The sequence below is a fragment of the Heterocephalus glaber genome, unplaced genomic scaffold, assembly GCF_053883595.1.
Source record: "Heterocephalus glaber isolate CG9 unplaced genomic scaffold, H.glaber_assembly_v1.0 deba00001608, whole genome shotgun sequence".
Lineage (NCBI taxonomy): Eukaryota > Metazoa > Chordata > Mammalia > Rodentia > Bathyergidae > Heterocephalus > Heterocephalus glaber.
This window is the reverse complement of record NW_028258379.1, coordinates 32,945,663-33,016,183: the sequence shown is the minus strand read 5'-3', so window position 1 is coordinate 33,016,183 and position 70,521 is coordinate 32,945,663. Positions and strand designations below refer to the sequence as shown.

The window sequence follows — 70,521 nt, the reverse complement described above, 5'->3', positions numbered from 1 at the left end:
AAATTCATTCCTGGAAGCAAGCATCACCTTGATCCCCAAAGCAGAGAAAGACCCAACTGAAAAAGAGAACTATGGGCCAATCTCACTAGTGCAAAAATGCAAAAATCTTTAATAAGATCCTGGCAAAGAGAATGCAGAAGATCATCAAGAAGAACATACACCCTGACCAAGTGGGATTCATCCCAGGGATGCAGGGATGGTTCAACATATGGAAATCAATAAATGTAATACACTATATCAATAGAGTCAAGGACAAAAACTATATGATTATCTTCATAGATGCAGAAAAAGCATTTGACAAGGTCCAACAAGCATTTATGATCAAAACCCTACAAAAAATTGGAATAGACGGTCTCTACCTCAATCTGATAAAAGCCATCTATGAAAAACCAACAGCCAATATCATACTAAATGGTCAAAAACTGAAATCCTTCACAAACTAAAGTCAGGAACAAGACAAGGATGTCCACTATCACCACTCCTGTTCAATACAGTTTTGGAAACATTAGCCACAGCAATTAGACAAGAGAAAGAAATAAAAGCAGAAAAGATAGGAAATGAAGAAGTCAAATTGTCATTATTTGCAGATGACATGATACTCTATATAGAAGACCCCAAGAACTCCACCAAATTCTTCTAGATTTAATAACCAAATTCAGTAGAGTAGCTGGATACAAGGTCAACACACAAAAATCAATAGCTTTCCTCTACACCAATGACAGACTCACTGAGAGAGAAATAGGGCAACTAATTTCTTTCACAATAGCATCCAAAAATCTGAAATACCTAGGAATCAACCTAACAAAAGAAATCAAAGACCTCTCCTCTGAAAACTATAGCACTCTGAAAAGAGAGATTGAAGATGATATCAGAAAATGGAAAGACATCCCCTGCTCCTGGGTAGGAAGGATCAACATAGTGAAAATGGCCATACTTCCAAAACTACTATGTAGATTTAATGAAATCCCAACTGAAATACCAGCAGCATACTTCACGGGCCTTGAGAAAACAATCCAAAAATTCATTTAGAACAAGAAGAGACCCAGAATAGCAAAAGCAATTCTAGGTAACAGAGACATGGCAGGGGCTATCACAACTCCCAACTTGAAACTATGCTACAAAGCTACTGTGATAAAAACAGCATGGTACTGGCAAAGAAACAGACCTGTGGATCAGTGGAACAGATTAGAAGCTGCCGAAACAACGCCAGACACACTCAGTCATCTCATCTTTGATAAAGGAGCCAAACACCTTCACTGGAGGAAAGATAGCCTCTTTAATAAATGGTGCAGGAAAAATTGGGTTTCAATTTGTCAAAGATTAAAACTGGGCTTATATCTCTCACCATTCACTAAACTAAAATCTAAATGGATTAAAGATCTAAATATTAAAAGAGAAATGCTGAACCATCTGGAACAGAGGTTAGGTAGAACTCTTGAAGACACTGGCACAGGAAAAGATTTTATGAACAAAACCTCAGTTGCCTGTGAACCAGCACAAGCAATCAACAAGTGGGATCTCTTCTTACTAAAAAGCTTCTGCACAGCAAGAGAAACCACCAACAGAGTGAAGAGACAATCCATAATGTGGGAAAAAATTTTCACCTGCTGTTCCTCAGACACAGGTCTACTATCTCGAATCTATAAAGAACTTTAAAAAATCAGACCTCCCAAATTTAAAGACCCAAACTAAAAATGGGCATCTGAAATGAACAGACATTTCTGAGCCAAAGAAGTAGAAATGGCAAATAAACATGAAAAAATGTTCAACCATCATTGGTCATTCAAGAGATGCAAATGAAAACAATACTGAGATTCCATCTCACCCCAGAAAGAATGGCTGCTATCATGAAATCAACCAGTGACAAATGCTGGCGGGGCTGTGGGGAAAGAGGAACACTCTCCACTGCTGGTGGGAGTGTAGACTGGTGCAACCACTGTGGAAATTGGTATGGAGATACCTCAAGAAACTAGGACTAGAAGTCCCACTTGACCCCGCTATTCCACTGCTGGGGATCTTCCCCAAAGAATTAAAAGAATCATACCACAGTGATATATGTGCACCCATATTCATAGCAGCACAGTTTATAATAGCTAAAACTTGGAAACAACCCAAATGCCCATCAACTGGAGACTGGATAAAGAAAATGTGGTTTTTTAGAAATAAAATGGAGTACTACTCAGCCATAAAAAGTGAAAAATTAGAGAAATGTATAGTTAAATGGATGCACATTGAGGTGATACTCTTAAGAGAAATAAATAGGATGCACACTTGTAAATACTGAATAGTTTCTCTAGTGTGAGAAACTGAAAGTGTAAGTAAGGACTAAAAGGTATAATAGATAATGTGAAATAGGAAGAAACTGGTCAAAGGGGAAGGAGAAGTGGGAGGGGTAGGGGAAAGGAAAGAAGGGAGTGGAATTAATGTAAAAAATGAAAAAAATGGAAACAAAGTCTTTGTAAATAGGGAGGGATGGAAGGGTTGAAGGGAGGGAAGGGGAAGGGGAAAAAATAAGAACCAAGAGAGATTATGAAAAGGTGCAAATTTCCAATGATGAATGTCATTATATTGTATACCTAAAATGTACCAATAAAATATGAAAATGTTAAAAAAAGAAAATTAGTCAACTAGCTTTAGAAAGCAATAAAATGGACTTCTCATTATAGAAAATATTGAAAATACAACAAGAAGATCAACCATATGTCATCCATGAAATCAACTAATAGTACTTGGATGTATTTTCTTCCAGCCTCTGTCTCTCTGTCTGTCTCTGTCTGTCTGTTTCTCTCTCTCTTTCTCTTTCTCTCTCTCTGAATAGGTAATGTAAGTGGGAACAAATCACATGCTGTTTGATATCTTGTTGTTTTGAATTAACATTTTATTATGAACACTTCCTTGTGTTTTAACAACTGCTCTCTGACTCCAGTGTCCACTTTCCTAGCCCTGTGACCTTGAATCATTCATTTCGTCTTGCTAAACCCCCTAGTTCTCTTTTTTAAAATAACCACAATCTTACTGGGTAGAGGCTGCTGGTGTACACCAATATCATTTTCTCCCTCTTGGCAGACATATCGTTTAACTCTATTTCTCTGCCTCCTTTGCAGCTCAATGAGGCCACGTGACTATTCTGGCCAATGGGACATGGGAAGAAGTGGTGTATGCTGCTTGTGTGCCTGATTCATCAAATCTCCCACAACGGGTCCTCCCTTCTCTCCTGCTAACCTCCAGGACCCCCAGGCTGACTGGATGAACAAAGGCCATCATGAAACAACAGGTGGAAGAGCCTCAGAATGGAACAGACCTGGGTCTCCAAGTCAAAGTTTAAAGAAGAACTCACATGACCTATGATGCCAACAAGAGATAAACCTTTGCCCCTTAGAGTTATTAAGATTGGTTTGTTTCTTTAACCTACCTTAGCTCAACAGCTACTGAAACCTTGTGCCATTTCAATAAAATATGTGAAATCAATTGTCCATAAAAGGCACCTCAATGTGAGGCTTTAGAAATTAAAGAACAATAGAAGAATGAAGAAGCCATTTGTTAAATTGGAAGACACGCGTTTGTGGGATTTCCGGGAAGGAGGTCGCTGGGGACAGTGGGAAGTAAAAGAGATGTTGAGTGGGAGCTGAAGGATGGGTATGGGAGAAGATGACTCATCCAACCCATGCATCAACCACCCAGGAGGCAGGAAAAGCAATGAGGAACTGCCTGGGCCTGGAAGTGGGGCATGTGCCCAAGTGAGGGACAGGGGGATGCTCAGTTGCCAGCAGCCACTTGACTCAGTCAGGACCTGTGCTTCTCAGTCCAATCACACCTCTACTCATCCAGCTGCTTAACACAAAGCTAAGGATCCCCGACATTGCAGCTCCTCAGCCTGTGCCCAATTTCTTCCCAAATCCTGCAATTCTACACAGTAAATGCATCTCTAAGGAGAATCACTTTCTCCATTTCCATCCTACCATCTTCAAGTAGTCACCTCTGCCTCTCACATGGGCCTTTCCAGCCCTACACACAATCTCACTATTTCACTCTCCCTACCACGGCCAAAGTGTCCCAGGAAATGCAGTGTGATTGTGTAACACACACTCCATAGACACTGGATGTGGTGGTTAATTTTAATGCATCAACTTGGCTGGGTCTTGGTGCCCAGATATGTGGCCAAATACATTCCAGGTGTGTCTGTGAGGGTGTTAGGGATGTGATGAATGTTGAAAGCCAACAGAGCCTGCCTTGTTCGTACAGCTGCCCAGTGCCTGCGAAGGGAACACACAGTGGGTCTGTGTGCAAACTTCAAGACTGTAGAGAAGGGGGGTCCAAATTATGGCCCAATTGGAAATCTCTGGTCTATTGGTCCACAAAGACCACTCTTTGACTGCATGAAAAATGCTCACCTTCCAACAATTCCCATTGCACAATCCCTGATCATAAAGTGATTAGATAAAGCTCACTGCCTTTGGCAGCAACCCCACCCATGACATTCACCCATATACCCGAAGATCCTGCTGCTCCTCCCAGCTTTTCCATTTCCCACCCTCCTGCATTCCTGTTCTCAGTGGCAAAACCTTCTGGTTTCATCCCAGCCTCCCTTTCCTTTCTAAAGAGGCAAATTCAGCTTGTACTCAGCTGCTAATTTCATGTAGCCTGGGGCAAGTGGCTTAACCTTTCTGGGTTAGGTTCCTCCTCTGTAAAGGGAGAGGCTGGATGGAAAGATCCTCAGCTGCCCAGTGGCCCTGCCCGTGTGCTGTGCAGGCATTGACTTCCTCCTGCTTCTTGGCCTGACTGGCCCTTCTTGCCGCCAGGACTTCCTTTGCCTGGGAGCCAAAGTCCACTACTCGCCATTCTACCCCATGTAACTCCTAAGTCAGCCAGCACCAGCCACACCCACCTAGAGGGGAAAGCGGGACCGCCAATGTAAGACAGGATTCTTCACCTTCATTCCTTCCGTACAGTGGACCCTTGACTTATGAACTCAATTCTTTCTCGAGGGCTGGTTGTGACTCATTTGGTCAATTGAGGGCTCAGGCTCCTCTACACAGCCTTCAAAGTCTCTCTCCTGTACACAGGCGGATCTCAGTGTCCTTAGAGAGACAATGCCCAGAGTTTTTCAAGCCCACACAAGAAAGGATGTTGTCGTCTTCCTTCCAGAACTCTTTAAGGGTTAAATCTGTATCTAAGACCATCTGGGAGCACAAGCGGCTGGCATTCAGGTCATAACTCAAGATTTTGTTCATAAGTTAAAACTAGATTCCGGTCATAACCCAAGTTGTTCATATGTCAGGCAGGTTGTAACTTGAGGGTCCACTGTACCTGCAATTGCAGGAGCAGGCTTGACCCCTCTGTGGGTCTTACACACACACACACACACACACACACACACACACACACACACACACACACTCCACATTTCCTTTGTTTCCAGCAGGGTTTTTTTGGTTGCCTGCAACAGAAGCTAATTCTGTCAGGTCTAAGGAGGAGGAGAAGAGTATAGTTTCAAGAACATTCTAATAGATCCCCCTCCTTGTTTGCTAGTGTCTGTCTTTTGCAAATGGGAAGGGTACCAGGAGACAGAGGGAGGGGAAGAAGGGGGTGTAAAAAGAATTATTAGGATGTTACTACTGCATGTACACGTACCAACTCCCCGCAGTGAATGCAATCATGATCTACTGCAAATGTCTACTAATAAAAATTAAAATTAACAAAACAAAACAAGCAAACTGACCTCCCATGTTGTCACCAACCAAGTTAAGAAACAACATCAGGAACACGTTCAAAGCCCCCAAGTGCCCTTCTGAGAGCCCTGACCACATTCTATCCTCACTTCATACTCTGCAAGTCCAAACGATTCTTCCAATCCCTGCGTCATACCCTCACTACTTGATTTAAAGTCTCAGTGAAGTCACTTGGGGTGGACGGGAGGCCACCCGAAGGCCATTGAGGGGACTGCTTGTTATAGAAGACAGGCACTGCAAGAGTCCCTGGTGGGCTGCCCCTTGGAAGGCTGGCTCCAAAGGATGCACCCTTCCTCTGGTCTGACTCCCTTTCCCTTATACTTTGCTTTCACTTGGATGCGTAGCCTGAGCTGGAACAATGTTTGAGCACCAGACGGCAGGCTGGGCTTGGAATCGCTCCTCGCCCTATCTTGGCCATTTTTGCCTTGAAGCCGGCAGAATGGTTTTTTCCCTCCAAGTGGGTTATTTTCCAAGAAATTCCTGGGTCTTCCACACAAAAGATGAAGTCCTTTGGGTCAACCCTACAGCGCACATCCTGAGACATGCCCAGCACCCCATCTTGGGAGAGAAGCCATGGATGAGGCTGAAGCCAAAGCAATAGCTTCCCCTGGTGCCGAGTGACCAAGGTCACTCACAGCCCACCAAAACCAATTCCCCTGGTGGCTTAGAGACAGACGTGCCAGGTGGAGCACACTCCCCAGGCTGTCAGGATGAGTGCTGCTTCATGGTCTAGAACTTGACCTTAGTGTGGGCTTCCTCCATCCTCTCTTCTCTTGCCCCATAATTCAGACCCTGGATGTGTAGTGACCCAAATCCAACCATGTAAATGACACCAGTGAGCAATGGAGTAATGAATAGCAGGAACTTGGGTCCCTGGGGGAATACAGCTGCCCTGACTACCCAGACAGCCCGCTAAAGATGGGCGCCCAGTGAGGACACCTATGCCTCCCAAAGCCAGTTATTGTAGGACCCAGAGGAGAAGCGTCCCTTGATAGGGGGTCAGAAAATCCTCCTGGCCAACAGCTCTCAGCCCCACTTCTCCCTGTGTGTGGTGGGACCTCGGCCTTTGGGTAAAGACATTGTCACCCCACAAGGCGGGCCAGTAGTGAGCACAAGAATCCTGAATGAGTCAGACGTTTCTATTGTTCTGTCAGTAAAGATTGGAGGTTTGATGCCACGAGAGGCAGCGTGGTGGGGCTGAGGGAGGGACTCAGACCAGATCCCTTAGGCTGAATTTGTTCTGTTTTGGTGAGGATCAAGAAGGGTGGGGCTTGGTGCTGCTTCAGAAGATGCCAGAGATTAACCTATTAGAACCAGGGAGGGGGAAACAGGAAGAGAGAGAGAGAGAGAGAGATTCAGAGAGACAAAACAACAGTGGGAGAGAACAAGGAGGCTTGTGGTGAGATCACATTTCACTGTACCAAAGCCCGAGCTTTCTGTCTGCTCCCCAGAGTCTGAGCCCCATCATTACCAAGACGAAAACCATCTGGTCTTCCGATGAGATTGCGTTCTTCCAGCTCCCCAGCCGCGTGGGGAAGGAATGTCATGCCTGAGTCAGAGGAGGCTCGATCACCTCAGCCCTGGCTTCTGATGACCAGAAAGTGGGGCCCGGAAACTGGGGGCTGCTGAGAACCGCCGGGCTTGTCCTCCTCCCCGAGGCATACCTGAGCCACCTGGGAAGTCCTTGAATTTGGCAAAATGGTTCCCAGTCTACTTGATATTCAAGCCTGATGAGACGACCTGAGTGAAGAGGGGAAACAGGCTCGGCACAGGGATGCAGTATGCCGAAGGTGGTAGGACCAAGAGAAGACAGACTCCAAGCTCCCCTCCAAGGCCCTTTTCCAGGGACACGCAATCTGCAGTATGACATCTCTGTCACCGGGCTGCAGAGAAGATGGTGGGATCAGACTGTAGCATGGATGGCTGGGGCTCTTGTGCTGGTGCCTTGGGTGGGGGCCGTGCCAGGCCAGCTTAGAGGGCAGGGTAGTGCACAACAGGCACAGCCTTCCAGGTGGCTGTAGCTCCCGACCTCCCAGGACCATCCTTCCTGAGCCACGGGATAACTTGGGTGCCTGTTCCCCTTCTCCAGACTCCCCATTTCCTGGCTAATCTTGTTTCTGGGCTTGTGGTCCCTTCCTCTGTCACTGAAGCTAACAGCAGGTCACATCCTTCTTACTCTGCACGATGCAGACACTGACTCTCCTGCTTCCCCCTACACACGGAAGCTCCCTTGGGATTAAGCAGCCCAGATAACCTAGCTTCAGACTGATTAGCTGCCTTGACTCCATGCACAACCTCAGATGCCCCTGGCTGTGTCACAGAGCACAGGATGTGGGCATCTGGGCAGGGAGGGGATTATTCTGCCAGCCACAGTGGCCCTTTGGGAGCATGGGTCCTGGTGGAGGACCCATAGGTGTGGGTCACCTAGAACCACAGAGCCAGCAGCCGACAGGAGTAGGAGAAGTAGGCCTCAGATGGCCTCCTAACACCGCATTTCTTGGGAACTAAAAATGGGTTTCCTGATTCTCTGGATGGAGGATGTCTGACCCACGGGTTCTTGGCCAGATCGACGGGCACAGAAAGGCAATGAGGACCACCTGGCCCCACTGGGCTGCGGGCTTGGAAATCTGAGTGGGAGTTCCAGAAAAGCCAGCCATCAGCTGTCCACAGAAACATAGGCTGAAAAGCTTTGGGAGAGAAGGGATGAACAGAGGCCATAAGAAGAGGGGAGGTGGGGAGACAGAAGCTGCAAGAGACACAGACCAGGGTGCAGGGTCTCTGTCTCTCTGGGAGGAGAGGAGGGAGCAGCTGAGCCTTAGGAATGGGGCTCTGTGATCTGCTGCTTTGTGCCTGCCTCTGGCAGCCCCAGAGCAAGAAAGAGCTAGGTGCTTTACTGCGGAGCCCGATGTAGCCTGGGACACGTCCTCCCTACGGCCCTTGGCAGACATTTCTGGGACACACAAGCACCCTGCACAGGGAGCCTTGCCTCAGGCCCTGCTGCTCTGCTGACCCTGCCAGGGTCCCTTCTGCAAAGTCACTTCCTGTCATGGGTCTGAAGCCCTAAGTAACCATGCTGATACTGTCACTCCTCTCCAGGTCACAGAGGAGACTGGCAGAGGGAGCCACTGGCTGCAGAGCCCGGGTCCAGACAACTGCTCTATGAAGGGTGAGGAGGTCATGGCCTGCGACCCTGGGTCGGCGAGATCTCCGGCAAGACTGGCAGGCCCATTCCTCCTTCCACCATCTACGCAAATGCCGACAATGTCCTTCCTCCCAAGACTTGGGGAAACCCACAGGGCCTGGAGTCCCCCAAGGAGCTGGGCCCCCCAAGCTACAGGTCAGCACCCCCTGGTTTAGCAATCTCCCCCTGGCCCTTGGCACTGTCTGGGCATTGCTGCCTGTCTGCACTGCCCCTACACACTCCTGAGCCAGTCCCTCGAGACTGTCCTCTGGCAGGTGTCTTACAGCCTCCTCCACCCAGAGTGCAGGGACCAGGGTCTGGTTCTCAGTGAGCAGAAAGAGGGGCATCGAGAGCTGGATCGGGCACTGAGACACAAGACCAGCCTCCAAAATCCAACTCTCCAATTCTTGGTGTGACCTCAGGTGACTCACTGTGCTTCTCTGAACCTCAGTTTCCCCACATGTAAAATGGGCCTGATCATAACTATTTCACAGATGTGTTCTGAGTATTAAATAAAACTACAGCACAAAAAGCATTAAGGAAATTGAACATGTAATTAAAAAATTACCAACGAAGAAAAGCCCTGGCCCTGATGGATTCACTGTTGAATTCTACAAGAAATTTAGAGAAGGTCTAATGCCGCTACTCCTCCAACTCTTTAATGAAATTGAAAGGGAAGAAATACTCCCAGATTCATCCCTGGAATCAAGTATTACTCTGATTCCAAAACCAGAGAAGGATCTAACTAAAAAGGAGAATTACAGGCCAATCTCCCTAATGAACATACATGCAAAAATCCTCAATAAGTTACTGGCAAACAGAATGGAGCAAATCATCAAGAAGGTTATACACCATGACTGAGTTGGATTCATCCCAGGGATATAGGAATGGTTCAACATATGCAATTCATCAATGTAATACACCATATCAACAGAGCCAAGGACAAAAACCATACGATCATCTCAATGGATGCAGAAAAAGCATTTGACAAGGTCCAACATCCATTCATGATAAAAACCTTACGGAAAATTGGTATAGATCATCTTTATCTCAATCTGATAAAAGCCATCTATGACAGACCAACAGCCAACATCATACTAAATGGTCAAAAACTGAAAACTTCACTCTAAAATCAGGAACAAGGCAAGGATGTCCATTGTCACCACTCCTATTCAATATAGTTCTGGAAACACTAGCCAGAGCAATTAGACAAGAGAAAGAAGTAAAACAATAAGGATAGGAAAGGAAGAGGTTAAATTACCATTACTTGTGGATGACATGATACTCTACATAGAAGACCTCAAAACTCCACCAAAAGACTTCTAGATTTGATAACCAAATTCAGTGGCGTAGCTGGATACAAAGTCAACACTCAAAAAACAATAGCCTTTCTGTACATGAATAACAGACTCACAGAGAGAGAAATTAGAGAAACAATCCCTCTCACAATAGCATCCAAAAAAGTAAAATACCTAGGAATCAATCTAATGAAGCAAGTAAAAGACCTCTACATTGAAAACTATAGTACTCTGAAAAAGGCGATTGAAGAGGATATCAGAAAATGGAAAGATATACCTCGTTCTTGGATAGGAAGAACCAATATAGTGAAAATGGCCATACTTCCAAAATTGTTATACAGATTCAGTGCTGTCCCAATCAAAATCCCAACAGAATATTTCACAGAATTAGAAAAATAATCCTAAAATTCATTTGGAACCAGAGGAAACCTAGAATAGCAAAGGCAATTCTGGGCGACAAAGGCAAAGCAGGGGCTATCATAATCCCTGACTTTAAATTATACTACAAAGCTACTGTGATTAAAAAAACTCAGCATGGTACTGGCAAAAGAAGAGGGCTGAGGGTCAATGGAACACACTGGAGGATGCAGAAACAACTCCAGACATATGCAACCACCTCATATTTGACAAAGGACCCAAACACCCTCACAGGAAGAAAAATAGCCTCTTTAATAAATAGTGCTGGAAAAACTGGCTTTCCACATGCCGAAGATTGGAACTAGACCCATATCTTTCACCATGCACTAACCTAAAATCCAAATGGGTCAAAGATTTAAATATTAAAACAGAAGCACTAAATCTGCTGGAAGAGAGAATAGGTAGAACACTTGAGGACATAGGAGTAGGCAAAGACTCCATGAACAAAACCCAGACCACGTGGGAAATATTACAAAGAATTGACAACTGGGACTTCATCTTATTAAAAAACTTTTGCACAGCAAGAGAAACCACTAACAGAGTGAAGAGACAACCCACAGAGTGGGGAAAACTTTTTACCAGCTATTCTGATAAAGGACGATTATCTAGAATCTATAAAGAACTCAAAAACATCAGACCCCTCAAATTTAAAGACCCAGTGCAAAAATGGGCATCTGAAAACAAGACACTTCTCAGATGAAGAATTAGAAATGGCAAATAAATATATGAAAAAGTTTTCAACATCAGACAAAGAAGTAGAAACAGCAAATAAACATATGAAAAAAAATTCAACATCACTGGACATTTGAGAGATGCAAATGAAAACAACACTGAGATTCCACCTCCCTCCACAAAGAATGGCTGGTATCAAGAAATCAACCCATAACAAATGCTGGAGAAGCTGTGAGGAAAAAATAACCTTTCTCCACTGCTGGTGGGAGCATAGACTGGTGCAACCACTGTGGAAATCGAAAAACTAAAAGTAGAGGTTCCATTTGACCTGTCTATACCTCTCCTTGGTATCTTCCTAAAGGAATTAAAAGCATCATACCACAGTGATATATGCACACCCATGTTTATAGCAGCACAGTTTGTAATAGCTAAATCTTGGAAACAGTCCAAATGCCCATCAACTGCCAAGTGGATAAAAAATATTTTTATACAATGGAGTACTACTCTGTCATAAAGAAGGATGAACTTCAGACATTTATAGCTAAATGGATGGACCTTGACACCATACTCTTAAGTGAAATAAATAGGACACACTTGTTTAAATACCATATTGTTTTCCTGGTGTGAGAAACTGAAAGTGGAAATAAGGACTGAGCTGTATAATGGATGTTGGGAAATGGGAAGAAAGTGTTCAGATGGGAAGCGGAACAAGGGAAGAGGGAGGGAGAAAGGAAGGAAGGGACAAGAAAAAAAGTGAAAATAGAAGGAAAAAATGGAAACAAAGCTTCTGTACCCAGGGAGGGGAGGGGGCTTGAGGGGGGGATGGGATAAAATTTTAAAAAGAAAAGAAAAGAAAGAAAGCATTATGCTGAGTTCTGCCTGAAAGAAGGTGGTGAATCGTAGCTAATAATCCCGTAAGATTACTGGTGGGAGAGGGGAGGGCCAATTTCCAACTGACTCAGTGGTTTTTCAGAGTGACACTGTCAGGGGGTCCCAGGCCAGACAGAAGCCTCCCAGAGCAGGAAACAAGGCCTGGGCCTATGCATGAGCCCACATGACCTCGAACTGCAGACAGAGAGAGGCCTTGAGTGGCCCTGACACTGCCCTGGAGAGTAAATGGGAATGTAATTAAATGACCATGATACTGAGCAAGTGGTGGGAGTGCAGAGTGACCCCAGGTAGGCATGGAAGGGACAGCATCCGTGTGCCACTGTGGCCGGATCCGGCCTTGGCCTGCAGCCCTGATGCATGAATTCAAGTCCCACTGTCCCCATGGACACAGGAAGGCCAACTGGAAGTCTCCTGCTGCCTGAGTCATGGGACACTCACCCAGGGCCCCGGGGAGCAGGGCTGCTAGAAGTGTGTGAGTGCCACACCTGCACTTTGTCTGTCTGGCACAGCCCATCGGAGAGGCCGCTTTGGAGCTGCATTTCCAAAGGCAGAGCCCAGAGCCTTAGTGGAGACTCAGAGCACAGGCCATGCAGCTCCTGGGGCACCCTCTGCATGGTACTGCAAGGGGTGGGGTGCCAGCACCCTGAGTTCTGCCACTGTGGTGACATGAGCCTCAGAAAGCCACTAGGGAAGAGAGAAGCCACCCCAAGTGCAACTGACCACCTGTGAGGTCCCAGGGACAGCAGCCTGGGTCCACAGCCTCGGGGTGGGAAGTGGACGCACACACTCGTGGGGTCCCCAGCACACAGTGCGTCACAGCACCTCTGTGCCCAGAGTGGATTGAGCACCCCGGAAGCACCTGAGCGACTGTCCCCTGGCCTCCCCAAGGTTCCATTTGCACCTTCCAGACCTTTTTTTCTGAGTTTCTCGAGCACTTTGTTGCTGTAAGAGGACATGGGGAGCAGCCTAGCAGTGCTGTGGGGCAGAAGGGGAGCCACAGCTCATGTGCATCCTGGGGACAGCACTGCAGAGCCCACAGTGCCTTCTGGGTACCAGGCACATTCTGAGCCCAGGAGCCATCAGGGAGAAGGCAGGCCAGGCCCCTGAGGTCTTGGGGCTTTGCTTCTGGAATGGGAGCCCTACCTGCAGAGGACAAGGGAAAAGCAGAGGGTGGACACTGGGGAGGGGCGGGTCCCTGAATGTGTCTGTGTGTGATGTGTTTATGTGCTGTGTGTGGTGTGTTAGCGTGGCGTACATGTGTGCTTGGAGCATGTGTTGTCGGGGGGGGGGTATGTGTGCTGCATATTTGTACAGCATGTGTGTTGGCACATGTTGGGGTGTGTGTGGTGTATGTTGAGGAATGTGGTTATGTGGTATGCGTGTGTGTGTGTGTGTGCACTATGAGCTACTTTAGATGAGTGGTCAGCAGGCTTCTCTGGAGAGCTGGCACTTGAGCCTGCATGGCAGGAGAGGCTGCAGGACAGGGGCGACGGGTGACTGAGCTGGCCAGCCCGGGCTTGACAGTCTTACAGCTCTGCACAGCTCTGCCGGCTCCTTGTGAAAGGACCTCCCTCCCCAAAGGCACAGAGGGGCCCCAGGCAAATCCCACAGGAGTGAGGGCCCCAGACACCCCAGGGAGACACAGCCCAGGGCCTTTCTTTATGAGGTGGCTGCCAGTTAGCAGCTCTGCTGAAGCTGGCTCCCTTTCTTAGAGAGCCCGAGGCCCTAGGGACGTCCTGCCCGAGGCCACAGCCCTGTGGAGCTCAGTGGTGAAGCCCAGGAGGCCAGGCTCATTTTACACAAAAACAGCAGCAGCAGTAGCCTGTGCCTGTGGATCTGAGCCCTCGGGCTATCTGCGGAAGCATGAAGCACAGCCAGGCCTGACCATGGCCTCATGCCGGCTGGCTGGCGGCTGTCCCCCCACCCCCATCAACATATGTCCCCTCCACCACATCTCCAGGAAGCTGTAGGAGAAGAATAAACAAGCCCACAATAATCCACGCACAGCAGGGCAGCAGATAGCACAGCAGGGCCTGAGGCCCACTGCTGGCTCCTAGTGCAGGGTCTCCAGGGCATGGACAGCTAACTGGGACCTGAGAGATGAGGGCTGGGGGCAGATGAAGGGAAGACCAGGCAGTAGGGGGTCCAGGACTGACAAGGTGAACATCGCACTGGGGTGGGTACACCGGATGTTAAGATACTGACACTGTCCTGCTCCATCACTTTGCCTCCTGCCCCTGGACCCCCCACCATGAGCTAAATAGTGCCCGACAAAAGTTTTGAAATCCTAGCCCCAATATCTGTGAACATGACCTAACTTGGCCATAGCATCTTTGCAGACTATTCCCTTAAAATGAGGTCACTGGGGTGGCCCTAATCCAATATAACAGTGCCCTAATACAAGGGGAACATTTGGACAGACGCACACCCAGGCAGAGCGTCATGGGCAGACTAGCACTCTCTGCTCCAAGCCCAGGAGCTGCCAGCGTGGAGAAGGTCTGGGGCAGACCCTTCCCCAGTGTCCTCAGAGGGCACATGGCCCTGGGCACATCTTGACCTGGTACCTCTGGCCTCAGGCACTGTGAGGCCACGTGTTTCTGTAGCTTAAATCTCTCACTTATGGCACTTTGTTCTGCCAGCTCCAGTAAACTCACGCGTTCCCCACAATCCAACCAGGAAAGGGGAAACTCCGGGAGGACTAGGAGGCCCCTAAGATGCTGCTCTGCTCTACTCAGTGGTGGGATTACCAGCATGTGCCACCACACTCGGCTCCCAGCTCCTCTTCAGTATAAATGGACAGCCAGGGCTGCTGAACATTTGAGAAAAGCCACTAACCTGAAAATAAGCTAAGAGGAAAAGAGGCCAAAGATGAGAAGCACAGAAAATGGAAGAACTTATTAAAATTATAATTAAAATCCTATGAGGAAAAAAATACGCCACCCATTAAATAAGAACAGTGTGCTTATAAAAATGAAGGAAAATAAGCAGAGCTCCTTTAACACTAAAAATGTCACAACAAAGATTGGGAAGAAAAACTTTGCAGATCATATATCTGTCTGATATAAAGAACTCTCAAACATTATTATTATTATTATTATTAATATTATTTTTGGTACGGGGATCAAACTCGGGACCTTGTATTTGTGAGGCAGGCAGAGGAACCACTGAGCTAAATCCCTGGCCCTTCAAACTTACTGATATGGAAACAAATAAATCAGTTAAAAGGCTTGTGACTGAACAGCCACCTAATCAAGTGAGACAAGTAGTAAAAGAAAGAGATGGAAAGAAATGCAAATTAATGCCACAGCAGGATTCCACTCACACGCATCAGCGCAGCTGAAATGGAAAAGATTGACCTCATCAAATGCTGACACAAGAGTGAACCCTGGAATTGCGGAAATTGCTGTCAAAATGTAAAATGGGACAGGCAGTTTGAAAAATTGTTTGGCAGTTTCTTAAAAAGTTAAACATTTACCTACAATATGATACAACCATTCCACTCCAGGGATTTACCAAGACGCAAGGAATGTGCGTCCACACTCACACCAGAGCATGAACATTCGTAGCAGCTTTCTTGAGAATAATCCCTAAACCAGAAATGACCAGACTCCCATTAACATGAAAGGACAGGCGGAGGACGTTTACAACCATTGCTAGGGTTTCCATGTCTTCCCAAATTTCGTGTGTTGGAAACCTAATTCTCATAATCATGTGTTAATGGTACTCGAGAGATGGGCATGATCGGGCCTGAGGGCTCCACCCTTCTGCTTGGATTAATCCACTCATGGGTTAATAGATTAATGGATTATTATGGGAGTGGCTGGGTTGTAAAACAAATTTTCTCTGGCTCTCATGCTCTGTTTCACCAGGTGACACCCTCTCCTGCGTTAAGGTGACAAAGGGACCCTCACCAGATATTGAGAAGAACCATTTCAATGCATTTCTTTTCCTTATAAATTACCCAGCCTCAGGCATTTTGCTATAGCCATAGAGAATAGACTGAGACATCCATTGACTCAACAATAAAAAATAATTAATTGATACACAGATAAATTTTGAAATAATTACATTGAAAGAAAAACCTAGACCAGAACAAGAGTAAATACTGTCTGATTCCATGTTCACGCAACTCTAAATAATGAAGATGAGCCTATAGTGGCAGAAGGTGCCGGGAAGTAGAGGGAGAGAGAGTTACTGAGGGGCCCTAGGATGACAGGTGTTGGCCATTTTGATTGTGCTAATGGTTTCAAGAATGTATGTGTATATAAAACTCTGCCAAACTTTGCATATTAATGATGTGCAGTTTTGTATATGTCAGTTATACCTCAATAAAGCTATTTAAAAATATAACTGAAGGGCGGGGCATTTAGCTCAGTGGTTTCACTGCCTGCTGTGCAAGCACAAGGTCCTGAGTTGGATCCCCGGTACCAAAAATAAAAAAATTAAAAAATATATATAACTGAAGGTTGAATTTTCAAAAGAAGAAAGGGGAGATATTAAAAAATGTTCCCAGAAGAAGTAAATGGAGGAGGAAAAGGCATAGGAGGAGAGGAGGGGAACAATGACGAATAGGAGTTGAAAAAAAAAATCCTGAGGGTTAAGAGTCTCAGTCTAGCTGATTCAAAGTTTGAAGATAGGAGTTCCAGAAAAAGGAAACAAAAGCAAATGAAAGGGAAGAGCTTGTCCAGGAAATAATAAATGTGACCTCATTTGGGCAAAAGGTCTTTGTAGGTGTGATGGAAGTTTTGAGATGAGAAGATTGTTCTGGATTATGGGTGTGGGCCCCACTCCCATACACTCCTCCTAAACAGAGGGAGGGAGAGATTCCGCCCACATGGAGGCAGAGCCACCAAAAGGATGCAAAGATGGGTGTGACATGGCCAGAACCTGGGGGACTCCAGGAGCCCCGGGGGCCACCAGAGCGGAAAGGCCGGAAAACATGTTTCTGTTGTTTCCAGCAGCCAAGTCGGGGTCCTTTGCTCCAGCAGCCCCAGGTCAGCAACACAGAGCCCCAGTTGTGTTCCGTGCCTGGCTGTGCTATTGCCTGGGTCACGTGGGCGCACTGACATGACATGACAGCTGATAGCTAATGCAGACTAATGTTATATAACCGTATTGGGAGAACAGGAGAGGAAGCAAGCGCAGCACACACACACACACACACACACACACACACACACACACATGCGCGCGTGCACTTGCCCCTGGCAGTGAGTGGCAGCAGAAGCTTGGAGGCCTGTGGCTTGGAGGGTAGCGCCAGCAGGACAGATGAAAAGGTCCCAGCATGGCCGCGGTGGCAGCGTGGGACTGAGGCCTGGCACATGGGATCCTATGCAGGGAGGAGCAGGGACATTTCTGCTTTCATTTGACACATGTGACATTTGAATTGCTTGGATGAGTATGGGCTTTTGATAAAAATAAAAGTTTATTTAAAGAAAAGGAGCCAGACTTCCTGAACCCTTCATCTCCTGGTATAACTAGCCCGGTGGTGGCAAGCGTGGGGTGTGTTGTGGGAACAGCTCCAGGAGGCGCTGGGGCAGGCACTGCAGCAGGCAGCAGCAGGGGGTGAGGGGATTTGCTACCCTCAGGCAGGCTGGGCGGAGAACCTCAGAGAGCCTTCCCCATAGAGAGGCCCACACCCAGCTGGGAGAGGCTGGAGAACAGAAAGATTCCTTCCAACTGAGGGACCTCTGGAGAAGTGGCGCCGAGACTTGCTAGAAGCCGGGGCTTGTTGTGTGCAAAGACATGCAGAGCCGAGCTGAGTGTTGTGGCACATGCCTGTAACCTCAGCACTTGGGAGGCTGAGGCAGGAGGATCGCCAGTTTGAGGCCAACCTGGGATACACAGTAAGACCTTGTCTCAAAAAAGGAGAGTTTCATGCCAAGCACAGAGAGCTGCACATTCAGAGGCTGGGGTGTGGCATGGGACGTCTGCAGGGAGTGGGTGGCACGGGCATGTCTCTCTGTGTCGGCCACCGTTTCCTGTCGGAGTCTGAGAGGCAGGAAGGCTTCCCCAGGCTCTTACACTGGGGCGCATGCAGGTGGCCGGGACTCCCCAGGGCCAGAGATGGGGGGAGGAGCACCCCAGAGCCCGTCCCTGAGGAAGGCAGCAGCCGGACTGGGGCAGCACAGTGTCAGGTGCCCTTCTGGGCACATCACCAGGTGTCCACTGAGGCAGCAGCCGTGCCCACAGAGCAGCTCCAAGACAGTCTGGGGCACCATTGCTGGTTGTGTGCCATCCAAGCCCCTCTAGGGTAGCCCGGCGGAGCGGACTCTCACAGGCGGGGGCGGGGGGGGGCAGGCTTGGCTGTGTGGACCTGCCTTTGTCTCCTTGGCTGTCTCTTGCTCTTGGTATCCATATGCCCAGGGGCGGGGGGACAATGTTCATTCATTTGTTCATTCATCCAGCATCTGCTCACTTCGCATTTCTCTTCTGCCAGGCCCAGAGTCAACCTCCACAGTGTGATCTGATTTCACTTTTGCTCCCATTAGATTGCTCACAATGTCCCCACATAAACCCTGGGTTCACAAAAGTGACCCCTGGGAAAAGAAAGGTCACTCTCTCATTTTCTGAATCATTCTGGGATGGAAAGAGAGCCTAGCTCGGTGCCCTGATGTGTGGCCGCCCCCCCCCGCCCCCCATGGTCTCTGCTGCTTGGGGGGCCCTTGCTGTTTCTGGCAACGGAGAACCTTGGGCCAGGCTCCCACCCTAACCTCCTCGGGTTCGTGACAGGGCCATTTTTAGAAAGGTGGCATCTATTAATGGAGCAGGAATAACAGGATGTGCTCGCTCAGTGTCACCCCATGTCGGGCTGGTTCCTCCCTACCCCACGCCTCCCAGGATGGTTCCTGTCATGTCCCACCAAGCAACAGCGGTCCCCCAATGGGACAAGAAGGGGGAAAGCCCACCCAGGAGGATGGGCTGAGTGGTCTGGGAGGGCTCTGCCTTGGCAGAGGGAGCTCCTCTCTTTTGGTGCCTCCTCTGCCCACGCCACCCCTTCTGAGACCCTCCCAGCCCCAACCCCTTGCCCATATGAGGGCCCAGTGCCAGAGACCATGGCTCTTGCCCCCACCTCCTGCTTCCTCCAGGCGGCCTTTTGCAGAGGAGGCCCTCGCCCTGGGCTGCTCTCTGCCCTCTCTGTACACCGGCTCAACTACTCTAGTGCTGCTGCCTCCCAGGGCTGGCAGGAGGAGGCCTAGGGAGGGACTTGGACAGAAAGTCCCGTCCTGCCTCCCAGGGTGAGAGGGTTCATTCTGACATCAGAAAAGAGGGATCTGCTCCTGAGTGAGGTCAGTGGATGGGTGGGTTGATGGTGGATGGATGGTGAATGGGTGGGTGGATGGATGGTGGATGGGTGGGTGGGTGGATAGTGGATGGGTGGGTGGGTGGATGGATGGATGGTGGGTAAATGGATGGATGGATGGATGAGAACACAGGGGAAGTACAAAGTGTAATGGAAAGGGTGCAGATTGGGGTCAGACAGAAACCGGTTCGTGCCATCTGCAGCCTTCCTTTCTCTGCCCACCGGTGTTGATGAATCAGCACGTGTGTGTGCCACCCTGGGGACAGCGGGTAGCTCAGCTATGGCCTCATCCTCACTGAGCTCACAGGAGGCTTCGGCAACAAGCAAATATGGCATCCGACACGGTGGGCATCCACGACAGAATCCCCATAGCAGTGAGGGCACCTTCACAGCCATGACGGCGAGAGGTCTCTCGGAGGAGGGGCCACCAAGGCTGTGACGTGCTGCGTGGGCCCTGGGAGGCGCCACCAGGAGGGAGACGCCCACAGGCAGCTTGTGGTGTCCCCGCCCTACAGCAGGACTGCTGGGTGGTCTGGAGAGTGTGGTGGGGACGGAGGGCCAAGGGCATGGGACCCAGGGCCTCAGGGTTTTGCTGCCAGTGCGAGCTGCACTGAGGGTGGGGAAAGGTGGTTTGCCTTCTTGGAAATCCCTCAGGATGGAGCACAGGTCCATGGCTGCCTGAGGGAGGGGATGGCAACTGCAGAGGGGCACAGGGCCTGGCTGGGGACTCACCCTTCGGCTTGGCACAGGGTGCTGGATCTAGGGGTCTGAATTTGTCCACACCCGGAGAACTGGATACCGCGCAGCATGGGTGGCACTGAGCTAAGTGTTTTAGCGGATCTGTCCAGCAGCTGTAAGGAGAGTGTGGAGGACGGGTGGGAGTCTGGCAAGGTGGAACCCCCTGGGGTCACTGAGTCCAAACAGGTGGCAGCTGCAGGGACTTTAGCTCAGGCTGTGGGTCACCCTTAGGCTCAGTTTCCTCATCAGGGTTGTGGCACAATCATTCCCAGATGGGAGCTGGCCACGTGGTGCTGACACCTGCAACCTGCAGGACCTGGAGGGGAGCTGAATGTCAGGGGGCAGGGCAGGGGCTGCACTCAGAAAACAGACCTGAAGGTGAATAGAAGGGAAGCTGCTCAGCAGTGACAGCACCTGCCAGGGCCCCAGCCTGTGGTTCCGGGGGGGCCACCCCCTGCAGAGGAATGCCCCCAAGTGCCATGCATTTAGGGTTCCTGTCCTGGGGAGGCCGCAACACTTGATTCAGGCTGGATCGGGATTGGTCTGCAGCGCAGCCTGCCGGGAGGAATCTCGGCCTGCCCCTGCCGGGAAGGCGCAGGCTTGGGCAGACCACAGTGCGGGGTGCAGGCCCAGGGCAAGGTCGGGCCAGGGTGAGGTCCGAGGGGTGACCTCTGCTCCTCCTGGGCCACTCATTAGCCGGGTGGCCCCAGGCTGCTGACTCAACCTCTCCACCTCCTTCTAAGGCCCGATGGGAACACAGCTGCAGGACCGTCCGCAACACGGGCCGGGGGGGGGGGGGATGGGGAGGAAGGACATGGGCACTTAGTGGGCAGGAACTCAGTGCCCCCAGGGTCAAAGTGTCCTTCCAGAGCTAGTGAGCCGTGTCTACACCTGTGAATGAGAGAAGAGACGCTGCTGGAGGGACTGAAATGGGGCTGTGCATAGGAATCGTCTGGCTGTTCCTCAAAAAGCTGAGCATAGAGCTAGCACACAACCCAGCAATACCACTGGATCTACTTCCAAAAGAACTGAAGCAGATACTCAAACAAAGACTTCCACGTGAGGGTTCATAGCAACATTCATCACCAGAAGCAAAAGGTGCCAACAGCCTGATTGCCTTGAGCAGATAATCGATGCACGGCACAGCGGAATATTACTCAGCCGAGAAAAGGCACAAAACATTGATACATGCTGTAACATGGATGTACCTCATGTCTGGCAAAATGAAATAAGCCAGGCATGAAGGCTCACATATATGGTGGCCAGGGCCTGGGATGAAAGGGTGGAGATGACTGTACAATGGGGTCCCCTTTGTGGCTAATAAAATGCTCTGGATCTAGCTAGAAGTGATAAAGGCACACAATGTTGTGAATTCCACAAAATTATATGCTGAAAAATGCATAGCTATGTGTTGTGCACATTTCTTCTGGAGTTTTTAACAGTATGGGATGGGAGGCAGGCTTGTGAGCCACTGCCAGGAAGGGCCACGGTGCAGGAGGGTGGACCCTCCTGCCAGGCCAGCCCAGCAGCCCTGTGGTCGATTCATCGTTACTCCCACTTTCCCATGGGGAACCTGGCTCCTGCCCAAGTTCCTGCAGGCTGTGAATGGCAGCACTGTCTTAAAGTCCAAGTCTGTGCCTGTTGTCCAGCCCCTGCCCCTGCCTGAGGCTCTGCTTGTTGCCTCCTGTCAGTGGTCTTATCTGAGTCTCACGACCTTTCCTCTGGGGTGACTTCGGGGCCGTGAAGCACGTGGCTGGGCAGGGAGCTTAGGCACAGGGTCACCCCACAGTGAGTGGCCAGAGGGAAGGAGGACCCCAGCCCGTGGCCAGCTGTAGGGGACCTTCAAGGGCAGGGCCAGCAGTAGCAGTGAGGCCCAGCGGAGAAGCCTGCACAGAGCAGGGGCTCCTGTGGTGGGCCCATTGGCCTGGGCCGGAGAGTTCAGGGAAGGACATCAGAGAAGAAGCAAGGACAAGCGTCCAGGGACCTGGACACCGGGCAGGTGAGGGGCCAGCCTGTAGCAGAGGGCCCTCCCCGGGGCCCGCTTCCTTGCTGTGTCTGCCCTGGGCAGGGGCCTGGCTCGCCACCTCCCATGGCCAGTAAGATGGACCTGGATTTGAGACAGGTAGAGCAGATTGGGTGGGGTCCGTCCTGGGTCCTTCCGAGCTCCCCCACGTCTACTCCCCAAACACTCACCCAGTGACCTTGACCTCCCCACGTAGCCCCTGGGAGTCCTTGGAGGAGAAGCTGAAAGCAGGTCCTGTCCCAGCCCAGCTCCAGCACCCAGGGGAGCAACTTCCCCGAAGCCTGGGCTCCTGACGAAGATGGGGCGGCTCATGCGCTCTAGTTTGGGCATCAGACCACTGCGCGCTGGAGCTGGGGCCATGATGAGGGATCCCGGGCCTGGGAGGGGGGTAGGCAGAGCCAGCAGTCAGTTCCAGGAGAAGAGGGCAGGAGCTGTGCCAGGAAGCAGGCTGCACACCCGTCTGGCTGAGGATTTCCCAGCCCAGGAAGCCCGCCGGCCCCAGCACCACCAGGAAGTGAGTGAGTAACCACTGCCTCCCCCACTGGCAGCAGACTTAGGAAGCGAAGCCGGCTGGCTGTCAGGACCAGGGCTGCTTCCTGCCAGACCATCGACCACCCCCACCAGGGCCAGCGCCTGCCGCCCTCCTCCCAGGGCAGCAGAAGGACAGATGGATGGACAGAGGACAGATGGCCTCCAGGCCTCCCCCTCCTCCCCCATCTCTCCTGTGAAGGTTTTTGCACCAGGCATCACTTGGTCGTCACTTGTTTTAAGCAATTATTGATTCACAGTCACCACTGAGGCAGGACTGATTATAAAACATGCCAGCCCTGGGGGGAAGCAAATTAACCATCACATCCCAATGTCTTGAGGGTCAAAAGCCAGCAGTCTCGGAGCTGGGGACTCCCTGTGAAGCCCAGCAGCCACACTGGGCACCTTAGTTCTCTTTCCCCAGCAGGTTCCCCAGGTCCCCCAGCAGGAAGTCGGGGAGCCCAGAGAGGCTCAAAGCCAGGCTGAAGCGAGGCATGTTCACAGAGACCACACGGTCCCCACCTCAAACGCAGGAGGAAGGCAGGATGTCATGTCAAACACCACAGACACTGGCAGCCAAGGACCCCATGGCACGCTTTGACTGCACACTCATGGGGAAGATGAAGGGAAGGGAAGGGAAAGACGGGACGCGGGTGCCTTTGTCTCCCTGGCCTTCCTCCTCCTCCCTCTCCCCACTACCCCTCCCTCGGTGCTAAGAGAGGTGGTAGAGTTTTCAGTCTGGAAGAGAAAGCAGCACAGAGCACTCAGTTTCTTGGTTTCCCTGGCCCGGTGAGAAGGAAGCGCACACGCACGAACCAGCTGTGAAATAGGAATTGCGCGACTGCAATGAGTCCACGCACGAATTAAACACGCTGATGTCTGCATCTAAAGCTAGCATCACGCAACATGGAGACGCGTGCTAAGATTCACGCTAAAAATTTAAATTTTTAACTTTTCTGTACTTAGAACATTAACAAAACAAAAGAAACAAAACAAAACACCTTGACAAGTCCTGGAGAGAAACCATGGAAGAAAGGACAAAGTCTGAGAGTTGGATACCTTTAACAGCACTTTTCTCCTGCTTTCTGAAGAAGGGGCCCCACGTTTCCACTTTGTGCTGAGCCCCATAAAGCACGTCCTTGGTCCTCAGCCTGGCTGTCACCGTGGTGAGGCGCTGAGGGAAGGCCGTGGCCAGAGGGTGTATTAGGCCAAGTAGCCTCTCTCAGCTTCTGTTCTCTCATCTATAAAATGGGGTTAATGGCTTTGTTGGCTGTGAAAATTCAACAGAGTAACCTTGTCGTATGCTTCGAGAAGCTGGCACAGAGCTCACTCCTGTGCTTCAAGGGGTCAGACTGGGGCACAAGGGCCTGGGCTGGACCCGGCAGCAAGGGTTTAGCTGAATTGTCCCATAGCGAAAACAAAGCACAAAGGATGAGCTAGTCCAGATAGAGAGGGGTGCATGTTGTCCCTGCGTCCCTAGGAGCCCTTTGACCTGGCTCTGCCCTTGGATAAGGGGTTGGAGTGAGTGTGCTCGTTCGCTCAATCCCAACAGCACATTTCCTGGGGCTGTGGGTATCTGATAGATGGACAGGGGTTACCTGGGTGAGTGGATGGATGGAAGGGAAGAAAGATGAGTGGATGGATGGAGAGATGAACCTGGGGGAGATGGATAAGTACATAGAGGAATGGTTAGATAGGAGTGTAAATAAATGGAACAGTCTTTGTTTTCTAAGACTTAACAGTTCTGCTCCTGGCAGGACCCAACAGAATGACAGGTGGGTAGATAAAAGGCAGAACTTTTGTGACTTATGGCTCCCAGGGAGAGAAGGCTGCCAGGTGGGGCCACCCAGAGGTTTGTATGTGGGGACGGACTAACAGCAAGCTGGAGCTGTGCGGTGGGGTGAACACGGTTCCTCACTCTCCCCAAGGGCTGGAGAACCCGAACACTTCCATGATTCCAGGACGCAGGTGCTGTCCAGCCTTGCTGGTACCTGGCCCCTCGGTGACAGTGACCGGAATGGGAGAGCCCCGGATGGGAAATGGTTGGAATGTGAACTCAATCGCTGCCGGAGAACTGACCGGCCCTCAAAACTGAGTCAAAACAGCATTTTTATTTAAAAACAAACAAACTGTGACAATGGTGGGTGGAGACATGTGAAGATGGACAGCTGTCTTTTGGAGCTTTTCAGCGATATTTACAAAATATCACTGTGGATTCAGGTCTTAGAGGATTTTCATCTCATAGCACAGAAACTCTCCATGCCCAAGCTGGAAGTGGCTTCCAAAGGCTTCTGTCCTTGCGGGGCTCACAGATGGACCCCCCAGCACAGAGTCCCTCAGCAGTCTGACCAGGGCTACAGTCTCTCCTCAGGAGCAAACACACACACAGGCCTCTGTCCACAGACCCAGCCCAGGATCTCCCACATGCTCCAACATGCCAGGGTATAGACAAATCAGCTGGGACAACCCAGGACAAACTGGGGCCAAACCTCGGCCCAGACTCAGGTTTACAGCCAAGCCACATCGGCCTCCCAGGTTGCCCCTCAAGCCTTTCTGGGACTCTGTTTCCCTATCTCTATGATGATGGGATTGGACGCAATCATTGCTTTGTAGACTTGACTCACAGAAGTTCAGGGCAAGGAGAAACAGCAGGCAGGGCTCTGGCCCTGTCTATTCCCAACTCCTCCCAGCCCACTCCAACTGATCTGCTCTCCTCCGGAAGGAGGATTTTAGGATTTTAAACAAAAAAGTCCAAGACCAACTCCTGTGTGTCCGGGGAGCCCAGACACGGCTCACCGGAGAACAAAACGGGGAAATGTTTCCAAGTTTGCCACTGATACCCTTGGGAAGTGCGTGCAGTATTTAAAAAAAAACTCCAGGGCCAGGGATTTAGCCCAGTGGTTCCGTCGCCTGTCTCACAAGCACAAGGACCCGAGTTGGATCCCGGTACCAAAAAAAAAAAAAGAAAAAAAACCTCCAGAGCTTCCCCACCCACTTGGCCACCTTCTGTTTACACCTTCTATGTAAACATCTATTGTTTACACCAAAAACTCAGACCAGAACAGTTAAGTTGGTAAAATAAATAATGATAAGCAATACATGTTATATTACACTCATTTACTCATGTGGTCATTCACAGACTGCTTTGTGGCTGCTTTGTGGCTGGCTGGGACACTTTTGCCAGCCTGAGTTTGTACCTGGCAGGCAGTTTACACCATAGAACATTCCTCTGGCATGTTGGCCCTTGAGCCCCCCAGGGCTGGGAGGGAGCTGTAGTCACCTGCCCAGGCCAGCCCTGTCAGCCTGGGCTCCCAACACTGCGGGCCAGCTGCCAGCCTGGCTCCAGCACTGGGCAGGGGTTTGGAGCTGGGCTGGAGGTGCAGGAGGAAGTGCCTAGGAGGTCGATGACATCACCACCCCAGCCCTTGAAAGATGAGCTGTACTGACTTCTGGGGCTCCACTGAGGGTGGAGACTGAGGAGCCAAGCAGCCCGCCAGAGGAGGAATTGCAGAAGGGACCACACAGCCTGCTCCAGACCCGGTGAGTGCAGGTGAGTACCGGGCAAGGGTGGTCCAGCGGCCTCATGGTGGCAGAGGACAGGAGGCCCCAGCCCAGGGAGGGCAGGCCGGCAGCGGGAGCTGACTCCACCTTGGAGGGTTCTCTCCAGTCCTGGGGAGTTTGGGGAAGCGCCTTTCCTTTCCTAGTTCTGACAAGTGATCCGGAGGAAGGCTCCGGCAGGAGGAAGTGCCTTGTTTGTTTTCTGCTTGGAATTCAACAAGAGCAATTCAGTGATTTGATTTTTATGGAAGCTGGGTGGATGCCTCAGTCTAACAAAGGGAGCAGGTAAGGGCAGCAGAGATGGGCGAGGACTGTGGACTCCAGAATCAGGCTTCACTCACAGCTTGCCACTCACTGGTCTGGCGTGACCCTGGATAGCTCTGTTATCTCCCTGGGCTTCAGCTTCTCTGACTGCAAAGTACCCTGCTTGCCTGCTCCCCAGGGACAGCAAGGATTGAGTCGGTCAGCAGAGAAGATTTGCCAAGGTTGGCTGATGTGTGGTGACCCGCAGTGGTGGTGCCTTAATTTCAGCCAGGTTTGGTGTCCCTCTGGGGATGGCCCTGGCTTCAGGGCAGAGGAGATGCACGATCCTGGCCTGGGTTGGAGTCCTAGCTCTGCTTTCTCCCCATGGCTGACTCTGTTGGACAAGTTATTTCATCCCGGGTCCCAGGCCACAGAGACGACTTAGCTGCTCCAGGTTATGCCAGTGGGCTCCTGCTTGTGTGCTGCCACGTGTACTGAAGTTGTGCAGGGGGCGGTGGCCTGCATCTAGGGTGGAGTGGACAGTGAGCGGGGCCCTCCCACAGGTTGGGATGTGCCTCCTGACTCACTGGCTGCCACAGGAAGTGGGTGCCCAGGCCTGGGTGTGGTGCAGTGGGGGCTCCTGGGCCAATCCCACCTCCTTTCCTTCTCTGGGTGAAAGGAAACCTTGCATGGCTGCATGAGTTGCTCCAGAAGACATGGTCCCACCCTTGTTGCTCTGGAGAAAAACACACTCTGCCTTTCTGTGCTCTGGCAGCCATGCCATGATGGGGGACACTCCCTAGTCCTGAGCCCCAGGAGCATGGTGCGCAGTTGGCTGTGTTTCCCCCTGCTGGGGCGGGAGTCGGGGCAGCCAGAAGAGGGCGGGGGGCACACTCAAAACCAGGTATGTATACTGCCAGCCACCAGCTCTGTCCTGAACTTGCAGCCCTCCCTGTGCAGATGTGACCCTGGGTCTGGTGCGAGCCAACCTTGGCAAAGTCTTGGGGAGTCCGGCGAAATGTCTGCGATGCTCAGCCCTCTCGCCTGTGGACTCAGGGAGGTTTGGATGATTGGCTGAGCCTGCAGGATGAGCCCAAGGACTCTGGGTTAGACCAGACCTGGCTGATGCTGGCCATGGAGCTCCAACAGGGGACTGTGTACCCTGTCCCCTCTGCCAACGTGGTGACTGGTTGGATAAACAGCTCAGAGGCATCCAGGGCAATGTCAGAGGCACCTCTGTCATCTGTGCAGTGTGTGGTCAGGGAGGGGCCTGAGGCAGGGGTGAGTCCTGCAGAGCTGACACCAGAGGCCACAATGTCCGTCTGTGTGACAAGTGCACCCTGTCAAGCAGGTGCTGCCCAGCGTTGAGTGAATGACTGAAGGCTGAGTGAATGAATGAGGGAGTGCTGGTCACAGCACAGGCCCAGGAAGCACACAGAGCATGTCACTAATTGAAGGAGGCCAAACAGAAAGGACAGCACACTGAACCATCCCAACTATGCAACATCCTGGGAAAGGCCAAGCCACGGAGACAGTCAAAGACCAGTGGTGGCCAGAGCAGGAGAGGAGCGGTTAGCAGTGTGCAGAGGAGATGGAGGGCAGTGCCACTCTCTACGATGCTGGGGATGGGACCACGGGTCACATTTATACCACCACAGAGGGAAAGGGTCCAACACCAGGGCTGAGCCCTAGGGCTGCTGCAGGCTCCAGGAGGCAGGAGCACGTCTTTGTCATTTCATCGTAGCAATGAACACCATGGTAGGGGATGGTGATCCTTGGAGAGACTGTACTGGGGCGGGGGCAGGAGAACTCTGCCTTTCTCCTCAGTTTCACTATGGACCTAACCCTAAGCATTGCTCTGGGCATTGTTCTAAGGATGCAGAAGGTTCTCAAAGGACCTCAGGGTCCTGGACCCAGTGGTCAGACCCTACTGAGACCCTGAGGTCCTAGACCCATCACCTCCAGTGTCCACTCAGTCCAGGAATCGCAGCCTTGAGATTCGCAGATGTGAGAAGAGGGCCTGGAAATGAAGCGCAGGGAGCAATGCACACATCTGTGCCCACACCCAGGAGCCAGCTCGGCAAGGAAGCTGGGAGGGAAGGGCAGGAGCCAGGGCCTGGACTGGCAGGCGCTGGGTCATGGTGTCATCGGTGCCTATGTGAGAAAGTGCGTTCACTGAGCACCTACTGAGTGCCTGGCTCTGTGCTGGCCCTGCAGCTGCAGGGGACCCCAAAACAGGCTCCACTCTCTCAGGCTTGGGTCCTGGGGAGGAATTTTATTTCTGAAAAAAAGTACTTAATTAAGCATTTCAGTCAAATGGGAAATTAATAATATTAGATAATTCAAGAAGGGGAAATACGGCCATACGACCCTGAACATGACCAATCTTGTTTGATCATGGAAGAAAGAGGAAGATACATTTTAGAAAAAAATTATTGCAATGGGAAAAATTTAAGTCTGAGGTTATGGCCAGCAAGCTGGTTAGAACATGACTATGAAGCTTAGTGACCATTTAAAAAGGCTGCTCTGAATAGGAAAGATGAGGAATTTGTAAAAATTCCGAAAGAAATTTTTCTTTAAGTAGTGGGGATTGAACAAAGGGCCTTCACACTGAACTCTTTCTCTTTCTTTCTTTCTTTCTTTCTTTCTTTCTTTCTTTCTTTCTTTCTTTCTTTCTTTCTTTCTTTCTTTCTTTCTTTCTTCCTCCCTCCCTCCCTCCCTCCCTCCCTCCCTTCTAGACAGCGTCTTGCTAAGTCACTAAGTTGCTCAGCCTGGGCTTGAACTTAGATCCTTCTGCCTCAGCCTTGGAACCAAAATTTTCATGTTACTTCAACCAAAGCTGAGTGGGACGGGAAAGAGAGGGGAAATATGGGAAATGTGCTGAAGGGTTTTATCTTATCTGAAAGAACAATTATTTTTCTACTCTTAATGCTAACAGATGGATACAGTTGTGATGTTTGTCAAAAATTTAAAAGAATAGAAATAGGACCCCCTGAGGCATTGCATTTATAGAAATTGACTAATTTACAAAATTAAGCCCTAAAGAAAACCTCAGGGCATAGAGATTAGTAACAGTAGAGTCTCAAATAGAGAACTCTCACAGGCTGCATAATTGACCATCCTGCAGAAATTAACAGCAAATATAAGAACCAAACATCGTAAACCTCTTGAAATTTTTAGAAAACACCCTTCTCAAAACTCTCCCATCAAAGAGTTCATCAAAAGTCCAATTCCAGCTGTTTGGGAAATACTTGACTGTAACACTACTTACCAACCTTACAGGATGTGGCCAGAACCATATTCAGAGGCGAAGTCATACCTTAAATTTTCAAATTATTAAACCATGAGGATTATAAATAAATGAATTAAATGCCTAACTCAGAAAAGCTAGGTGTTGAGTAGTGGCCTCTCCCCAAAAAATAGAGAAAAGGAAAATAATAAGACAAAAGCAAAATAATTAATCAGGAAGAAGAAAAGCAGTAATATCAGTAGGCCATCTTAGGGGAACCCGAGCTGGCTGTCAGGAGAGGACATCAGGGAAAAGGAGAGGAAGTGCTGAGCTTGATGCTGAGAATCCAGCAAACACACAGCAGCAGAGGGTAGGTCGGTGGGTGGTAGCCTCTGGACACCAGGTGGGAGAGCAGATCCGCCTCTCAGGGGTCCACACCAGCCCCCAGGAAACTCCCTTTCTCCTGACCCCCAGGGTTTGCCAAAGCTCCTGGATCTCAGCAGGAGGCGCCTCGCCTCTGGAAGTGTGCTGAGGGGCAGCAGCCTCTGTCCCTCCAGCTGGCCCGGCCCTGCACCATGGGGGCTCCGACTCTGTGTAGCTGGGCATCGATCCAAGCCAAGCCGGGCTCCGGATGTGCTAACTACTTAGCCACCCAGTATTCTCTCTTTTCTTCTTTTCACTGTTGCTCAGCATTGTTGTTTAACAGCCCAGAGTCAGGCTAGGCCGTCCCTGCAGAGTGACCCAGGGCAAGTCGCTGACCCCTCTAGCCTCTCCTTCCTCAGCTGGGAGAGGGGATGGTGGCCACTGGTGCTGAGAGACAGGACTGTGTGTGTGTGAAAGTGCCCGCTCCACAGCCCAAGCACGGAAGCTGGTTTACTCCTTCCTCCTTCAGCCACTTCCTACGAGCCTGCTCCGGGCTGCCCAGAGCTGGAACTTCCACCCACACAAACCACAGAGCCCGGTGGGAGAGGCAGGCAAGGGCCAAGAGGGACTTAGACACGGCACTGTGCATCTGTAGTTCTAGTTCCCATCCCCAGAGGACCCCGGGACTGTCACATCAATACTTTGTTCCTAAGGCTCCAGAATCAGGAACCAAAAGGCAGCATTTCCACTCTTTCCTTTTCTGAGCCTCTGTCTGCTGCCACCCCCAACACACACACACCCCGCTCCTCTGCTGCCTGCTTATCCCCACAGCCAGCTTGTAACACTTCTGTCATGTCTGATTTGTTGCTGCAGGTAAGTTTTAAGCGCTCTCTCTCTCTCTCTGTCTCTCTCTCTCTCTGGCGGGTTTCCAATTCAAGTCCACACCCAACTAGAGCAGGCTATGCCTACATGGGGGAAGGGGAATGCTGTGGGGTCTGATGGGCCAGGGAGAGTGCCTGGCACTGGCAGAAGTATATATAAGCCCCAGGGCACTGTTGCCACCCCAAAAGATCACACAAGCATTCCTCCTGATAAACCTGTCAAGAAGGTATGGTGTCCCCGCTTGGCTGTTGAGGAAATAGTCCCTAGAGGTGAAGCAGAGGCTGAGCAGCCATCTGAGCCTGGCTGGCTCTGCCCACTTCATCTTGCTTCCCCAGACAGGCAGAGGTATAGAGGTAAGAACTCCAGGGGCTGCCCAGGGCAGGGAGGAAACCAGCCTGCTGCTGGGTAGAGAGAAGTGGGGAGGGAGGAAGCTGACAGAACCAAGTGGGAGCTGGTGGAGCCTGAGCCCCAGTCTGAGCTCTTCTCCTCCGTGGGCAGTAACCTGGAAGCCCCAGCAGGTCCTAGCCACCCTATGACTGGGACACTCGCCTGTCCTCTTCCTCCCTACATCCCACCCCCGGATCTTCCCAGCAATGGACATGTCTGTCCCTGGGAGGATAAATGCCAGCCAGGGGAGTCCTTTCCTTACAAGTGGCTTTGGAAATTTCTTCTGAGAGTCCCTTTGGGCAGTGGTGTCTGTGGCTCAGGGGATGGAGTTGGGGACAGCTGGGCCATCCACTGCCCAGAAAGATACATAGATTTGAGGAAAAGCAGAGGGAAGCTTCACATCTGAGCAGCAAAGGGGGCTGGTGCTGACTGGGTCCTGAGAGCCAGGGTGTGATCCTGCTGGGTCCTGCCAATAGCCCCCACTGAGATGATGCTCCTGACACCATGAGAAGAAGGACCCAGCCTCAGGGAGGGCCTCACATAAAGTCACCCCTTAGTAAGTGGCAGAGCTGAGATCTATCTGAATGCCAGCCAGTGTGACTCCACCATATGAGTTCTTTTTGTTACCCACAGGTTTGCCTCACAAGGCAAAGTTGGGGTGGTCTAGGAGGAGTGTGAGAGGAAGTCCCAGAAACCTGGGAGGTGGCTGGGGTTCCAGCTTCTGAGTCCTCACCCATGAAATGGAGCCCTGCCTTCCATACAGAACACAAGAAAGGGTGAGATGAGAGAGTGTCCCTTAAATACATTTGATGGCATTTTTGAATTGCAAAGAGAAAATACTATAAACATCAGATTGACTAGAGATTGAAGATAGGTTTTGGGGACGGGCAACATAAAAGCAAGAAAAATCAGGGTTTTGTGAAGCAGCAAATATAGGAGACCTCAATAGAAGAACATCTAAGGACTAGAGATCAGCAGCCTGTGATGCTATGTTAGTCCATTTTTCTTTCCTGTGAACAAGATACCTGAGGCAGACCAACTTTATAAAGGAAAGAGGTTTATTTAGCTTACAGTTCTGGGTGCTGAGAATTCAAACAGCATGACTCAGGCTCTTGCAGGCCCCTCCCCTTGTCTCTGTCACCACACAGTGAATGGCAATGGTGGTACTGCATGTAGAAGGGAGAGATCACATCGTCAAGTACCAATGACCTAAAGACCTCCCATAGGCCCCACCTCCTAAGTGTTCCACACCACCTCCCAGTAATGCTATCCTGGGGACCAAGCCTCCAACACAGGAGCCTTTGGAGGACACACTTCAAACCACACCAGATGATACCGAACAGTCTTTTGTGAGTGATGGCAACAGAATGACGTGCTGTAGTGTGAAAGGGCTCAGAAAAAATGCCATTCTTGCCACCATCATGGAAAAATTATGCAAAGGCTTGAGCCAGCTGAAGGAGACACAGATCAGAACAGAGAGCAGGCTGGGGAAAGAGTAGGTCCTTCCTTTTCCTTTGTCTCACTGGGATACAAAATAGTGGAATCAGGTGGAATTATGGGGCCATGAGTAGACGTCACGGCCAGGTGGGAGATTGCATCTTCCCCGAGCTCCCTGCTACAGAGACCACCACTGCTTGATTTCCCAGGTGACTGGAAGCCCACTGACTCCACCTGCTCAGGACTGGTGGCTAAGTACAAAAGAAACCATCCGAGGACAGTTTGTAAACATTTAAACATTTTACTTTAAATGAAAACATGAGAACGCATTTATTTACCAGTTTTTATGTTAACAATGGCTTTCCCTGAGCTTGAATTGACTGCTCATCTTGCTTGCATAAATGAAACATGATTCATAACATTTTTTTTAAAAAGGAGAAAACACAAGACTTATTTAAATATTTTTATTAGAAAAGTAACAGATGTTCTCCAGAGGAAACATAAAACCACTACAAAGACTAGAGAAACCCCAAACAACCCATGGTCCCATGCCCCAAAACAACTGCAGCCCGTAATGATCTGCGGCAGTGGCTTCCAGATTTTTGAACCCTGTTGTATATATAATTTAGTGCCCCAGTTTCTAAAAACTTGAAGTGATATCAGCAGTCTCTCATTTTGGTAAACTCAGAAATGTCATTTTCCTTGCCCGCTTACCAGGTGTTATGTGGATAGAGGATCATGCATTTCAGTCCTAAACATTAAGTTTGCTCCTGTCCCTCTTTCCAATGATTACGAACTCCTCTGGGCATGAAGCATTTGCCATCCTTTTGATTATTTTCCAAAATACTATGCAAAAAGGAAAAAGTGGTTTTTTTTCAGGTCCTTGATTAGCTTTGTCAAATTATCCCCAAATTGAACTTTCCAGAGGCAGGACTGGGAGCCAGTCCACCCCCTATTCAGAGAGGACAACAAAAACTATCTCTCTGCCTCTATCAGTCTGTGACCGGGCCAATAAATGCTCACAAACCACATCATTTTTATTTTTACATTTTCTGGGCTCTGGAGGTTCCCTCAGGAAGGAAAGACTGGCAGCCAAGGGTGGGCACCTGGCAACAAGGACGCTGGCATCTCATCAGATGCACACTTCTATTGATAGAACCCCTAATATCAATGAGCAACTGCCAATAACCAACCCCTTCACCGATAAGGAAGCTGAGGCTCAGACTGCCCCGTGACCTGCCAGGAAGCAGAAACACAAATCTGCTACCCTTCTTCCCCTGTGCAGCTTTGGACCAGGTGGGAGAGAGAGCTGCCTTGGCCTAGGTGTGCCTTCTGGCTAGCACCAGCTGGGCCGGGTAGGCCCCCACCCCCCCACACACACCCAGAGGATTTGTTTCTGGCTCCAAAAATGTGAAGTCAAAAGGAATTATGCAAGCTCGTGCATGTCAGAAAGCTCCTCCATCTAGGCTGAAAAAGCAGGAATTTTCCACTTGGACTGCACCAGAGCTGGTGAACCCCAGGCCCTGAATGTGGCCTGCACCCTAGGCAGGCTCTGCAGAGGCCTCACGGGGGTCAGGGGGAGGTCATCAGTTCCCTCCCTCTAACCCAGTGACAAACCATGGCTCTGCTGGCTATGCACAGTGGAGGATACTTACATAATTGAGACAGAGATGACACTCTGCCTCCCCACCTCCTGCAGGAACACAGCCAGGAGCGGTAGCATAAGCACAGACTGCATGCGGTCCCAGGCCAGACTCAGAACCCCATGGCTGGGCGTCCTTCTGGAAGCTGGCACCCTCTCTGTAGCTCATTTTCACCCTGGAAACTGGCTGGTGCCATACCCTGTTACCCCTTCTAAGGAAAACTCTGACACATGGATCTCCTGACATATAGTCAGCACCTCCAGGGCTGATCCTACAAAGAGAATGCCCTGAGTTGAAAAAAGTGGGGATAAAAGCAGTGCAGCATTGGGTAGGGTGGCCATAATACTACTATGAAAGGAATCTTGACCCAAGTACACTAGAAACACTGCTCAGATTTTACTTAAAGACCTTTAGTGACAGGGAGCTCACTACTGCCAAAAACCTCTCAGTGCAGCAAACAATCAAATAGCAGCTATGTTGTGCCAGGACTGAGGATCCAGACGCCAACCCTGTTCTCTGTTCCAGGGATGATAATGAGACAGTCAGAACGGCTGTGGAGAAAAAGAAAAGCCTGAGGACCTTACAAAGCACTGGGTGTAATCACTAATGGGGAAACTGAGGCCAGAGGAGGAAAGCTGCCTGCTCGAAGGTAAAGCTCAGAGTCCAGGAGTAGGGGTCAAGTGTAGAGTGCTGGCCTAGCATGTGCAGGGCCCTGGGTTCAATCCCTGGCATCACACACACGAAAAGGCCAGCGTTGATCTAGGGATAGTAATAGTGGCAACAAGAGCAATCCCAACAGCCGCTGGCTCCCTGCAGCCCTGGGCCAGGCATCCGGCAGTGATAGCTCACCTCACCCTGGGGACAGCGGACACAACTGTGCAATCTCACTGTCCCTGTCCCAGCGAGACTGGGAAGAGGCCAGAGCTGGGGTCAAGGCCAGGTCGTCCTGCACACCCGGCCCTCCCTCCTGCAGCTCCAGCCCAGGCGGACATCTGGCTGTCTGGCCCCTCTCCTGAGACAGGAGGCACCAGGGCAGGGGGGGATTTGTGAATCCCTTTGGATCTCCAATCTCCACACTCCTCTGGCCCGGGGTGCTTCAGACACTTGATGGGAATCAAGCTGATTCATCCGTGGTTCTTTTCGTCTCTCAGGTGGTTTTGTGTGCGTGCTCCTCTGGCTCCCACTTTTGAGTCTGGGACCTGGGGTGAGTCATTTCCCTTGAGGGAACCCCCGTCCCCTCTTCTGTAAAGTAGGCATTAGATGTCCCTGGCTGGACACTGTGCAGCTGTGTCACAAACTGTAAAGTGCTGCGCCCGTTGCACAGAGGCAGGATTGGGGTCGGATGCTCATGCTCGATTTCAGATGCTCATTTCCTCTCCTGGTTGTGAAGTCTGGACTACGAATCTCTAAATGGTAAGATTCTTCCAACTCAAAACTTCCATAGCTCTGGCAGGCCTGGGGCATGTGACCGTTTACAAAGTCCTTTTGTGCTTGAGCCCCAAGTGCTGATCCTACCTCATCTCCATTAGGCTTAAACTTCACCAAGCCTTCACTGGACTCCGAGCCTGTTTTATTATCTGCTGAATGAGGACAGTGCTTGGTGCCCCCTGTCCTATAGGACCAGGGCAGCCACATGTGTGCAGGCCTGGGGCGTGTCCCTCAGGGTCCCAGCCAGCTCCGTATGGGCCCAGGGTCCTCTTGTTCAGTGGGGACATCAATGCTATCTCAGGTTGTTGTGAGGATTCAATGAGCTAATCTCTGTTGTGTGCTTAGAACAGCGTGGGCACATGACGAACAACAGCTGCATTTGCTTCAGTGTCCTCATCAATATACATTATCCATTTGACAGATATTGCCCCAGTCTGTGCCAGGCCAGTTCTAGGAGGTAGGGACAGAGTGAAAGGGAGGAGAGAGCCCTTTGGGGCCATCCCAGCACAAACAGGCTGGCAAGGTGAGAGACAGAAGTGAGCAGTTGACACAAAGTGTGCCAAGGGCTGTAATAGGAGCTCTGGGCCTGGGACACCAGGAAGAATCCAGGAGGGCCGCCCGGAGAAGGTGACATGACACCATTACAAGGGAGCTGAGGGATGAATAGGAGTTGGAAGGGCTGATGGAGAGGGAGGTGGGTACAGAGGCAGGGAGGTGGTTCTGTGAACACAGCGTGCCGGGCCTCATGGTCCTACAGCCACATGTCACATTACACTTGATATCAGCCACGGCAAGGGTATTCACACCACGGAAATCAGCAAATGCTAACATCCAGGCTTTTCCCCAGAGAGGTGCCTGTTAACCATTTACCAGCACACCACACCTCTGACTCCTCTCTCCAAAGAAACTGTCCTTGTCCAGAAGTCTCGGAGGGGCAAAGGTCAGAGAGCAGGAGCCCTAGAACCTGGGGCATCTCCTGCAGGTTCCCTTCCCACGCTTCCCCCGGCTGATCCCACAGATCACCGGAAACAAGCATTTCTCGACCAAGATCTCTTTCCAGAGTCTTGGCCCTCCAGGGCCTGACCACTGGCCCTCCCAGTAACAGGAAGTGGCATCTGTCCCTTGAGCAGCTCAGGCCGAGACCAGGGACGGGGCTCAGGCACAGCTTTACCCCACCGTGACAGGTGATCCTGGACCCGTTTTCACTCTGGTTACAGAGACGGAAGTGGGAGGGAGCTGGCAGACCTCTGCCCAGGAAGGAGCAGCAGCGTGGGAACTGGCAGGGGCATTCTGTCTCCTTCGGAGATGCTGCCTTTGCCCCCAGCCTCGGGTCATCAGTGCCCCATTAAGCCAGTGCAGGGCTGCCGTGCACACCCCAGCAACAGGGTGCATGTCCTGGTGGAGAATCCAGTGTGGATCCTTACACAGCAGTGGCCCCAGGGAGGCTCCCCACCTCCCTACATTGGGATGTCCCTCCCGCCCACCACCTGGAGAGCCCCGGGGGCAGGTGCTGGCTCTACCGACCACTATACTCAGTAAAAGGGGAGGCGATGCATCGATGCCGGGGTTCACCGAGAGGCTGTCACCTGCCCAGGCCATCAGCTATAGCAGAGGCAAAGCCAAGATCTGCCTCTCATCTGTCTGCTCCTAAGGTCAACACCACGCTCAGGGCTCAGCCTTTCCTGGCTTTCACTGCTTGTCTGGACATTAGAGATGCTGGGCCCACAGCCCTGCACATTCAGCTCTGGGAAACACACTGCCTCCCACTCCTTTTGAGAAAAAGAGAAACACTGGCAGAACAGTCTGGAATTCTGAAGGTCGGCTCCCTCCATTCCAAGGGGCTCCACCTCCTGCAGCAGAACCAGGTGGAGGGCGAAGGGGAGGGAGGGGAGCCTTTGACTCAGCAGGGCCAGGACCAGACCCTCAGGCCCAGGGAGCTGGGCAGGGAGGCAGGGAGGCAGGATGCAGTCCCTTCTGGCCACACCTGTGAGGAGGAGCCAGCTCAGACAGACTTCTGTTGCCCCTCCGCAGAGAGCCTTTGGAGGCAGTGGGTGAGAGATGAGTCTTTGAAACGCTTTCGTCTGTTTGTATGCTTCTCAAGACTGGGAGCTCACCGCTTACCCCTCTTTAGGGAGGGGTTGTACAGAGGTCATTAGAACCATCTGTTCAACCCTTTCCTCCCAATGAAGAACCAGAAGCCTAGAGATCTCTGCCTTTTACCCAAGGGCACCCCTGGTCATCAGGGCTCTGGCCCCAGGCAAGGCTCCTTCCACCTCTTTACTGTGGAGTCCCAGACCAGCAAGGGCTCTTCTGGCTGAGAAGGCAAGGAAGGCTTCTCACAGGAGGTGACATTTGAGAGGGTCCTTGAAGGATGGCACTGGGTTGCTTGACGTCCTGATTCTTTTTGTCTTGCCCATGGTGTCATCTCTGCTATACCTCACACTGAGCATGGCAATGGAATGGAAGTATGTTTGAATGAATGGATGGATGAATGAATGAGGCAAGTAGATACCTTCCAGGAAGTGAAAAGGCAAAGGTCCCTTCAGAGCTGAGAATATGTTATGGGAGCCCTTAAGGCCTGGATACTACGGTGTGCAGGAAAGGACAAGATTCCACCTCCTCTGCCTGCCCCCAACTCAGTATGTTCTGTGGCTCCTCTTGCTCACCTGTTCAGCTGAGCCCAAACTGTTTCATGATCCCAAGGATTCTTGTTTTTCCAAGGCTTGCAGAGGTTCTTTGCTTACTGTATTCCTCTTTCTTGTTTGTAAACTGGGCTGGGTGGGACACACTTGGTAGTGGCCCCTGGCCAGCAACCCGCTACTGCTGCCCCAGCAGGGCCAGGGCCACCTCATGGGCCATCAAGGACCTTTGGGGGCTGGAGAGGTGCAGAATAATAGCTTTCCCCAGCACACCTAGCCCTGCTCTCTTCCCAGCTCCTGCTGCTCCTGGGGACTCGCCTCGGCAGAACAAAGCCTCCCACTACTTCTCATGTGGTTTTGGGTTTTGATCTCTGGCAGGGGTTTCCATTTCTTCCTGTTAGAAAGGACCTAACTGCTCATGACAGGAGGCTGGGATATTCAGAGACATGGGAAGCAGCTGTCTTTATTTTCACGCAAAGGCATCTGCTCTCAGCATGACCTGTGTGCCCTGAACACAGGGCTTGCAGTTGACCTCAGACAATGCTGACACTCTGCGTCCCATCCCGGGATCGGGGCAGCTGTGGGGTGATAAAAAGAATAAGAGACCTGGGAATCAGGATTACGGGATCTGGGTTCAAGGTGAAGCTCAGCCACTAACCGAATGTGTCCTGGGAGGATGCTTACCAGCTCTGGGTCCCCAACTTCACTTCTGTAACACGAGGGGGTCTGATGAAGCTCTGCCTGTGTGGCCTCCCCCTCTAATTTCCCAGGTTCTGCAGGATTAACTGGGGAGAAGTCCCAAGGATAGAAACAAGAAACAGGAGTGTGCTTGTGCTGCTAGTTAGATGGCCACTGGAGCAGTATCCCTACGGGTACAGCCCCGGGCCCAGCCTCAGAGCCCCTCTGACCTGACTCAGACCCTGACCCAGCAGGAGACATGCAAAGCATGGGCTTCTGTCCTAGGCTGGCATTTCCACGCTGCAGTAGGCTTCACACCTCCCCTTGCCTCTCTGGGCCTCAGTTTCCCGCTCTGTGAAAGGAAAAGAAGGCGCTGATTGGACATTTTCTTTGTCAGCACCAGAGGTCTTTCCTCCAATAAAATTGTTTGCAGAAACCTGACGCAGACAGAAAGGAAACACTGACAACTGTGGAGCAGTTAAAATTGAAGCTGTTCTCGCACTGTGTAATCATGAGCATCCTGGCAACCACACAGAGCAGATGGGAGGATCAGCACCGTTACAGCAGATAAGGAAAACGGAGGCGCCAAGGGGGTGAGCTGCCTGTCCAAGGTTATGCACCTCGGCAAAGTGTTGGAGCTGGGATTCGAAGAGACTGTGGGTCTCAGTCATGAAGCCACAGGACCCTGGGACACATCCAGCACCTGATCCAAGTGCTCACACATCCACGTGTGCATGTGAAGGTGGCCAGAGGCCCAGAGCTAGCGGGCACCCTCCTGGGACAGGTCCAGTTAGTGTTTGAGCTGTACCTTGAGCCCAGGGCCAGGATAAAAAGCAAAATGGAGACTGAGGGGCCTCCTTCCTCCTGTGATGGGAAGCCCTCATCATTAGACCATCCTGGTGACCTGATACCCACCAGAGCCCAGGGGAGAGGAAGAGCCACACTGCTCTCTGGACAGATCCCCCGGGAATGCCAGCTTTGCTATCCTGGCTGCTGTTCCCCCAAAACCCCACACCTGTGGCCAGTTGAGCCCAAGTCCGAGCTGTCCCAGACAGCCACACACACAAAGCTGCTTTTCTGCAGGGACATAAGCCACAGCAGCCCTTCCAGGACAGTCAGTCCTTGGGCCCCTCCATCCTTCAGCTGTGCTTGGGATGCTTCCTGCCCCAGGAGGCTTGCTGGGTGGGCATTTGTCTGGTGTTAAAGAAAGGACTTGGCACTGGACTCTGGGAGGCCTGGGCATGGATCCTGCCTCTCTTTAGCCATGTGGACTTGAAGTGTTTAGGGTCCATCCCTGTCTCTGCATTTTTGTCTAGAGCCTGTGAAAAAAGGGTAAGTTCACCACTCAGTGGCACGGCATCAAGGATGTAGCAGGTGGGCATGCGGGACCCCCTGTTTCCCCTCCCTCCATCTGCAAAGATATCCACTGCATGGAAAAGCAGAGACAAGCACTGCCCGCCCTCTGCCAGTCAGCAGCCATCTATTGACCACCTGCTATGTGTCGGACACATGCCGGAGAAAGGAAGGGCCACCTACACAAGCAAGTGGAACAGATGTGCCCTACACAGATGCAGAGGGACAGGATGGGTAGGAGAAGGGAGGGGTGTGAGTCCGGGTTTGAGCAGAGAAACAGCCCACAGGAGAGGGGCTCTGAGGTGTACTGCAGGGAACAGCCGTGTGTACTGCAGGCCGGGGCAAGGCCATCCAGACTCTAGGAGCCTTCAGGAGGGGCAGCCAGAAGTCCTGGGCATAGACCAAAGCTGTCATCTGTGCAGAATTTCAGGCTGGAGTGTAGCTCAGGGATTGAGCATTTGCCTAGTGTGTGTGAAGCCCTGCATCCAACCTCCAGAGCCACAAACCCACAATAACATAAGCAAGTTTTCCTTTCCTCCTGAGAATCCCCGGGCCTGGTCTGAAATCATTCCAGCTTTGTGGATCATCCAGGTAACCAAGGGCCACCCCCTTTGTGGCAAGGCAGCCAACTCTGGACTTCAGTCTTGTCCACAAAACACCCACTCAGCAACCCCTGGGTTAGCGTTCAATTGCATACCTGGGAAGGACAGCCTGGCCAGGCACACACATGGAGCTAGAACCGGCCATGCAAGGCATGGGGAGGCACAGGGGAGGGCAGTAGCTGTGCAGAGGGGAGGGCAGGGTGCAGGGGCAGCTGGAGTTCAGATGGAAGTGGGAAGTGCACCTGGGAGCCAGGAGTGTGTCTGCAAGGTGGGAGCACTGGGAAATGTACTAAAGGAAAAATAACTGGAATAAAGGGATGACTCAATAAATGGCACTAACAGGCGCAGTGCATGTTTCTAAATGTGTCACTATGGCATCCATGGAACAACATGGAAAACTGCCCTGATGTGATGCTCCATATAAACCCCTGAAAGATGGTGGAAAGTAGAATCTGAGAAGAGCTGTATTGAAGGACCAAACCTTGGGAGGTTTTAATATTATTTTTGAAGGTCCCTTTACTGCTGTAACTTTTTAAAGGGAGATTTTGGTTTGAGGAGGACTGGTAGGATATCAGATGAAATTGCTTTCTATTAAAACTACGATACCCAATGTGGGTAAAAGAAACACACCATGCTGAACAGAATAATCTAGCCACAGAGAACAGGAAAGATAAACATTAAGAAGGTCCAGGTATCTGAGAGTAGACGTTCATGACAGCAGCCTCACCATCTTCTGCAGAAATCAGGATGGGAGGGGACAGCCCGTGCCCTCCGGAGTGTTTCTAGAGCATTCCCTGACTATAAAGTGTAAAATGCTGGAAGGTCCCCACTCTGAACATCTGGGATTGAGCCTGATTTTCGGGGTTGGCTGTCTTTGGGAGCTCGGAGGGTGGGGGTTCCCTTCCCAGAACCCCTTCTTTCCCCTTAGGCTCTGGTCTTCCTATGCTGCAGGGGCTGATGAGGCTTAGAAGGCCCCGTCCTGGGTCCCTCTCACCCCAGCCCTTCTCTGTTTGTGTGCTGTAGTCTGAGGTTTACCTGGTGAGTCTCTGAACAGTACCCTGACTTGGTAGCTTGTAAATCAGGTGTTAGAGAAGAACATTTGTCATCCAGGTATTGGGGAAAGGGAGTCAGGGGACCATGTTTTCTAGCTCTGGCCTTGACTACAGCTTGCCCAATAGCCTGGGGGACTTGACTGACTTATGAGACTAACGTTGTTCAAGAGACTGGGATGGCAAAGCACAGGTAGACACGGTGGAAGGCAGAGGTGAAGACATGAAGAAGACAGGGTCCTCCCCTCCTGGACCAAATATGATCGTGTACACACACACACACACACACACACACACACACACACACACACACACACAATGCTCACTGAGAGGAGAGGCAAAAGCAATGGAGAAAATCCACCCTCGGACCATGAACAGAGCCCCAGTGTCTCAAGGGTCCCCTGATGGGCAGCAGGTTGTCCCAGGCACACGCGTCTCCATCCAGCTGTGAAATCAGTGTCAAATCCTTAGCAGGTCTGTGAGTAGGAGAGCAGCCCAGGAGGAAGAGACACCCCCTAAACAGTACGCTGCTCAGGTGCAGCTCAAGCAGAGGGTTCTGGTGGTACAGGATGGGTGGCTTAGAGCTGGGACCACTGACTACATGCTTCTGCACTTGACCCACATGGAGGGACCTGCCCCTCACAGCAGCCAGGGGATGCAGGGACTCTTATTCCTTACCCGTTACACCCATGTGATGGAGAACCACAGCGAATGTTTAAATTTAAAACAAATGTATCGCAGTAAAAGGCACATTGCCATGAATCCCCCTCAAAATCCTCCCCCTTGCTTCAAACACACTCATCTCATCGTTCTTGCCACTTTCTGAAGCAGTTCTGGAAGTCCTTGCTTATGAGTGTCTTTAGTTCTACTTCCCTGCCTGCCTAGATGTTCTGAAGTGATTCAAAACATTGACCTTTGACGGCTGTTTTGACTTTGGGAAAGAGCCACAAGTCACCCATGCCAGATTTGGTGAACAAGGTGAAAAGGACTGTTGTGGCTTGCGTCTAGATGTCCTCCCCCAATGCCTCATGCAGTCATAGTTGGGGCTTTTAAAGAAGTGGTTGAATCTGGAGTGTGTAGCTGATTCATGGTGCAATGCTAGGATTAAGGGTGGGTGATTACTAAATCAGTCCACTAACTGGTTTGGCACCACCCTAATCCTGGTAGCCTAGACAGAATATAAAAGGGGCAGAAAGAAACTGCTAAGATCGCTTGCTTGCTTTTGCTGTCTTCTGCCTGCACTGGACTCTTTCTCTTCCGCGATGCCTCTCTGCCATGCCACCCTGCCTTGGAGCCAGCTGACTACAGACTGAAACCTGTATGACCTGTGAGACACATAAACCTCTCTTCCTTTAACTTGGAGTATTTTGTCTCAGCCACGAGAAAAGGACACACTATAAAGTTTTTATGAGCCTGTCTTCCCATTGGATGGCACACAGAAGCAGTATCCATTATATTTTTATCAGACTTGGTAAAGACACTCAAGAAAGAGTGCTCCAGAGCTGCTTCAGAAAGTGGTAATAACAACGGGATAAGTGTGTTCAAAAGGAGGGGGAATTTTGAGGGGGCTCATGGCAAGGTATCTTTTATTGTAATAAAATTTTTAAAATGTAGCCATCTGCCATATATTTTGATCCCCCTTATTGAGAAAAATGAGATGAAATAATGCACTGTGTGGAAGAGGACTCAGTCCATGGCCAGCTTCCAGAGCCCACCTGTCAGACCGTTCCTGTTGTCATTCAAGTCCCCAGCTAATGCTTCAAGGCTGTGCCTCCCCACAGCTCCCCTTCACATTCAGTTTCTGCCTTAGCTATGTCACTTGTATAATTATTTTTTAACATCTACTTATTTTTGAACTATAACTTCATGTCACCAACCTAAATGGAAAAATGACTATTGTTTGTCATTTTAAAAGAAAGATCAATCAAAATATCAACCATCTGTAAAAGGCCGGGTAGTCGTGGGGGACCAGCCACAGCCCTGAGCCTGCTCTCCTTGGTAGAAGGGACTGTCTTTGGGCTTTGTGTGGCTGGAACAGAATGCTGAGGCTAAGAAATGTCTGAGGAAAGGGGTTTATTTGGGCCCCTGGCTCTGGAGGCTGGAAGTCCAAGGCTGTGGTAAGCAGTCGGAGCCCTGTGCCGAATGAAAGGCTCTGCAGACCCCACCTCCCCAGTGCAGGATGCTGCAGGTCATGCTCCCCAGCCACCACCTAACCATCTCTCCTCCTTGTCAGCCCCAGAAAAGTCTCATCCGTGTTCCACACTGAGGCCAGATGCCTTCAGGCTGGAAGAGGCTGATGGTCCCATCTTTTCATAAAGATCCTGTGCCCACCACAGCCTCCCTCAGGTGAGTCAAAGGGACCCTGCAGATAACTCATTAGCCAGCCTGGAGACCTCCCAGGATTGTTGGGCCTATCAGATCCTAGGTGGGAGAGAGATGAAGGAGCAAGGAGTGTTGAGCCAAAAGATAAAACCCTGAGTCCCTGTGGGCAGGTTGTGCTGTGGGACTGGGAAAAGACACTCCTGGCTGGCCCAGGCTAGCTGAAATGAAGGTAAGTTTTCCATCCTGAAGTCAGCACCCAGAGGTCAGGCACACGTGGATGTTCCTGCAGAGACGGGGTGTCTCCCACGTGTGGCTGACAGTGGGTGGAACCAGAGCCCTCTGAAGACAGAACAGGGCAGGGGATCTATCCAGATCTCGGCAGAAGAAAAGGAGGCCAGGCCAGGAGGAGCAGAGTCTGAGGACACAGGGGAAGGGCCAGCATGGTCTCTGTCCATGGCCGTCTCAGCCAGGGCTGTGGGTCCCTGAACCTGTAGCTCCTCCTCGGGACTCACTAGGCAGCCATCTGGTGACTCTGTGGCTTCTCAGAGCCAGCTCTGAGCCAGGCTGTCAGCAAGTAGCATCTGTTGTGGTCTTCTGTCCCTAGCGAGCTGGCCCATGAAAGAGTCACCAACTCCATGAGCCAAATGCTGAGGAAATGGGCTTTCTGTAGCTGCAGACTTGGGGCCAAGGGTTGGATGAGGGGACTGTCCAGGGCAGGTCTCTCCCCTGCAGAGGACTCGGAAAGGGGCCACCAGCTTCCATGGGTTGGGAATGCAGGGCGAGTGGAGGCAGCTGGCGACTGAGTCTCTTGTCTGGAGCCTCAGCTGGAAGAGGCAAAGCTGGGGACCAGAAGCAGCCGATCGCTTCTGGAAGAGGTCTCCAGTTGCTGCCTGTCCATGTGGCTGCTGGCGGGTCCTCCCAACATGGTGGCTGGGTTTCCCAAGAGAGCCAATCTAAGAGGCCAAGGAGGAATCTGCACAGGACTTTATGCTGCAGACTTGGAAGTCACACACCATTACTGCCACCATTGGTTAGAAGCAAGTCACTAAGTCCAGCCCATGCCCACCTGAAGACGGATTAGGCTCCTCCTCTGGAAAGGAGGAGTATCAAAGAGTTGTGGGATGTACTCAAACCATCTCGCCACCAGCGGGATCTTTCTGTAGCCTACTTCCTGTCCTCTCTTCCCTTCCCTACAGTCCTCGGGGAGCCGCCTCACTTCCTGGGAGCTCTTTCTCCCTTTTCCAACCTCGCCTCTTGCACCTCTTGCCTGCCCTCTCCTGCATCTGGTGCTGCCTGCAGGGCGGGGACGTGGGATCCCTCTCCATGCCCCGTCCCCAGGCAGAGCTCCCCAAACCTCTCCAGGCTTTGAGCGGCAGGTGTACCACAGGCCCCAGGATGGCGCGGCTGCCCTGAGAAGCAGAGGGACTTTTCCTGCGAAAGCCCAGAGGCAATGAGCAGAACCTGTCTGTGATGTGCTGCTCAGAGCCTGGGCCAGAAATCTTCCCAACCATGAGCCTCCTGGAGGAGTATCTTTCCCTCCGCCATCCCTTGCCTTAAACACCAAGAGCACAGGGGACAGGCCAGGTAAGCCTCTCTCTGGGTGTGTGCTTTGGGCTTTTCCAAATCAAACCATGCTTTGATTTGAACCTTGCCTCTGCCAGGTAAGGAGAGTCAGGAAAGAGTAATTAACTACTGCGAAGAAGGCAAAATGGAGACTCAGAGAGGTCAAGATGTTTGCCCAAGACCACACAGCTGGGACGGAAAGCTGATGGGCCAAGCACTGTGCCTCTCTGCCACAGGTGGACACCAGTTAGCAAGGACTTCTAGAAACTGGCCTAAGCCCCTGTTCCGAACCTCCCCTGAGAGTGAGAGAGGAACAGTGGTTAATGATGCGGTCACGGACACAGCAGCCAGAACCCTCCAACTTTGGTGCTAAAGTCTGACGTTGGCTGTTTCAACAGGCGACAAAAGTAGCTGAATTCTTGTATTCATTGAACCGAATACAGGGCTTGGGTTTCCTGCACACTGTCCTGCATCCCCTCCCTCCATAATCTTGAGAAGTAGACTTTGTCATTCCCATTTTCCTGGTTAGTCCACTGAGGCTCAGAGAAGTTAACCCAGCTGATAAGTAAGAGAACCAGGACTGGGACCCGGGAGGGCCCCCTGGCTCTCGGCTCCCACCACCTCTCCTTCATGCGTCCTCCCCTTCCCCCCAAGTGGGGAGCTGTTGCTGGTGGAGGGTGTGGAGGTGCAATGCTGCCCTCTGCCGGCAGCAGCCAGCTGTACAGGGAGAAGGGGTGTGGCCAGATGGGCCTTGGTCTCCCCAGGCCGGGGCTGGAGCCTCCCTGCCTGGCGTGACTGTGTTTTTCCTCTCCTACTCATTGCTCGAGGAGTGGTGGTGTGATAAGGAAGGAGTGTGCTGTGCACCCTCTCCTCGGGAAGCTTCAGGGCCCAGACTGCTGACTGTCAGAGCTGCTGATAGACACTGGCCCGGGAATCACCCCAGGGAGCTTGGAGATGAAGCAGTGAGGCCACACTTAGCCCAGGGGTGGAGGGGGCTCCCTGAGATCTGCGAAGTCAACAGTCTCTCAGAACTGGCTGCAGAAATGAAGCTCAGTCCCCGCAGCTTTGCCTCAGGGAGCCAACTGCTGAGCCGCTGGGCCGCCCTGTCCCTGAAGCTTCCGCACTAGCTGCTTCTTCCACTCAGGACTTCTTCGGCGTGTAACACCCTCTTTTCCATTCTCTTTCAGCACCGTCATGTTCAACATCACCGTGCAAGTAGGTGCATCTGCGCTGAACGGAACGCTTGCCCAGGGCAGCAGCTGCCCCGACACCGAGTGGTGGAGCTGGCTCAATGCCACGCAGGCCCCCTTCTTGTGGGTCTTGTTCGTGCTGGCCGCACTTGAGAACATCTTCGTCCTCGGTGTCTTCTGCTTGCACAAGAGCAGCTGCACAGTGGCAGAGATCTACCTGGGGAACCTGGCGGTGGCCGACCTCATCTTGGCCTGCGGACTCCCCTTCTGGGCCATCACCATCGCCAACAACTTTGACTGGCTCTTCGGGGAGGCTCTGTGCCGCGTGGTGAACACCATGATCCACATGAACCTGTACAGCAGCATCTGCTTCCTGATGCTGGTGAGCATCGACCGCTACCTGGCCCTGGTGAAGACCATGTCCATGGGCCGGATGCGTGGGGTGCGCTGGGCCAAACTCTACAGTCTGGTGATCTGGGGGTGCACGCTGCTCCTGAGCTCACCCATGCTGGTGTTTCGGACCATGATGGAGTACAGTGAGGAGGGCCACAATGTTACTGCCTGTGTCATCATCTACCCTTCCCACACCTGGGAGGTGCTCACCAACGTCCTCCTCAACCTGGTGGGCTTCCTACTGCCCCTCAGCATCATCACCTTCTGCACAGTGCAGATCATGCAGGTGCTGCGCAACAACGAGATGCAGAAGTTCAAGGAGATCCAGACGGAGCGGAGGGCCACTGTGCTGGTCCTGGCGGTGCTGCTGCTGTTTGTCGTGTGCTGGCTGCCCTTCCAGATCAGCACCTTCCTGGACACGCTGCTGCGCCTCGGCATCCTCTCTGGCTGCTGGGATGAGCACATCATTGACATCGTCACGCAGATCAGCTCCTACTTGGCCTACAGCAACAGCTGCCTCAACCCACTGGTGTATGTGATCGTGGGCAAGCGCTTCCGGAAGAAGTCTCGGGAGGTGTACCACAGGGTGTGCGGGAAAGGGGGCTGCGTGTCCGAACCGGTCCAGATGGAGAACTCCATGGGAACGCTGCGCACGTCCATCTCGGTGGACCGGCAGATCCACAAACTGCAGGACTGGGCGAGGAGTGGCAGTGAAGGGACGCCACAGGGGCTACTGTGAGTGTGCGCGAGGGCCGACACACAGTTGCTCTTCAGCATGGGTCCAGCAAGGAGCGGAAGACACCCCTCATGACCTCGGGCGATAAGCCGGCCTCTCCGGGAAAACCCAGGAGGTGATTCCTGCCCTGCCCCACTGCATGGTGGGTCTGTGACAATGGGGTGAGTGGGGCCCAGCCGGGGCGCCCTCCACACACAGTATTAGTCTCACCTGCTGCCACTCCTGGGCCAGCCTGCTCCTTCCTAAACATGGAGAGGACCTGGGCAGGGAAGGAATGGCTGAGGGGCGTGGCATGACTGCTCAGAGCTCCAGGAGGGCTGCGCCCCCCTCCGGTGCCCTGAGCCAGGGCACGCGCGGCAGTGCCTGGTGGAATCTTTGTCCTGGGGTTCATTAACCCACACAGCTCAGACTGTGGAGGCTGATTTCTCAGTTAAACTCTGAGGGGTCCCCATTAAGAACCCAGAGACCAGGATTCCGTGGCTCCTCTTTTCTGTGCAAAAAAAGAACCCCGTAGGCACTCACTGTGTACCTCCTGGAGAGATAACGGGACTCCATCTCGGAGGAGCCCAGAAAGCCCTCGGGGAAGAGGAGGCCTGCGGGCAGGCGGGCTCCAGCGGGCTGTCTGTCCTGCCGGGCTCAGGCCAGGCCCTGTGGGAGGAACAGAGCCCCCTCAGCCAGAACTAGATGCACAACCCCCTTGCCTGTGCCTCAGTGTCCCCTCTGTGACACGAGGTTGCGGGAGGGTAAAGGTGGCAACGGGCATCAAAGGACTTTGAGAAGTGAAAGGTGCTACGTGAATGTGAGGCATCCTTATGCACACGGAATGGGAATAAATTAATTATAAGGAAAAGATGCTGAGGTTCAGAAATGGCTCTGTGGATGGGAATTGGCACAGGGGCAGAAGGTGGAGGCCCTCCGTCCCCCTCGGCCCTCTGCCTCTCCTCCCTGTCACCCCGCACACACCTGTGGGCATGGGTGTATGCACACACACACACAAACACACACAGGTGCTGGGGGAGGCCCCTCCCACGTTGGGATCTTGATGAGGCTGGGAGCAATTTCTGATGGGACACTGCACCCTGACCCTGGCCTGCTTCACCTGGTTCCGGTCTTCACCTGCTTTATTTGACCGTGGCCCGGTGTGATCCAGAGAGGAGCCTGAGTAGGAAACAGTGGAGATCACCCGGGGCAGCCACCCATCGAGACCCCAAAGCTTTACTACCAGGGCCTCATCAGCAAGGGTGAGGCCTGTGTCCTGCTGGGCTGCCTGGGCCAGGGCATGCGTGACTTTGAGGAACTCCTTGGGGACAAGGCATCCACAGGATGTTAGCCTGTAGCTAAGCAGAGATGGGAGAGCAACTGGTCCAGAAAGCTCCCCGGGGCATCTGTTTGCCATTACAGGCTGGGGAGAGTGGTGAGGTTGGGGTAGAGGGCGCAGCAGCACTGGCCACAGGCAGAGGGGACAACCCGATCCTCCTCAGGGCATTCGATTATTTTTCTACTCATCTTAATAATCTGCCTCCTGCAGCCAGCATAGTCCAAAGCCCCATGGGGAGATGGGAAGGAAGGTGTGGTCCAGGTCTAGCATCAAGCCACATAGGACCGAGGCAGCTCAGGGTCAGTGAGCCCAAGAGAGGCCAGAAATGAGTATTCAGTAGACAGCTAGCTCTGTCCCACCTGAGAAGCTAGACCCAGGCCAGAGGTGGCAAAGTGCCCATGCATCCAGACCAGTCTCACCCTGAATATGATCATAAAAAGGTAGGTCATGTAGGTCAATGGTCTCCAAACATTTGCAATTTGGGATCCTTATAAGTGGAGAAAAAGACCCAACATGTATGCTTAGGAATTCAAACATACATTCTAAAATATATTCAGTGAGTAATGGAAAATTTCAGGAAAATGTTACAACATTTCTCCCATCCTCCATGCCTCCATGGACAACTCATCACCAAATCCCCCTCAGGTGCCCAGGCGTCTTCATGAGTCCCTAGAATCACAGAGATGGCAGTGATTCAGTCATCCCTTCACACAACATGTATTTATTAAGCACTTACCATTTATTTGGTCTTTCCCTCAAATTAGGATTATCCACTACAATGTCCAGATAAAAAGTCAATGCTTGTGTAGCCCCAGCAATGGGAACTCTGTTCCATTTTGGGACCCTTTCATTAGTCATGATTTGTTTAATGAATCACTCACTAATTCTTTAAACAAAACTTGCATTCCATGTTTCCATAAATAGCACGGCTGAGCCAAGCATGCACCCACACATGCCAGAGACCTGGGCTCACTGTTCCATGTACCCTCTTTGCCTTCCCTCCCATGGTGGGTCTGCACCTCCTTAGATACTACCCTCAAGTGCTTCCTGGTTCTGTCTGCTTCTTTCTGATGCACCCATCATCTCCTCCTTGTCCCCCCCCACCACCCTACTCTCAGCCTTGCCCACCTCCCAATCCTTGGTCTATGTTTGGCTTTTATCTAGAGGTCTCCCCAAAGCCCCATGTGCTCATACATAGGTGGGGCTTTGGGGAAATGGTTGGATCATGGCTGTGTGATACTGGATTAGTCCATTGATTGGTTTAGCATAGTTGTGAGTGTGGGTAATAGAAAGGCCCATCTTGCATATGGGTGGCACCAATCAATAGGCTTATAGCCTGGATGGAATTAAAAGAGAAAGAGGCTCACTGCTTCCTGTCTTCCCTGCCATGGGCTACTTCTCCTCTGCCATGTTGCCCTGCCTTGCAGCCAACCAACTATGGACTGAACCTCTACAAACTGTGAGCTAAAATAAACCTTTCCTCCTCTAACTTGTGGGTATTGGATATTTTGTCCCAGCAATGAGAAAATAACTAAGACAGTATCCACTGTGCATCTGGCAACATCTGAAAGAACACAGGTGCACCCATAGGAGGTCATGCACATGAAGAACAGAGCCAGGTGCTAAGGCATTGGGAGCAGGGGAACGTGGTTCCCCTTCCAGCTCTGCCCTGACTCTTATTTGCTGTGTGGCCTCCACTCTCTCCTTCATTCTTTCTGAGTCCACCTTTCCTCCTATGTAAAATGTCATCTATGTCACAATCATTAACAAGATGATTGTACAAAGAGTTCGGCGCAGTGCCTGGGACACAGGAGGCACTGAACTTGTGTTCAGTGGGGTGATGGGGACAGGAATAAGGATGTGGGAATGAGGACAGCGTCCTAGGAGAACTCTGGGTTCTGGGCCTCAGGGAACCAAGCAAGGAAACCCTCGGTCTTGTGAGGACAGTGGTTCAACTATTTTCTGGCTATATGATGATAAAGCAATACACATTCAGTAGAAACCACACTCGGCAGTTTGAATCTAGCTGCTTTTCCTGTAGTATGTGGTCCCACCCTCTCTTGGTGCTGGACACCAGCAGTAACTGCAGCTCCCAAGCAGCCCTGAGATCGTAAGAGGACAGGACTGGCACTCAGTCGTGCACTGCGCTCCAGAGGTGGGGCATTCAGCAGGGTCAAAGCATCCAATGTATACTTCCTGGGATACAGTTCCACATCCATATATGGGCCGCCTTCCTCCTTGCCTCTACTGCCCTGTTCATTCTCCCCACTCCAGCCACACTGGACCTAAGTGCTGGGACAGATCCCAGGAGGCATTGCATTCTCTCTCTGGCCTGAATCCTTCACTGAGCACCCTGAGCCCAAGAGCCTGAAGCCACTCCCTTGTCCAGGGGTGAGATGTAGCATGATGTAGCATTTGTTCAGCACACGAGGAAGTCTGCAGTTCCCCTGGGAAACCACATGGCTGGAACCCAGAGCGGGGCTCTCAGCAGGCAGAGGGGGGCCCAAGGCCTCCTCCCACTGCCCACCCTCCTGGCTCCATGGCCTCAGGGAACTAAGCAAGGAGCCAGGCTCCTGAGTCCACCCTGGCTGTCAGGATGGGGACAGAGCACAGAGAGTGACACACTGGGTGCTACTGACCCCCCGGGGGCCCAGACTGGGGATGATGGTGCCGTCGCTGCATGGAGCCCCTTGCGTGCCATCTTCATGAGTCAGAGGTGCTCCAGCCCTGTTACCCAATCTCTGACCCCACGGCAAAGCCTCCCACAGGCCCGGTCCTTCCTCCCAGCCCTGGAGGATGTGGGGGTCGAGGATGAGCAAGAGAGGTCAGAGTTTGGCAACAGCCATGGCTGGAAGCTTTAGTTTGTCTGTGGTTCTGAGCTGAGGCTGGGCTCCGTCAAGACCCCTCGGGATGCCTCACACCATGCTGAGCACAGGATGGACTTTCTTCCCCCATCTCCCTCCAGCAGGGCAGTGTGAGTGTGACCTCCACTTTGTGGGCTGGAGACTGAGGCCAGAGAGGGCAGGAACTTGCTAAGCCACTCAGTTCTTACAGAGGGAGCTGAGCAGCTCTGCCTGCCATGGGGAGCACACATGTGACAGAAGATACAGCCTGCCACCGAGGAGCCTTTGAAGCAGCTCTTTCCAAGAAGTGCTTCTCAGCCAAGGCTCAGGCTGTGTTTATCACAACAAACAACTTTGCCCCTTCTGGGCCTTGTGAGTACAGACAGCCCTGACTTAGAATGGTTCCACTTACAGTGTTCTGACTTCACCATAGTGCAAAAGCAATGCACCTTCAGTACGAGCCGAGTCTGATTTCGGGTACTGTGAAGATTAAGCGAGATAAAGATATTGTAGGGATTTAAACAATGCCCCCCCCTGAAAATGCATGCTTACTTGGAATTTCAAACTGTGATCTTATCTTGGAATAGGGCATTTGCAGGAATAATTAAATAAAGAGGAGGTTTCACTGGATTAAGATGGGCGCCAAATCCAGTGACTGGTGTTGTTATAAGAGAAGCCATAAGGAGGAGGAGACAGAGACGGGCGTGATGCTCTGTGGGCCAAGGAAAGTAAAGGACACCGGAGCCACCTTCAGCCAGGTGAGGCAAGGGGTGCCTTCTTCCTCGGAGCCCCCAGGACAACCAACTCTGGGCTCTGGCCTCCTGAGTAGCTAGGGAGGGAAGGGTCCCAAAAGAACAGGGCCCTCCATCCTACAGAATTTTAGGGCCTTTGCCAAGGGGAGGACACCAGGCCTTCCACAGTGTCACACAGCGCACTGGGGTTGGGCCAGGCCCCAGAGCGTGTACCACAGGCCTGGCAGCACCAGGACAGAGTACTTGCTCTGCAGAGCCTGGAGCTGGGCCACCCTGTTTCTCTCTTCACCCCCAGGCCTGGGCCAGGCTGACTCTGACCAGGTCAGAAAGGCCAGGAGCTCGGCTTCTGGCTCCCAGATAGCGCAGACATGGCACCACTAGGTGAGAGGTTGTTTATAGACGCCCCTGAAATGTGGCCAAAGATGGGTTCTGAGCCCCCTCACTCACCACACGGAGTCTCCCTGTAAGGTGCCACAGTGGCCAGCAGAGGCCATCTCCTTCCTCTGAAGTCAAGACCGAGCTGTGTGGCCTCCTGTTTGACAGTCTTGTGCAATAGCAAAAGGGTGATAAAATCAAGAGGCCAGCTGTCTCTGAACAGCCTCACAGGGCCCTGGGCCTCTGCAAAGGGACCACTCTCCGAACTAGGAAGCTGAGGCTCCGGGAGGCAGTGTAGAAAACCACCAAGTCCCCTGCTCGGCGGTGGTGGAGCCAGGACCCAAGCCCTGGTCCAGATTCCAAGCACCACCCCTCCCGACTCCCAAGTCAGCCTTGAAGACCAGTCTCCAGCCTTCTGGGTCAGCTTTGCGTACAAAGCACCTGCTCCCAGGACCCGGGCCTCAGATGGGTGTTACATGGTCCTGGGGGGCCGTCTGCACACCCCTCCTCCTGTCTCATAGAGAAGAGAACCTCAGCCTGAGGGACATCACAGTCATCAGAGGGCCACCCCGTCAGGGCACTGGCTTTGCTCTCTTCCACCCAGTCCCAGCACCATCCTCTCTCGAAGGGCATGGCTTCTTCTATTTTTTGCATGTTTTAGTGGCATTGTTTACTTTTGCAGAATTTGCCGAAGTTTCGTGTCTCCAGCCTACTGGCCTCCCCTGCAGATTTAGAGTTTGTCTGCCCCATTGCAAGAAATAACAAGTTCACAGACAATAGTGGATGATGATGATGGTGGATAGATGATTGATAGATGATAGGTAGATAGATAGATAGATAGATAGATAGATAGATAGAAAAAGAGAGGCAGGTAGAGAAGTAAGTGATAATCAGAAGAGAGGGAAGGGAGAGAGAGAACAAGCACCTGTGGGCTGTCTCCCTGGAGCCCCCTGAGCTTCTATTCTCCAGTCCACTGCTCTCTGCAGCAGCAGCTTTTGGTCCCAGCACTGCTGGAGAGAGCTATCTAGGTACTTCAAGTGCATCTCAATCTTCAGTCCAAACAAACTTTTCTGATCCTCTCTTTAAGAAACCCAGTCTCTAGACTGTTGTGCCAGTGTATACCTGTAATCCCAGCTACTTGGGAGGCTGACGCAGAAAGATACCAAGTTTGATCTCAGCTTGGGGGACTTAATGACATGAGACTCTGTCTCAAAATGAAACATAAAAAGGGTCGGGGATGTAGCTCAGTGTGAAGGCCCTGGGTTCAATTCCAGGTGAAGAAAGGAGAAGAGAATAAAATAAAATGAATTCTCTCTTCATCTTCCCCATCTAAGTAAATGGGTAGCTCCCAATTGCCCAAGCCAGAAGCCTGGAAGAATCTGACTCTTCCCTGGCTCTCTCTTTCCTACACCAAGCAGCCAGCTCTGCCTCCAAACTGCACCTCGAGTCCTCTCACTATGCCTCCTCCTGGGTGTTGGTCCTGGCCCTGCCAAACCCCAGCCACCCCCCCAGCCAGGGGATGTCTCCAAAGGCTTGCAGCTGTGAGGCTTCCCCTGTCCAGTGGCACCATCTAGGTCCCCTTCAGGAAGGCAAGATGCCCACTGTGGGAAGGCTGTGCCCGTGGTCCTGCCTCAGCCCAGGGCATCCAGTGGTGAAGACAGGGAGCACAGGCCTCTGGCTCCCCTTGGACACCTCCCCAGGCTGCTCGGTCTTTCTCTTTGCCTGATCTTCCTTCCTTTCCATTCCCAGGTCCAGAACTCCGAGGCCTCCTACAGCCTACATCATTGAATGAGGACCCTTCAGCTGCTCTGCTAAGCCAGGGCTGAGCTACCCCTGCCCACCACTCACCCCTCTCCAGCTGTTCAAGCCCTTCACCCAAAGCACTCTGTCTCACCTTTTCAGTTCCCCAAGCCACCAAACCTCCTACCCTCAGGACCTTTGCTTGTGCTGTGTCTGCTGCCTGCATCAGCCACTCTTGCTCTATGACAGACTGGGCGCTTCTCGTGCTCCAGGACTCAGCACAAATTCCCAAGTTCAAGCCTTCCCAGGGCTCAGTGACTGGAGCACAGCACTCTGCTCTTCATGGAGCTTACCACAGTCACAATGACTCGTGGGCCGCTCTGCTGTGCGTGTGTCTGTCTCTGTCTCGTGCCGGCTGGGACGGTACGGAGTGATCCCAAGTCATTAAGAAGAGGTTTGGTTATTACCAACAATCCTGGTTCCCCCAGATGCGGAGGTGTGGGGCTCCCACACAGCCCTGTTGTGAAAGGCACCCTGATTTATGCAAAAAGCAAGGACGTGAGGCCTCTGCTCTGCAATGAGGGGATCCAGCTCCATCTCCACGAGAGCATCATCGTGAAAAGCAAATTTTGTCCGGTGCCCTCATTCTTGGCTGTATGCATGGGCCATGCAGGAACCTGGGCAGATTGGCAAATAAAGCAAGAGCTTTGCCAGATGGGCACCGCCTGCCAGGTCACATGGAGAAGGCCAACAGCCTGGGCGGTGCTGGTTAACGTTTACCCGCCCAGCACCCTGTGGACGTCTTGGCTTCTCCAAGTGCCGACTGGCCCTGCTGGCCGCTCTCTAGGTAGGCAGGTCCGGCCTACCCAGAGCTCTCAGTGGCTCCCAGAAGTCCTGAAGTGGGCTGGCGTCCTCCCCTCATCCATCTCTGAAACACCACTCACTCTGGCTGACACTGCCTGCCGAATCCTCCTGCCTGCACCAAACCATGCACCCACACGGGCTGCCCACGGGCAGGGCACAGTGGTCCCCATAGAAAGAATGAGGGTTGGAGTGTGGGACTGTGTGTATGCCTGTGTGTGTGCTTGTAGGACACGTGCTGGTCCTTCCACCTGCAGTGTCTTTCTCAGCTTACCTGCCATCCAGACTCCTATTCATCTCTCCATACCCAGCTTAAATAGCCCTCTACAATGCAGTCTTCTTAGGGTTCCCCAGAGAAAGAGAACCAACAGGAGGTGAAGGTGATAGAGAATTAGCTCAAGGGGTCAGGAAGTCCCATGATCTGCAGCTGCCCAGCACACTGGGCCTCCAGCAGAATTAATCCTTTCCATCTTCATACCCGGACACAGCCTCAGCCCCTACTGCCACTCAGCATTTCACACTTATTGTCACCAGTCAGCCACGGGGGCAGGAACAGGCTTTGTCACCCTGTGCTGCTGGTGCACACAGGGCCCAGCACCCACAAGGGGTTCACAGTACGCTTGCTGGCATGACATTCATGGGGCTGTGGATGTGTCTGGCAAGTCTCACCAAGTGCCTTTGTGCCTCGCCCCTGTTATATACCCCCGTTATCCGTGACCCAGGTTCAGAGAGGGAGCCACACTGGCTGACTGTGTCACAGAGTGGTAGGAAAGGCTAGGACTGGAGCTTTTTTCTGGCTGAACCCCATCCAGAACACCACAAGCCATAATATTTGCATGACGTAAAGACCTCCCACCACGGGGTGTCTTCAGAAGGCAGGGACTTCCGCCAAGGCAAAGGCACTGCCCTTCCCCCAGACTTACATCTCTGACTGGCACTTGGATTCCCCCCCTTCCTCCTCCTCCTCCTCCTCTTCCTCCTCCTTTTCCTTCTTCCACAATTTTTAGATCTCTAGCAACAGGAGAAAACTGCTGGAAAATGAGAAAGTGCAGTTAGCCGCACTGAGGCATCACTCACAGAGGCAGAAGTGCAAAGAAAGGCCTGACTGATGGGAGATGGAGCCCCTGGGTTCCAGACATCTGGGGGCTGCCCCTGCAGGAGCCAGGATCGCCCAGCCTGGGATCCTGGCCTGGCTGCGTCCCTGCATGAAGCGGGCACCTGGACACAGCTTTGTTGTAGGACTGGACATAGCCATAGCCTCCATGGCTTTGCTCTTAGTGTCCGCTGCCTGACTCCCAAAGAAAGCCAGGGCTTTCTCTGTTTCTGAAATGTGAGGCCCAGAGCGGTTCAGCTTGACAGAAGCCAGCTTACATGGAAGCTGGAATTCAGAACTGCGGGGGGGGGGGGTGAGGAAAAAGTGCATCTGATCCTACTCAGCAATGAGCGCTGCGTGAGTCAAACGTGTTCTGAGCTCACTGTTTGGGCCCCAGGGTCCTCACGGAGGGATTCTTGGCCGTGCTCCCTGCAGGACCAAAATGCAGGGGTGGATGTGAAGTTTTGCTCCATGCAAGGTGCTCCCAATCCTCAGCCTTCGGGGCCCGACTGAGAGTGGGGAACATCGCTGAGTGCAGGCTGATGCTTTGGGGGTGCTTCGGAGTGCAGAAGGCAAATGGGGATTCAGAGCCTGGTTGCTAATGACAGCGCCTCCCGGATGTTACACTGCAGAGAGGCGCTGAGTCCTCTGCCCATCCCCAAGTTATGACTCGAGAGCAGGGCCCGTGTTCCTCCAACACCACAGGCCTCTTCGGTCTTGAAAGACTCACTGTTTGACAGCCTGGTGACCTCACTGGGGTGGAGGTGGTTTTATTTAAGGCCTCCGTGTGTCCACAGAGCAGCCAGAACAGAAAGCACCGAAGGCAGCTCTGCCATCCCAAACCCAGCTGGATCCCTGAGTGCTTTCATCTTTTGAGTAAGTAAATGAGCGTCCTTCCTTTCTCTCAGGAGAGCAGAATAGAGAAGGTGACCGTGTCTCTTAGGGAAGAGTAAACAGAAAGCTTCCTTTTACATGTATATGTTGGCGGAACATGAATTCTGTAAGTACACATTTTGAACAAGAATAATTCTACTTAAAATGTAAGAGATTGTAGTTCATGCCCAGTGTGGGTTTAAATTGTTTTTCTCACCAAAGGAGGAGGAGGGAGAGTGTTTGGAACAGCTTGGGAAGTTTTGTTTCGTTTTGTTTATATCACAGCTAACCGACTTGTCAGTGCTGAATAAAACCATCAGGGCCTCCAGTGGACGCTACACATTACAATCTACAAATTCTCATTTACAAACATCAGCTAGTGTCTCCAGGATGGCTCACAAGGTTTTGCAGCCAGTACCTGCTCAGGTTAGATATGGTTTGAAAGTAGCAACTTCTCATGTGACCAGGCTGCCTTTCTTATCTTCTAAGTCTATATTTCAAAGGGCTTCCTCATCACCTGACTGTTGAAATTGGAGCTCACTTGAAGAGGGGTAGAAAGAGCAAAACCATGCTCTTTCCCAAAAAGCATATCCCAGGGATAAAATGTGCAAAATTCAGAAAAAAGAATGCAGAAATGATAGACTTTTCATCTTTAGTACATGTGTTCAGTGTCCCCTCTGAGTTTTCACAGAGAACCGAATATTACTAATAATGTGGATAACTGTGGTTTGAGCACCTACTATGTGCCAGGTAAATCCCAGTGCTAAAGCTGGGAAGTGATGAAACCAGATTCCTGTCTCTGGGTAACTTTACCAGCACAGGCAGCAGCTAGAGAAGATGACCCTTAAACACAGGTCATGGCCACAGTCAGGCCCTGCAGATGGGGGCTGGAGATAGTTGTGGAGTCGAGCTTAGGGTCAAGCTAAAGTCCCTGACTTCCTGGGCCAGATGCCAGTGTCCTATGACTTCTATAGTGAATTACCACAAACTCCGTGCATTTGAACAACACAGTTCAAGAGGCCAAGATTAAAGCCATGGAGTCGACAGGGCTGGTTCCTTCTGAAAGTTCCAGGGGAGATGCTGCTCCTTGCCTGTCCCAGCTTCTGGAGGTCACCAGCACCTCACCCAGTAGCTCCACTTCCATCTTCACGCCAGCAGGGCAGCACTGTCACATTTTCTTCTGATCCTGAAGCCTGCCTCCTCCTCATAAGCACCTATGTGATGACACTGAGCCCATTTGGGCATCCCAGGAATGCGAGAAGGACACAGACACCTTAGGGGGCCATTATGCTGTGGGCCCCACCTCCCTGCAGCCCTGAAGGGGGCAGAGGCTCAAAGGTTTTATGCAACTTACACATTTAACATTAACTTCCTTGAAAAACAGAAGCTCAAAACCTAAATTTTCATTAAACATTTGTTTTTTAGCCTTTAACTGTCGGAAGAGTTTTATAAGATTCAGAAGTCCTGCCAAACAATAAAATAGAGTTGTAGACCCGTGGCCACTAGTAAAGGACAAAGTCGCTGTCAGGCGAGCGTGCAGGACCCTGCTGTGCTCTGGGTCGGAACTGCTCAGCCTCCACTGCCAGGGTGTTTCTCCTGCCCCGCAGCAGCAAACTGTCTTCCCTGACTCCCCTCTCCCTTGGTGATTTCACCCAGCTTGTGGCCTTAGATGTCACCCATGTGATTGATCAAAAATCTGAGTGAGGGATCCTTAACTTCAGATCTTGCCCTGAACGCCAGGGGATCTAGCTGGGCAGTAGTCCCCCCGCCAGATGCCTGGGTCTCTTGAGTTGGCTGTGACCCAGTCAGCTGTCCGGTACCCACTCACAGTCCTATTTGTCCCTCAGGGCTCATAGAGGCTGGGAGGCATGGTCACCCTCAGGAAGGGCTTGGATCTCTTCCTGCCCTGTCCGTTTCCATGGAAACTGCTGACTTTAAACATATGAGGGAGGCGGGATGCAGGTCACTGCGTAGCTGTGGATGTGGCCTGGGGTTCAGTGCAGACTGAGGGTCACACCTAGCACTGTCACTCACCACCCAGGACCCTTGGACACTCGGGTCACTTCCCTGGGTCTGGTATCCTCATCCCCTACATGGGGGCAAAAGTGAGCAGAATGGACAGACAGGAGCGCTAGCTCTGGACTCAGAGTGTGGGGATTTGAACCCAGCAGCTGTCCGTTACCATGGAAAGCTCTAAAAGGTTCGCCACCACTGCTCTAGAGGACCACATGGTAAATACACCACTCAACCCTGTCGGTGCAGCCAGAAAACTGTGCAGCATGAAAAAGCCCTGGACAGTATGTAACTGATGGGTGCAGCTGTGTTCCAACAAACCTTTATTGCCCAACACCGGCTGGACTTCGAGTAAGAGTCATAGTTTGTCACCTCCTGTGTTAATTTACACACTTGTCACTGCAGGTCACCGTGGATGGCCTTCCAGGCCCTCCTGAAGCTCCTGTCATCCAACCAGAGCCAGGCTCCCCCTCCCAACAGCACGTCTTGTGCCGGTATTCCCGAAGCCTGGGACGTGCTACACAGAGTGTTACCGACATTCATCATCACCGTCTGCATCTTCGGCCTCCTGGGAAACATCTTGGTGCTGTCCGTCCTCTTGCTGCCCCGGCAGAGGCTGAAAGTGGCAGAAATCTACCTGGCCCACCTGGCGGCCTCTGACCTCATGTTTGTCCTGGGCCTGCCCTTCTGGGCAGAGAACATCTGGAGCAGATTCAACTGGCCCTTCGGAGCCTCCCTCTGCCGTGTTGTCAACGGGGTTATCAAGGCCCATCTGTTCATCAGCATCTTCCTGGTGGTGGCCATCAGCCGGGACCGGTACAGGGTGCTAGTGCACCCCATGGCCAGCTGGGGTTGCCGGCGGCGGTGGCAGGCCCAGGCCACCTGCTTGCTCATCTGGGTGGCAGGGGGCCTCTTGAGTACCCCCACGTTCCTGCTGCGATCCATCAAAGCCATCCCAGAGCTGAACATCTCTGCCTGCATCCTACTCTTCCCCCATGAGGCCTGGCATTTTGTGAGGATGGTGGAGTTAAATGTTCTGGGGTTCCTCCTCCCATTGGCTGCCATTTTCTTCTTCAACTACCACATCCTGGCCTCACTGCGAGGGCGGGAAGAGGTGAGCGGGAGCCGGTGTGGGGGCCCCAAGGGCAGCAGGACCACGGCGCTGATCTTCACACTGGTGGCTGCCTTCCTGGTGTGCTGGGCCCCCTTCCACTTCTTCGCCTTCTTGGAGTTCCTGTTCCATGTGCAGGCCGTGCAGGGCTGCTTCTGGGAGGAGGTCACCGACCTGGGCCTGCAGCTGGCCAACTTCTTTGCTTTCACCAACAGCTGCCTGAACCCAGTGATTTATGTCTTTGTAGGGCGCCCCTTCAGAACCAAGGTCTGGGAGCTTTATAAGCAATGCACCCTTAGAAGTCTCACACCAGTGTTCTCATCCCACCGGAAAGAAACCCTCCAACCTTTCTGGAGGAGTTAAAACGGCAGTGACCCAGGAAGGTGGGTTTCTTTGTTGCTTCTTTCTGATATCATAAAGACCACTGTGGGAGGCTGATTACCTAGGACCTGGTCCTGGAGCCTGTGAATGTACTTTATGGGGTAACAAGGACCTTATCGACTTCCAAACATGGAGATAATCCTGAGTTATCTGGGGGCCAACGATCACAAGGATGATTTATAAGAAGGCAGCAGGAGGGACAGAGTCAGAGACAGGAGGACAGAGGCAAAGGTCTGAGTGTAACAAGAAAGTGGCCAGGAGTAACGGATTTCACGCACCCTCTAGCGGCTGGAAAAGGCAGGACACCTGATTCTCCCCAGAGTTTAGAGGAACAACCAACCAGCCCTGCTGACACCCTGACTTCAGCCCTGATCTCCACAACAGTAAGAATAAATTTTGTGTTATTTTAAGTCATTGAGTTTGTGGTAATTTGTTACAGCTGCACAGGACACTACTACCAGCATCCAGTAAGGGCCTCTATTACATTTCCATTGGTCTAGAATTTTCAAGGCTGACTGTCAGGAGTAAGAGGAGGAGTAGCCAGAGACCCTATGCTATAGGAACTTACATCCTTCTAAGAAATTACAAGAAAGAACCTGAAAGCCTGCGCAAGCATGCCCTCAGACCCAGCACGGAGCACCCAGGGCAGAGAGGCATTGTGAAGGGCACAGCTTGAGGGGAGTCTCAGCAAAGGGTGGAAGCCTGGCCTGGGGGATGGGAGAAAGGATGATGGAGGCACCCAGGACCCAGGGTGGAGGGCTGTGGGCTGCTCGGAGCAAAGCAGGAGAGAGTGTTCTTATTGAATGCTGGCCTATGGCATCCCCCTTCTCTCCAGGTGCCCAGGGAGCCCCAGATGTCTGTGTTCAAGGAGCTCATGGCACAGGGACCATTGTTAGAAGAGTGTCATAGAGCAGGTGAGAGAAGGGGATGTGAACTCCGTGAAGGTGTCCTGTGTGAACAGCCAGGGGGACAGTTAGTCTTCTAGAGGAGGCAACCTATAACCCAACCCAAAGAAGTGGCAGCTGGCCTAGAAAATGGGGAAAGGTATATTCCAGACACAGAGCCAGTCAGACCAGAGCAGGGCTGGTTTATAGGTCAGGAGGGAGAGATTGGAGGAAGGTGAAGAATGAGCCAGTTATGGAGAGCTTGGAGCTGGAGATGAAACATATCAGGAGGGTGCATGGTGGCAGAGAACTCACTGGGAAAGTGTGACAGTGTCCTGGGGCCCATTGAAGCTAGGAAGCATGAATCTGTTGTGCCAATTTAATCTAGCTATGCCCCAAGGGTTTCCTTCAGAGCAGGGCCAGAAAGGCTGACAGATTACTCTGAAGTTGGGTTTTGCCAGATGGACAGCCATAGTTCAAAGAGTTGGATATACTGGCCAGACTGTGGGGTGTAGCTGAAATAGGGAAGGAAACAGGCATAGGAGCATGTTAGTCAACTTGCCATTGCGGTTACAAGACACCTGAGATAATCCATTTAAAAAAGGAAAAGGTTGGTTTTGGCTCACAGTTTCAGAGTTTTCAGTCCATGGCCACTCGGCCCTGCCACTTTGGGCCTGTGACAGCACAGGACATCATGGGGGGAAATGTGGTAGAGACCTGCTCACCTCATGGCAGTTAGGAAGCACAGAGAGACAGGAAGGGACAAGGGTCCCAATATCCCTCCAAAGGTACAGCCCAGTGACCTCACTTCCTTCCACCAGGCTACACCTCCCAACAGTGCCAGGGGCAGAGCACCAAACCCCTGACATGTGGGCCTTGGGGGCCTCTTCAGATCCAACCTATGATGGGAAGTGAGGGCACTGCATGACACCGGTACAGGTAAAGGGCAAGTATGGAGAAACCCTTGGATGGTTGTGCAGGAAGGATAGAACTTTGCAGCCACAGAGCAGGAACATCTGAGTGGAACCTCCCAGATGGAGAGCCGCTCTGTGCAACGGTAAGATCAAGTGTGGCCATGGCATTGGGTGGACAATGCAGAGGGAAGAGGAGAGCGATGGTAGGTAATGTGGTCAAGGAACAGCATGGTCACCTAGTGGATGCTCTGTGCATGGCACCCCCAGTGTTTAGGACACTGCAGGGGCCCGAGGAGAAGAGAGGGAGCCAAGGGCCAATGTCAGTTTCACAGGCAGGGGTAGGAGGTGCAGTGACCAGACCCCAAGACACCTGCTGGGGGCAAATGGCCAGCCCCACACCTGCACAGAAGGGGCTGGTCCTCATGGAGCACCACAGACACTCAGGTTCATCCCAGCACAGGAAAGGAGGCCAGTGCTCCCAGGGCCCGAGACAGTCTGAGAAGCAGAGCCACCAGGACCTCAGGGGAGAGCTGGGGATCAGAGCTCTGGGGCCAGAGCTTTCCTGGACAGCAGACTGTGCTTCAGACAACTGCACTGGGGTCAGCCAGCAGGATCAGCCTGCATGTGTGCTTTCTTTGGACCATGTGATGCTTAGAAGCTGCATCCGAGTTCATTCCCAATACAGAAATGCCACATAATAATCCAGATTCCAGCTTCTCCAGGACATGTGGAAGATCTAGTGACCCTGACCTGCATTCACTCTTCCAGCAGATATGCAGGTACTGAGAACCCAGCAAACAAGAAGGGAGCATTGCTGGTCTTCTTGGAGTTGACCTTCTGGGCTCCCTAGGCACCAACTTTCTGGTGATGAGTGGCAGCACCCTCTGTGGACAGGGGTCCCTCTTGCCATTGTCATACATGTATGTCAGCAGAGGGCAGTGGAGTCTGCAACCCCATGTCCTCCAGCTCCTCCATTCACAGTCCAGGAAATAGGTCATGTGACTTGCATAGGCACAGCCAGTGAGGATCACAGTACCCTAATAGCAATAATCTCAATCCATCTTCTCATTTGATCTCAACTCCCTGTTGGTCCCATTTCCTGGAGCACATTTTCCCCAAAAGGCAGAAGCTGGATATACCAGGCTGGTCTGACTCCAAACCAGTGTGACTTCCAGGGCCCCAGGCACAGGCTGTGAAGCAGAGCCAGGAATGGGCAGGAATAGAGAACTAGGCAAGGAAATGACACCCTGCTTCCCCTCCACTGTGAAAACAGACCTGAGCCCACACTCTCTTTTTTCTCTGTCTGCGTGAAGCTTCTGAGTGACAAAAACTTTTGCTGTAAGTTGCAGAAAGCAATCCCACATTCAAGAAGAATGTGCTCCCTGGGAACTGGGCAAGTCTCACAGGCCTGCAATTCAAGCGGAAACTGTCAGCACAGGCTCAGACAAGTCAGGCATCAGATTTATGGGTGGCAGGACATGTGCCAGAGCCCAGTGAACAGCCCATGGCAGAAGAAGATCTGGCGAACCCACTGTAGGGAAGGTCAATTGGTCCTCCGCAGGCAGAGATCCTCTCCTCAGTTCAAAGCAACAGCACCTAAGGAGTAGGGCATGTTGTGCTTGCCGTGGTTCTGGCTGATGGGGTCACCTGGCATGGTCCACACCTGCATCCATGCCTGGGCTGCACTGGGAGCACTAACACCTGGGCTGATGGATGAGTTTGCAAAGGGTGCTCCAGCAGCCCTGGTCCAATGCTGACATGGGTAGCACTTTCTCTCTGGAAAGGGCCAAGTTGAGGTGCAAAGCTCCTTCCTCATCTGCCGCCAGCTTTGGTCCTATACTAGGTCTTGAAACCATGCAATCAATGGCCTTATCTCGCCTTTACTATTCTGAATGCTGGCTGGAAACAGCCTCCCTGCATCCTTCATCCCCCATTATCTTCCACCCTGTCCAACCTGGGCACAGAGTGGCTTATGTCCCTCCTAATCCCAGCCCCAGGAGACTCCTTGATGTTGCAATGGCCACAGGCAGAGTTTTTGATTTTTTTTTTCTAGAGCCTTATTCATCTTCTTTGTTACTTCTGCTGTTACCATTTCAGAGAATTTAGGTGGGTGGCTTTCAGATTGTTCTACCTCATCGTCACTGGGTTTGCCTTCGGTGACCTAAAAGTCTGGGGCAGTTGCATCTTGTTTAAGTCTCTTCTCACATTCTATTTTTTAAAGTTTAATTCCTGGGTTAATGCTTGTAAGTTGCTCATGGTGAGTAGCTTTATTGTCAGTATTCAGAACCCTTAGGAAATGACTATCTCTCAGAGGTGTCTTCAGGTATATAGCTGACTTTTGGATTTTGAGTCTGCTGCAAGATCCTACCTCTTCAACTTATTGGGGATGAGAAGTTTCTGCTGACTTGGCCCAGCCCCTGGTTCTTTGGCATCGGCCTATAATTTTTTTAGGACACTTAAGCAATCTCAGTCTTGGTATACCAGGAAGAACAACTGATGAGCACACTTATGTCACCTTGGCTAAAGCAGTACAATCAGCAATAACAACAGCATCAAACACAGCCTAGAAAATGACAAACTGTGGTAACTATTAATTTGCCACCTTTAACCATATGAATTAGATTTGTGGTTATATAACAAAATTTAAAATTAACCAGAAAATTCTGTGCAATAAATAAGCCTAAATATGGTAATTTTACCCTTACGGGAACAGATTTCAAAGGGGTTGGGGGAAAATAGAGAAATAGAGGAAGAGGAAGAGATTAGAAGCAAGGCTGAGGCTGCCCGAGAGAGTCGCTAGGAGTACTAGGAGGCGCGGCGGGGCGGGGGGGGGGGTGTTGACGCGCCGTCGACGCGCGAGGGTTCCATTGGCTGGCGCGGAGGCGAGGATCCAGCTGCTGAGCAGAGCGGGGCTGGGCTGGCTGCCGGTGGGAGACGGGAGACGCGGCTCAGGAAGATGAAGATCCAGTTTTGAAGATGAGACTCATTGTGTGATCATTTCATTGAGGTAACTTGAATGACCAGGTGTAAAGTGCAAGAGGAATGTACAGTGACAGAGGCAACTCAAATTATTTTATTGCCAACCTCTACCTCTTTTGATTCTGCAAGAGAAACAGTGCCTCCAGCAGTCCCTGAAGCCCAGGAATCCAGTCAGTTTTCCAACAGACTCGTGATCGAAAAACAGCAGGAGGAAGCAGAATGGGAAATCACAAATGTGCTGTTAATGAGGCATGGCTTAAAACCTTTGTGCCTGGTCAAAAGGACAGATTTTAAAGATCTTATCATTTTTGATAAAGTCATCACAAAGGACGAGGCAGAATTTGAAAATGTTGGTGGAAGAAACAGAACGTCAACAGAACATGATACAAGAGCTCATAGAAACTAATCAGCAGCTTAAAAATGAGCTTCACATGGCATTAGAAAATTCTAGAGTAATTTTTTTAGTGAAATTAGTTGGAACATTTATTAATGAATCTAATAAATATGAATAAAATATGGACCCTATTTGTTTGCTCATAGATAAAGGCAGATAATTTTTTTGTTTTTAAGGCCATAAAATATGGCTTTTGTTAAGCATCATTCAAGCCTGAAATCTAAAGTAAGAGCTTTTTTTTTTTTTTTTTTGGTACCGGGGATCGAACTCAGGTTCTTGTACTTGCGCAGCAGGCGGCAAAACCACTGAGCTAAATCCCCGGCCTAGTAAGAGCTTTTTTTATTTTGTTTTTCTCAGTGCTAGCGGTTGAACAACCTAGGGCACATGCTAGGCAAGCATTCTTCCACGGAGCTACACCCCCAGCCCTCAAGAGCAACTTTTAAATGACTGTTTAACCCCTCAGAATTCATGATAAGGTGCTATTTATACTATATATCTTATTATAAGACAACTGCAGGATACCTAGTCTTTGTAGCCCTAAATCAATCAATCAGTTTTACCGTCTCACCCCAAAATTTCACTATGCGAAAGGCATATTTTAAAAAGTGAAGTTGAAAAGGAATTTCAGAGATCTTTTATTCAAGATGTTTTTTTCTGATGAAATACATTTTCTTTTAGTGAAAGGAAGGTCCGAACCTTTTGGTAATTCTGTTACATCTAAGTAACAGCCTGTGTTTCACTGTAGTATTTAGGATGTGGAATGCCATTTGTTTGGCCGGTGACACAGTACGTGGTAAGGGTGAAGACTGTAGACACCTCAGTGTGCCGAGGCACTGCTGGCCCCGGGAGAAGAGAGGTGTGGGACGTAGGTGGGCAGGACTGGGAGCGTGTGCTCATGACTGGTCCATTCTCATCACACAACTAGAAAGGAACTTAGGAAAGTACATCTTGTATTAAAAAAAAAAAAGCTGTTTTAAAAAAAGGAACTTGTAGATCCATTTGAGCAGGAAAATGGGTGATTGACAGAGACCGTTTCCCTAACACTACATCATTTCTGTGCTAGTACTTTTAACTTTTTAAAGAATTTACTTCTACATTTTGTAATATGACATATGTGTTTTTATTTTTAATTTCAAATGATGTGCATACAGAAAGTATGCAACCAGATCTATCAGATCAAACCATTTTACCTAGAGTTTGGTACTGGTTTTTACTTCTCTGATTCCGTGTAAGAAAAATAAATATAATTGAATTTCCAAAAAAATGAGCTTCAGCTAGAACAAAGCTGAGCAGCACATCAGGAACAACAAGCTAATGACTTGGAACAAATTATGGAGAGTGTGAAATGCAAAATTGGTGAATTGGAAGATGAATCTCTAAATAGGGTTTGCCAGCAACAAAATAAAATGAAAGATCTTCAGAAGGAGAATAGAACTTTACAAAGTCCCAGCATTACAAGAAAAACCAAATGGAGCAGCAACAGACTATTGCTTCTTTGCAAAAGGATATCTGTCGATTAACAACAGAGGAAGAAGAACAAATTATTACTCAAAACAGAATGTTTGCCTATCTCGGCAAAAGAGTTCCTCATACCGTCTTGGATAGACAGTTGCCTTGCCTAATTGACTACTATAAATCTAAAATTAGAAAAATCCACACACAAAGGCAATATAAAAAAGATGAAAGTCAATCAGAAGAAGAAAAAGATTATAGAAATCTGAATGGCTCACCAACTTATAAAGGCCCTCTACTGTCATTACAGAATCAACTCAAGGAATCAAACTCCAAGACTGATGCACTTTTAAGTGAAAAGCTGAACCTCCAAAAAGATTTAGAAAGCAGGCCCACACAACATGGATTAAGACTTTATAAACAGCAAGTGAAGAAACTGGAGAAAGCCCTCAAGAAAAACATTAAATTACAGGAGCTTATCAGTCATACAAAAACTGAGGACACAGAGAAAAAAGATGAATCTAGCAAAGAAAGCCATCAACAAGCTCTAGTTGACCAGAGATTCTTTCAGGTATTACCTAGCATCAATTCAATTATTCACAATCCAAGAGCTCCAGTAATAATTCATAAACAGAGCAAAGAAGGAACCCAACATTTTAACAAAGACTTTGTTCAAGACTGTGGGTTTGAACATCTTGTTCCTATAATAGAAATGTGAGCAGATGAACTGATATCCTTAAAGGATTTGTATAAGTCCTTGAAAATACTATCTGCAGACCTGGTGCCTTGGCATAATTTTAAGAAACAGGATGAAAATGAAGGTGTCAGAATTGAAAATTTGTTGTTTATGGTAGATACCAGGTTGGAAGAAGTTGAAAATAAGGAAAAGGACAGCAATATGCCAAACTTTCAAACTTTGCAAGCTATTGTCTCTCACTTCCAACAATTATTTGATGTGCCTTCTTTAAATGAAGTCTATCCCCAAATGAATGAAATTTATACTAGGCTTGGAGAAATGAACAATGCTGTGAGAAACCTCCAAGAACTCTTAGAATTAGATAGCTCATCTTCATTGTGTGTGCTGGTAAGCACAGTTGGAAAATTGTGTAGGCTGATTAATGAGGATGTGAATGAGCAGGTTAAGCAAGTATTAGGACCTGAAGACCTCCAAAGCATTATCAACAAATTGGAAGAACATGAAGAATTTTTCCCAGCATTTCAGGCATTTATTAATGATCTACTTAAAATCTTAGAAAAAAAAAAAAAGAACGCTGGAGGACAAAGGAAGATCATACAAACTCTAGGAAACTGGAGAAGAAGATGGGGAAAAGAGAAAGGAAGAAATAACAAGAACAGAACGGAACAACAACAAAGAACGAGAAACCATGTTCAAACAATCAAGGAGAAACAAAACAGAACAAAACAAGAACAAAACCAGAGAAGGGAAGAAAAAGGAAAAACAAGTGGAGGAAAAAAAAAAGTCCAATTCAAGGCATGTCTCTGGGCTCACTAGAAGACAATGTGCACAGGGTCCAGATCTGAGTTGATTAATCAGAGCAAGCCAGCCATGGGTTTATGGTGGAGTAGTGGATAGTCCTAGCCAGCCTGCACTTTTAGTTCCACTGAAGCTCAGGCTGGAACTGGATTTGTTGAGCCTGCAACTGTCCATGTGCCTCCTGCAGGCTTGAACTCTGTTCCCTGCTGATTTGGACTCCCTTCCCTGACCTCCTGATGACTTGAACTCAGCACCTTCAACAAGACACCAGGAACCACTAGATGAAGTCAGCCTGTAGTTGTTCTGAATTCTGAGCTCAGTTGGCGCCTCTCCAAGGTGGCTACTGCCCAATCGCCTTCTCCTGGGTGACATCTGAACCTGAATAACTCACCAGCCACTGCACCCTGATGCATCCTCTGCTTCATTCCACTGGTGTATTTCTTTGTGGAGGCCTCTGGGGTCACCAATAGTCACCATGCATCTAAGGGTTCAACCTGCCATTCCCACACCTTGAGTCCAGGCTCTGGAAGAAAGCGCTGCTTGCTAACTCCCTCCTCTTCATTGAAGT

General features: G+C 51.1%; 2 protein-coding genes and 1 pseudogene across 7 annotated transcripts; all 3 read left to right on the top strand.

Annotated features, from left to right (window-relative positions):
- The first annotated feature begins 25,920 nt into the window (after window positions 1-25,920).
- Window positions 25,921-51,282, top strand: Bdkrb2 (bradykinin receptor B2). Of its 6 annotated transcripts, none has more exons than XM_004837012.4 (3): window positions 25,921-26,330; window positions 44,505-44,617; window positions 47,344-51,282. In XM_004837012.4, the coding sequence occupies exons 2-3, from the start codon at window positions 44,544-44,546 to the stop codon at window positions 48,476-48,478; spliced, it is 1,209 nt and encodes a 402-aa protein (XP_004837069.1). In that variant the 5' UTR covers window positions 25,921-26,330; window positions 44,505-44,543; the 3' UTR covers window positions 48,479-51,282. The 6 variants fall into 6 exon arrangements, with proteins under 6 accessions (XP_004837069.1, XP_021100422.1, XP_087051642.1 ...); XM_087195516.1 differs by having other exon boundaries at window positions 26,096-26,320; window positions 44,505-46,177; XM_087195515.1 differs by having other exon boundaries at window positions 26,096-26,330; window positions 44,505-46,177.
- A 6,517-nt stretch (window positions 51,283-57,799) lies between these two features.
- Window positions 57,800-62,228, top strand: Bdkrb1 (bradykinin receptor B1). Its single transcript, XM_004837013.3, has 2 exons — window positions 57,800-58,333; window positions 60,749-62,228. The coding sequence occupies exon 2, from the start codon at window positions 60,759-60,761 to the stop codon at window positions 61,815-61,817; it is 1,059 nt and encodes a 352-aa protein (XP_004837070.1). The 5' UTR covers window positions 57,800-58,333; window positions 60,749-60,758; the 3' UTR covers window positions 61,818-62,228.
- A 4,325-nt stretch (window positions 62,229-66,553) lies between these two features.
- On the top strand, window positions 66,554-70,053 carry LOC106007550 (centrosomal protein of 70 kDa-like; annotated as a pseudogene).
- The last annotated feature ends 468 nt before the right edge of the window (window positions 70,054-70,521 follow it).

Coding starts and splice junctions, on each gene's coding strand:
- Bdkrb2 (XM_004837012.4), top strand. CDS start 44,544: ATGCCTTCAGGCTGGAAGAGGCTGATGGTCCCATCTTTTCATAAAGAT. Junction 44,618..47,343: donor CCCACCACAGCCTCCCTCAG/GTGAGTCAAAGG, acceptor ATTCTCTTTCAG/CACCGTCATGTTCAACATCA.
- Bdkrb1 (XM_004837013.3), top strand. CDS start 60,759: ATGGCCTTCCAGGCCCTCCTGAAGCTCCTGTCATCCAACCAGAGCCAG.